Genomic DNA, 72,089 nt, shown 5'->3' on the forward strand with positions numbered 1-72,089 from the left:
GCAAAAGGTGGCGCTACAAAGTATTAACTTAAGGGGGCTGAATAATTTTGCACGCCCAATTTTTCAGTTTTTGATTTGTTAAAAAAGTTTGAAATATCCAATAAATGTCGTTCCACTTCATGATTGTGTCCCACTTGTTGTTGATTCTTCACAAAAAATACAGTTTTATATCTTTATGTTTGAAGCCTGAAATGTGGCAAAAGGTTGCAAAGTTCAAGTGGGCCGAATACTTTCGCAAGGCACTGTAGACCCGCCCTTGTTTTGTGCGGGATTGTCTTTATGTTACGTGTGTGCATTTTAGGTAGTGGTGGATTGTCTTTATGTTATGTGTGTGCATATTAGGTAGTGGTCGATTGTCTTTATGTTACGTGTGTGCATATTAGGTAGTGGTGGATTGTCTTTATGTTATGTGTGTGCATATTAGGTAGTGGTGGATTGTCTTTATGTTACGTGTGTGCATTTTAGGTAGTGGTGGATTGTCTTTATGTTATGTGTGTGCATATTAGGTAGTGGTGGATTGTCTTTATGTTACGTGTGTGCATGTTAGGTAGTGGTGGATTGTCTTTATGTTACGTGTGTGCATGTTAGGTAGTGGTGGATTGTCTTTATGTTACGTGTGTGCATATTAGGTAGTGGTGGATTGTCTTTTCTTTAACTTGGCACCCTGTGGTTTTTTGGTTGTCTCGTTGTGTGTCCTGCGCCCCGTATTTGTTGGGCTTATTATTTTGTTGTGCCTGAGTAAAGCACTTAACCTCAGTGGAACTCTCTCTGCATCTGATTCCTGCACCCACCTAGTCGCGCGTGACACATTTTTCAAGCAAAGGTCTTTGATTAAGGGAGTATGCAAGTACGCTTGTTTGGTTCGGCTAGCCGAGTTCACCTAGGCGCCAGCCGCACTGAAGCATGCCGACGCCTTTATTCAGCCCACTATCTGATGCTCTCCCCAGTCTGCAGACCTCCCAGCGGGCATTTGAACAGGTGTCACGGTGCGGTTGCTATCAAGTGTTTGTGTCTGTTCTTGGAGCCCAAACACTGCAGCCTGCGTGTAGTATCTGAGAATTGATGTTTGTTTGGTTTGGCAGCGGTGCTGAGGCAGAGCCAGTAATGAATGCTGTATATGGTCGATTGACAGTGAGAGCAGGTGGATCTATGGAACTTTTTATTTCTCTCACACTGATACACACAAATAAACAATATCTCTCTTGCCCCCTCTTCTCTTTTTCTCATGTATTGACTATCACCGTCTCTCTCTCTCTTTCTCTCTCTCTCTTTCTCTCTCTCTCTCTTTCTCTCTCTCTCTCTTTCTCTCTCTCTCTCTTTCTCTCTTTCTCTCTCTCTCTCTCTCTCTCTTTCTCTCTTTCTCTCTTTCTCTCTCTGTCTTTCAGTCTCTCACACACACACATACACACACAGTGCTGTAGAGCCCTGCTGTTGGCTCTTGTGCTTGGCCCAGTAAACAGATTCCTGCATCAGATTACTGAGGGGAAATTAGAGAGATGTGTTCCTCAGGATCATCATGCAACACAGAAACACTGTGACCCTTGAAAGTGCTGCTTCCTCCTTCCTCTCCTCTCCTCTCCTGTCCTCCCTACACTCATCTTCACAGAGGAAGGTGCAGGCAGTGTGTGTGTGTGTGTGTGTGTGTGTGTGTGTGTGTGTGTGTGTGTGTGTGTGTGTGTGTGTGTGTGTGTGTGTGTGTGTGTGTGTGTGTGCGTGCGTGCGTGCGTGCGTGCGTGCGTGCGTATAGGTGTGGTTATCTAAGTAGAACTAATTGTGTCAGTGCAGCAGTGAAAATACAGTAGGATGTCAATATTTTACTTTCAATCAAATTAATTCAATGGAATCTTGGGCAGAAACTTGAGAATATTGAATATTCTGTGCAATAATTACCATGAGCCTACTGTCAGTGGTGTAAAGTACTTAAGTAAAAATACTTGAAAGTACTACTTAAGTAGTTTTTTGGTGGTATCTGTATTTTACTTTACTATTTATATTTTTGCCAATTTTTACTTTTACTTCACTACATTCCTGAAGAAAAGAATGTACTTTTTACTCCATACATTTTACCTGACACCCAAAAGTATTAGCTACATTTTGACAGGAAAAGGGTCCAATGCACACACTTATCAAGAGAACATCCCTGGTCATCAAATCAAATCAAATGTATTTATATAGCCCTTCGTACATCAGCTGATATCTCAAAGTGCTGTACAGACACCCAGCCTGAAACCACAAACAGCAAGCAATGCAGGTGTAGAAGCACGGTGGCTAGGAAAAACTCCCTAGAAAAGCCAAAACCTAGGAAGAAACCTAGAGAGGAACCAGGCTATGTGGGGTGGCCAGTCCTCTTCTGGCTGTGCCGGGTGGAGATTATAACAGAACATGGCCAAGATGTTCAAATGTTCATAAATGACCAGCATGGTCCAATAATAATAAGGCAGAACAGTTGAAACTGGAGCAGCAGCACGGCCAGGTGGACTGGGGACAGCAAGGAGTCATCATGTCAGGTAGTCCTGTGGCATGGTCCTAGGGCTCAGGTCCTCCAAGAGAAAGAAAGAGAGAGAGAAAGAGAATTAGAGAGAGCACACTTAAATTCACACAGGACACCAAATAGGACAGGAGAAGTACTCCAGATATAACAAACTGACCCTAGCCCCCCGACACATGAACTACTGCAGCATAAATACTGGAGGCTGAGTCAGGAGGGGTCAGGAGACACTGTGGCCCCATCCGAGGACACCCCCAAACAGGGCCAAACAGGAAGGATATAACCCCACCCAATTGCCAAAGCATAGCCCCCATACCACTAGAGGTCATCCCTACTGCCTCTGATCTGGCGGACTCACTAAACACAAATGTTTCATTTGTAAAGTATGTCAGAGTGTTGGAGTGTGCCCCTGACTATCCGTCAATAAAAAATAGAAATAAAATTGTGCCGTCGGGTTTGCTTAATATAAGGAATTTTTAAATGGTTCATACATTTTAGCAATTCCATTTACTTTCACTTACTTAAGTCATATTCTATCTTTACTTTTACTCAAGAATGACAATAAAGTACTTTTTCCACCACTGCCTAAAAAAAGAAAACTTTAGGTTACATCAGAGAATGTAGGCCAGAGGAAGCTCTCTTCTGTAACCAACAAGTAAAGCTGTGTTGTATCTAATGATGGTGTGACACTTCCACCTAGCGGTGAATTCAAAATATATCTCAATGTTGACCACCTCAGTGACTGGACTATAGGACACACTCTAAAGACTAATTGATAGGCTAATGGTTTGACACACTATGGGACATTGGCACATACCCAAAATCTACTTACAGCCACAGACCTATAGCCTACAATAGCAACTGGAGACAGAATACACACATTTGTTGTATGAAGCATCTCCTCTACCCAAATTAAGCGATAATAGAATCACTAAGCTATTTATATTTCTGATTAAAAAAATGCCTCGTATAGCCTATTCTTGGTATAAATGAAAGTCCAAATCTGCGATGACAATACTGACCATGTAGAATATCCTACTAATGGGTGTAATCAAGGCCAAAAAAGCAAATGCATTTGCAGCAAATGCATTTGTCCAGGAGGTTCCACACACGGTGCAACAGCAGAGATGCGCCCTTATATCAAGCTGTCAATCCCAAACCACCCCATCGCCAAACCAACTCGCTTGGCGGACCCTTGTTGTCACGTGTTGTTGACGAAACACTGAGGGTGACTTCCAGAGAGTGGAGAGGGGATCAATAAACACATCAACTTCGGAACACACTCTTGACTTGAATGATGCAATTCATGTTCTACTTTTAAATCATACAACTTTGAATGAACAAATCCCCTCTGTCTGTTTACAAATATAGAAACCTCAGTAACTGTTAAACATTTAATTTGGGAGGTATTTCATCTGTTTCATCTATTGTCAAGTCTCGAAATCAGACATGAACAAATGCACATGTCATATAATTAGGCACGCCTCCATTATTTTCTTTGAAATTGTGCAAACTCCAAACTCCAAACATTTATTAAACTGCATTGTTGGTTGAGGGCTTGTAAGTAAGCATTTCACAGTAAGGTCTACTACACCTGTTGTATTCGACGCATGTGACAAATAACATTTGATATGATTTGATTTGAACGGATAGCTCTTTGCTCTGAAGCCTACAGCATTGCTGGCTTGGTGGAGGAGAGTCATCGGTAACTGCATACATGGAGTGTGTCTAAAAGTGGGCGTGTCAACAGAACTGGGAGGATCAACAGAAGTGGGTGTATAGTAAGGGAAATAAATAATTGGGCAGATTTGTTGCCAATTAAGACCATTTGTGTGGCAGATTGGGCTGCACAACAAGTTGATTGATGACAACTGGAGAATTCTAGCTAAGCCTAACCATTCTCCTAACCTGCCACATGAATTATCCTAACCTGCTATGTAAAGATTAAACTGACCCGCAGTGCACCTGGCTATGGCCGTTCTAACCAATAATGGAGTGCTGATGTTACACCCATTGCTGTTGATCCACCCACTGATGTTACACCCATCACTGTTGATGAACCCACTGATGTTACACCCATCACTGTTGATGAACCCACTGATGTTACACCCATCACTGTTGATCCACACACTGATGTTACACCCATTGCTGTTGATCCACCCACTGATGTTACACCCATTGCTGTTGATGAACCCACTGATGTTACACCCATCACTGTTGATGAACCCACTGATGTTACACCCATCACTGTTGATGAACCCACTGATGTTACACCCATCACTGTTGATCCACACACTGATATTACACCCATCACTGTTGATGAACCCACTGATGTTACACCCATCACTGTTGATGAACCCACTGATGTTACACCCATCACTGTTGATCCACACACTGATGTTACACCCATTGCTGTTGATCCACCCACTGATGTTACACCCATTGCTGTTGATGAACCCACTGATGTTACACCCATCACTGTTGATGAATCCACTGATGTTACACCCATCACTGTTGATCCACACACTGATGTTACACCCATTGCTGTTGATCCACCCACTGATGTTACACCCATTGCTGTTGATGAACCCACTGATGTTACACCCATCACTGTTGATGAACCCACTGATGTTACACCCATCACTGTTGATGAACCCACTGATGTTACACCCATCACTGTTGATCCACACACTGATGTTACACCCATCACTGTTGATGAACCCACTGATGTTACACCCATCACTGTTGATGAACCCACTGATGTTACACCCATCACTGTTGATCCACACACTGATGTTACACCCATTGCTGTTGATCCACCCACTGATGTTACACCCATTGCTGTTGATGAACCCACTGATGTTACACCCATCACTGTTGATGAATCCACTGATGTTACACCCATCACTGTTGATCCACACACTGATGTTACACCCATCACTGTTGATGAACCCACTGATGTTACACCCATCACTGTTGATGAACCCACTGATGTTACACCCATCACTGTTGATCCACACACTGATGTTACACCCATTGCTGTTGATCCACCCACTGATGTTACACCCATTGCTGTTAATGAACCCACTGATGTTACACCCATCACTGTTGATGAACCCACTGATGTTACACCCATCACTGTTGATCCACCCACTGATGTTACACCCATTGCTGTTGATCCACCCACTCCTTTTGCAACGCTGACTTTCTGACACTCCAAGTAGGCAATTACCCATACTTGGTTAAAGTGGCTATCTGAGAGTCTTATCATTTTCCCTCCTTCAGCTTTGGGAGACTTGTGCAAATGGCAGAGGCACGCGTGAATTTGCAAATGGAGGGCCAAGGGAAAGGGAGTGATTTGCGATTCAGCTAGAGAATGATAGAGAAAGCGTCCCATTAGTTTCCATTATGGCGTCTGAGCGCACGGGCGGCGCCATTAAGGCAATCTCCATTTTGAAGTAGTCAATTTTCTTCATCACAATTGTCTGATCCATCCTGATGACCCGGTTGGACATGACTCCAACAGGGTCATCAGGAGGAATCAGTCAATAAGGTTGGAAGTCCCACCCAGTTGACTATATTGAAATGGTGGAAGCCCTCAATGGCGCTGCACATGCTAAATGACCCTTTGGCCACTAGAAGCCTTTGTCATTCTATATGGATTCAGCCAAGTTTTTGCTAAGATTCATTTCTAGTGGCTTCCCCATTCTCCTATCACTTGAAGAGGCTGAATAAGGGGACAGGGTGGAAGTTGATTATCTCTATCAAGCAAAGGGGCCAACAGTCTTTCCAGTCAGTGGAGCGGTCCCTGGAGTGCAATACCCGCATGCGCAGTGCCATCAGTCTCGTCGTGTATCCTGAAGATCGAAAACAGAGAAGATGAGCCTGAGCACCCAACACGGAACTCATGCATGATTTCCGCTTGCCTTTTGTAGTTTTTGCCTAATTCGGGGTTGATGTCGAATTGTCCAGCAGTGTTGGAGATCAACAGCTATAACGGCAGAATACGTTAATTTAAAGGTGTTGGGCATCACATTGCACCGGATGTCAATACACGCACCTAAATCTCGAAAAGGTATGTAGATATGTATTTTTTCTCCATTATAATGAAGTGGTTAATACCGAAATAAAAACCGTGTGCTTAGGCTATCAGTCTTTATATAGGACATTTGGGGAACATATTAGTGCACAACCTTGGAAAGTGTAGGCTTAGTCTTGTTTAATTAGTCATGAGCTGCTTTGAGGAATTGAACCGTTACATTCTGTTTCGTTCGTTCATTACTTTTATTCCATTTGGCCTACTCCCTCCTCCTTAAAAAACGATGAACTTCTATGTGAGCGTGCATGACAGATGGCAATAATGTAGCCCGTAAATAGACTTGGCGGAAAGAAACTAGCACGTTGTTAGAATAAGATGGGTGGCACATAGGAACGAACGCACTGGATACAGCCTATAAGATGTGTCTATAAAGTGTTTAGAGACTATTTTCATTATATTTTCCTACGAATGTGTGTCGAATGGGTGTCCGAATGGGTGTCCTAAAGTTTTTGTATGAATTGTTAACCACATAATTTCCCCTGTTCAATCAACCACATTTTGACAATCCCCTGTCGCCCTGCGAATGTGGGTCGTCCGGCATTTGCACTTACATCTAAGCTCGTAGATCAATTGGATTTAAGCCTCTTGAGTGCTCCGCCCGAAACCTGCTGACACGCCCGGGGTCTTTGTGTGCGATCATGCCCGTTTCCATGGGCGACCGGGTCTATTCGCTGGGTGACGTTTTTTCTCCTTCCATCCCCTCCTTTCCTCTTCCGTTTTGAAAACAAAACTAAACCCCCATTGTCAGTGAATGTATATGTTTTTTCAGGGTCCACCCAAACTTCCCAATATATTTTCACAAATTCATTAGGCCTAACATGATCTATATGCACATGAGATGGTTCTAGTGTATGGTTCTTTAGTGCATGTTATTATAATAATATAACATTAACTTTATTTGTATATTGCTTTTCAATAAAAGTATCAAAGTGCTTCATGTCATAAAATATCAAATACAAGTACTAACAAAGTAATAAAAACAAGAGGAACATCTTTAGGCCTCTGCAATCTCATCTGTGGCGACTGTTATTGAACTGATCCACTGGATGAATAATAGATTAATAAATGGACACCTGTTGTAAGATGGATAGGGATAGGCCTATGCTGCAATTATTTAACGTTGTTCTCCATAGCTCATATGTTACGCATCAACTCAAATCATGCTAGAGTGGCACACTAACGTTTGTCGTCGGGAGAAAGAGAGGACCAAGGACCAGCGTGGTAAGTATTCATTGTAATTTAATAAAGAATGAATACTGAATCAAAAACAATACACGACAAACGAACAGTCCTGAACGGTGCAACAAAACACAGAATAGAAAATAAACACCCACAACTCAAAAGTGAAACCAGGCTACCTGTTACTGCTTCTAGGAATAGTGGATGGAGGAGTCAGGTGCAGAGAGCAGGTTAGTTCCAAACGTGGATCTTTATTCCAAAGACAGTGAAAACGGACATGCCAAACACAAGGGCGCATGAAATAACCCGTCCAAACAAACAGGACGAAAACTGTCCGGGAAAATAGAGACCACAAAATAATCCAACACCATGAACAGAGAACAAGCCCGCACAATAGCCAGCGGGCCTAGTCCCCTTAAATAGCCTACAAACAAAACTGAACTCAAAACAGGTGTAACCAATTAGACCAAACTAACAGAAAAAAAAGGGAATCAATAGCAGCTAGCAGGCCGGCGACGACGACCACCGAGCGCCGCCCGAACAGGAATAGGCACCATCTTCGGCGGAATTCGTGACAGTAACCCCCCCGACGCGCGGCTCCCGCAGCGCGCCAACCCCGGCTTCAAGGACGACCCGGGGGGCAAGGCGCAGGGCGATCCGGATGGAGGCGGTGGAAATCCCTCAAGAGGGTAGGATCCCTCCCCGGTACTCAGCACCTCTCCTCCGGACCGTACCCCTCCCTGTCCACGAGGTACTGCAGGCCCCTCACCCGGTGTCTCGAGTCCAGAATAGCTCGTACTGTGTACACCGGAGACCCCTCGATGTTCAGAGGGTGCGGAGGGACCTCCGGTACCTCACCTTCTTGTAGGGGACCAACTACCACCGGCCTGAGGAGAGACACATGAAACAAGGGGTTAATGCGATAGTAAGAGGGAAGTTGCAATCTATAACACACCTTGTTTATCCTCCTCAGGACTTTGAATGGCCCCACACACTGCGGCCCCAGCTTCCGGCAGGGCAGGCGGAGGGGCAGGTTTCGGGTCGAGTACCAGGCCCTGTCCCCTGGTGCAAACACAGGGGTCTCACTGCGGTGGCGGTCAGCGCTCTTTTTCTGCCGTTCCCTGGCCTGCCTGAGAGAATCCTGGACTGCCCACCAGGTCTCTCTAGAGTGCTGTACCCACTACTCCACCGCAGGAGCTTCGGTCTGACTCTGATGCCACGGAGCCAGGACCGGCTGGTAGCCCAGTACATATTCTAATGGCGATATGTTCGTGATGAGTGACGGAGTGAGTTCTGGGCCAACTCTGCCCACGGGACGTACCTCGCCCACTCTCCTGGCCGGTCCTGGCAATACGACCTCAGAAACCTACCCACTTCCTGGTTTACTCTCTCCACCTGCCCATTACTCTCGGGGTGATAACCAGAGGTAAGGCTGACCGAGACCCCCAGACGCTCCATAAACGCCCTCCAAACCCGGGACGTGAACTGGGTACCTCGATCAGATGCGATGTCCTCGGAACCCCGTAATGCTGGAAGACGTGGGTAAATAGAGCCTCCGCAGTCTGTAGGGCTGTAGGGAGACCAGGCAATGGGAGGAGACGGCAGGACTTAGAGAACCGTTCCACAACGACCAGATCGGTAGTGTTCCCCTGAGATGGGGGAAGATCAGTAAGAAAATCTACCGAGAGATGAGACCATGGCCGTTGTGGAACCGGGAGGGGTTGTAACTTCCCTCTAGGCAGATGCCTAGGAGCCTTACTCTGAGCGCATACCGAACAGGAGGAGACAGAGCTTCACGTCCTTAGCTAAGGTGGGCCACCAGTATTTCCCCCTAAGACCCCGCACTGTCCTCGCAATCCCCGGATGACCCGAAGAAGGCAGTGTGTGAGCCCACCAAATGAATTTATCACGGACACCAAGCGGCACATACCAACGACCGGTCGGACACTGTGAAGGCGCAGGTTCAACCCTCAATGCCCGCTCGATGTCCGCGTCCACCTCCCATACCACCGGGGCCACCAGCCAAGAGGCTGGAAGGATGGGAGTAGGATCGATTGGACCGGTCCTCGGTGTCATAGAGACGGGACAGCGCGTCAGCCCTAGTGTTAAGGAAACCTGGTCTATAAGAGATCGTAAATCTAAAGCGTGTAAAGAACATGGCCCACCTAGCCTGACGTGGATTCAGTCTCCTCGCCGCTCGAATATACTCCAGATTGCGGTGGTCAGTCCAGATGAGGAAAGGGTGTTTAGCCCCCTCAAGCCAGTGTCTCCACACCTTCAGGGCTTTTACCATACCTAGGAACTCCCGGTCCCCCACATCATAGTTCCGCTCCGCCGGACCCAGCTTCTTAGAAAAGAAAGCGCAGGGACGGAGCTTCGGTGGCATGCCCGAGCGCTGTGACAGCACGGCTCCAACCCCAGCCTTGGACGCATCCACCTCCACTATGAATGCTAACGAAGGGTCCGGATGCGCCAACACGGGAGCTTCAGTAAACAGCACCTTCAACCGGTTGAAGGCTCCATCTGCCTTGGCCGACCACCGTAGACACACCGCCCCCTCCATCAGCAATGAGGTAATGGGCGCCGCCACTTGGCCAAAACCCTGGATAAACCTCCGGTAGTAATTGGCAAACTCTAAAAACCGCAGCACCTCCTTTACCGTGGTTGGAGTTGGCCAATTACGCACGCCGTTAACGAGGTCACACTCCATCACCACCCCCGAGGTGGAAATGCAATAACCCAGGAAGGAAAAGGCTTGTTTGGAGAACACACATTTCTCAGCCTTGACGTGTAGGTCATGCTCCAGCAGTCGCCCAAGGACCTTGCACACCAGGGAGATTCAACCCATACGGCATGACGAGGTACTCATAGTGGCCTGATGTGGTACTAAACGCTGTTTTCCACTCGTCTCCTCCCTGAATACGCATCAGATTATACGCGCTCCTGAGGTCCAGTTTTATGAAGAAACGCGCTCCGTGGAATGATTCCACCGCCGTAGCGATGAGAGGTAGTGGATAACTAAATCCCACTGTGATCGAATTGAGACCTCGATAATCAATGCACGGACGCAGTCTTCCCTCCTTTTTCCTCACAAAAAAGAAACTAGAGGAGACGGGTGACATGGAGGGCCGAATGTACCCCTGTCTCAGAGCTTCCGTGACATATGTCTCCATAGCCAACGTCTCCTCCTGTGACAATGGGTACACGTGACTCCTTGGAAGTGCAGCGTTCTCCTGGAGGTTTATCACGCAATCCCACCGTCGATGGGGTGGTAATTTGGTCGCCTTTTTCTTACTAAAAGCGATAGCCAAATCGGCATATTCTGGGGCAATGCGCACGGTGGAAACCTGGTCTGGACTCTCCACCATCGTGGCACCGATGGAAACTCCTATACACCTACCTGAACACTCGTCTGACCACCCCTGAAGAGCCCCCTGTCTCCAGGAAATTAGGGGGTAGCCAGCGGGCCTAGTGCCCTTAAATAGCGGGCCTAGTGCCCTTAAATAGCCTACAAAACAAAACTTAACTCAAAACAGGTGTAACCAATTAGACCAAACTAACAGAAACAAAAGAAAGGGAATCAATGGCAGCTAGTAGGCCGGCGACGACGACCGCCGAGCGCCGCCCGATCAGGAAGAAACACCATCGTCGGCGGGATTCGTGACACTACCTAAGTATGATTCTCAATCAGGGACAACGATTGACAGCTGCCTCTGATTGAGAACCATAGCAGGCCGAACACAGAAAATCCCAAATTATAGAATAAAGAACATAGACAACCCACCCAACTCACACCCTGACCATACAAAAACAAAGACATAATAAAAGAACTAAGGTCAGAACGTGACACACTCATTTGTCAACTTTTTAATCAGTGTTTGTTTCCTAATCTTGTTGCAGAATGGGTAACCCTAGGGATGGAACAACCACACACATATAGACCTACAGGCATGTGTGTGGAGACAGAAAGAGAGAGAGAGACCCTCTTATGAACATTGATCCCTCATCTCTTATCCTCCGTAATGAACTTAAACTGCTTTTATGGCAGCGACCGGCCAGGTCTTTCACAGGTCTCTTATGCATGTTAGCATTACCAGCAGCTAGCTAGCGCCTCGTGTCACACAGTGACAGCTGTGTAGGGGGTTGGGGAGGCACCCCGCCTTATTAATGGTTGGACAAACACTGATCAGTTGTTCAGTCCTCTTTCAGATCTGTGCAATTAGTGTGAGGCTGGAAATAAACCCTGCACAAACAGTTTAGACCAGGGAATGTTCTTACCAATTGGATTTCATTTGCAGAGTTTGGCAAACTCAGGTTATTGAACTTGATGGGCAGCATGAAAACTTAGTGCTGCACATGGGGGATGTGTGAAACCTACTCCTTAGAGTGAAGTGTCCCCACTTGCACTAGTGGATAGCTAGTGTTTTGCATGGCGGCGACTGGTAAGACACTTCAGGAGGGCAGTCACGCGTGCTTGCAAGGCACAGGTCCTGGGTTCGAGCCTCGGTTTGAGCCATTTCAGGAGAAAGTGGTACTCACTAAACAAGCAGCGTGACATTCTTTACATTAGAACCAAATGTTATGTTAAGGTTTTCAACTATCTAAAGGGGCTAATTACATTTCTTGTCTAGCTTTCTTTACGCTAACACACCTGCTCCATTTCCCAGATGAACTCACTTAAAAGTGAGCTCAAGTAGTCTGTCATGAAGTTTCTCCTCTATCTCTCACTGCAGCATAAGCAGGAAATCCAGACGCAGTCATGGAAGCTCTCACCCACTTTATGAATGACACGGTAGAGTTCTACAGATGGAGCCTTACTATAGCAGGTGAGTTAGTGTTGATCTCTCTTCTCTCACATAGCAGGGTCAGTCTGCTAATGTAACCACACACATGCACATAAACACAGGTACACCACACACACATACAGTACCAGTCAAAAGTTTTGACACCCCAACTCATTCAAGGGTTTTTTACTATATTGTACATTGTAGAATAATGGTAAAGACATCAAAACTATGAAATAACATGTAAGGAATCATGTAGTAACCAAAAAAGTATTAAACCAATCAAAATATATTTTATATTTGGGATTCTTCAAAGTAGGCGCCCTTTGCCTTGATGACAGCTTTGCACCCTCTTGGCATTCTCTCAACCAGCTTCATGAGGTAGTCACCTGGAATGCATTTCAATTATCAGGTGTGCCTTGTTAAAAGTTCATTTGTGGAATTTCTTTCCTTCTTAATGCGTTTGACCCAATCAGTTGTGTTGTGACAAAGAAGGGATGGTATACAGAAGATAGCCCTGTTTGGTAAAATACCAAGTCCATATTATTGCCAGAACAGAGAGAAACGACAGTCCATCATTACTTTAAGACATGAAGGTCAGTCAATCTGTAAAACTTCTGGAATTTTGAAAGTTTCTTCAAGTGCAGTCGCAAAAACCATCAAGCGCTATGATGAAACTGGCTCTCATGAGGACTGCCACAGGAAAGGAAGACCCAGAGTTACCTCTGCTGCAGAGGATAAGTTCATTAGAGTTACCAGCCACAGAAATTGCAGCCCAAATAAATACTTCACGGAGTTCAACTAACAGATACATCTCAACATCAACTGTTCAGAGGAGACTGCATGAATCAGGGCTTCATGGTCGAATTGCTGCAATGAAACCACTACTAAAGGACACCAATAAGAAGAAGAGACTTGCTTGGGCCAAGAAACATGGGCAATGGACATTAGACCGGTGGAAATCTGTCCTTTGGTCTGATGAGTCCAAATTTGAGATATTTGGTTCCAACTGCCGTGTCTTAGTGAGATGCAGAGTAGGTGAACAGATGATCTCCATATGTGTAGTTCACACCGTGAAGCATGGAGGAGGAGGTGTAATGGTGTGGGGGTTCTTTGCTGGTGACACCGTCTGTGATTTATTTAGAATTCAAGGCACACTTAACCAGCATGGCTTCCACAGCATTCTGCGGAGATACACCATCCCATCTGGTTTGCACTTAGTGGGACTATCATTTGTTTTTCAACAGGACAATGACTCAACACACCTCCAGGCTGTGTAAGGGTTATTTGACCAAGAAGAAGAGTGATGGAGTGCTGCAGCATATGCTCAGCATATGTGACTGTTGGAAAATAATTCCAGGTGAGGCTGGCTGAGAGAATGTCAAGAGTGTGCAAAGCTGTCATCAAGGCAAAGGGTGGCTATTTTGAAGAATCTCAAATATAAAATATATTTTGATTTGGTTAACACTTTTTTGGGTACCACATGATTCCATGTGTTATTTAATCGTTTTGATGTCTTCACTATTATTCTACAGTGTATAAAATAGTCCAAATAAAGAAAAACCCTTGAATGAGTAGGTGTGTCCACACTTTTGACTGGTACTTTACATACTACTGTTGACTGTGTCATGTGACCGTTAGAATGTTCTTTTTCATGTTTGTTTGACTAACCTAGAAAAAGTCTCCTTCTTTTCATTTGACTAACCTACACAGCACCCTCCAACAACACATAAGCACTGTAACTCCTATGGTTGTCCATATGTCTGCCTATGCTGTGTGTGTGGGTCAATCACTGTCTCAGCATTCAAATTGAATAGATATTTAAATAACTTTTTCAAATAACTATTTTTACAATACTCCAGTCCCACCTGTCTACACTAAACTCTATCTCAGTCTGTCTTCAGTTCATTGTCAGTGTTACCTTACATTGAAAGCTACACCTGTAGGCTACGTGCACTAACAGTGAGTGTGTGTGTGTGTGTGTGTGTGTGTGTGTGTGTGTGTGTGTGTGTGTGTGTGTGTGTGTGTGTGTGTGTGTGTGTGTGTGTGTGTGTGTGTGTGTGTGTGTGTGTGTGTGTGTGTGCAATACGATACACTATTAGCGCAATATGGAACTAGAGTTGAGTATATCCTCAAGACACCATTGGTGCAACATTATGTAGTCTTACATTCATACATTATGTGGTCTTACATGTGAGTGTCTGTTATAATGACCGGCTCTGACATTACCCCTTTCCTCTCCTGTCCCTCTTCCAGACAAGCGGGTGGAGAAATGGCCAATGATGTCATCGCCCGCCCCCACCCTGGCCATCAGCTGCCTGTACCTGCTCTTCCTGTGGGCGGGGCCTAAGTACATGCAGAATCGCGAGCCTTTCCAGCTCAGGAAGACCCTTATAGTGTACAACTTCAGTATGGTGATACTCAACTTTTACATCGCCAAAGAGGTAACCAGCTCCTTTCCTTTTTCAACAAAAGTAATTCAGGAAATGTTCCATTTCGTTTCAGGCCATGGTCTTTATGATTCCCAGTCCCAGTGTCAGTGTCTACAGACTAGAAAGGGCTTTAAAGTTGATAGCAATATGACACCTGCTCCAGTTAATGTATTGGTGGGCAAGGTTGAGCCATCACCAAATGGATGATGTAGCATGCCATATACCAACCCTGCCTGAACTCAATACCATACTTCCATACCATACCCAGCACTGCACCTGTCAAACATCCTCTACAGTTACATCTATATAGTCTTTTTAGAACTGTAGGCACAGAGGATACAGGGTCTCGGGCACAACTCCAATTCTCAAAGGCTACAGTACTGGTGCTTTTCCTTTCTCCCTGGAAATGTCTTTCACACGTCCAGGGGTAAATTGGTCTCTGTGGCCCTTGAGGACTGGTGTTGTGTATCTGTGGTCTAGAGGAAAGGGACTACCCCAAACATTGTGTACTTAACGTTGTGTCCCTAACATTGTATCCCTGTGGTCCTCAGCTCCTCCTGGGTGCGAGAGCAGCGGGATACAGCTACCTATGTCAACCTGTCAGCTATTCCAACGACGTCAACGAAGTCAGGGTGAGCAAACTTGACACACTACAGACATTCTCTTAATTTGATCACTCTGTTGTTGCAGAGTGTCGTGTCTGTGACTATCATTAAATGTGAAGACTTATTTTATCAAATCAATTCTATGTGTAATTATTATTGCGTAATTAAACTAATCATGTCAACTTTAATTAACTAGGAAGTCGGGGCACCACCGGAAAATGTTTATAGCGTCTCTATTTCCCAAATCGACTCTTAAGATATTTTCATATCTTATCAATTAGTCTTCTTTTAATGTATCATTATTACCTCATCAGTTCTCATTACTGAATGTCTCAAACCCTTGGATATCTGCACGAACCCTAGTCTCGAAACTGAATCTGCGATGTACATATTGGCTTAATTATTTATTTACTAAACAAATCACAGAAATACATAAACAAACAATATAGTTATTGGTTACTAACACAATGCATTGATAAGTCCCTAGTGGGCTAAACCGGTATGACGGCTTGGTAGATAATGGAAAGAGATGGTGACAGATAAAAAGCGGGACAGACAAAATGGATTCACTACACACAGTTGATTATTGTATTCATTGAAATGCTAATCCTAAACACCTGAACGGCCGCTCATTCAAAAATAATTTCAATGTATATATTTAAGCCCGTATGTCGTTGTTGTTTTGTCTGTTGGAATCGCCGGTCCGTCTGCTGGAGAGTCAGTTCATCAGAGAGTCTCTGTTTAACCTCCCCAGGAGTCACAATGTCTTTCGTAGTTGTCGCTTTCTCAGCGGCTCTGGATAGTGTCTGTTGTAATGGATACGTCAGGCATACAGATGGTTGTTGCATTGAATAGATGCTTCCGCGGTTGTTGTTATTCTCGCACTAGACTTACGTAATTTCCAGCTGCAGACTAGTAATTCTATGTCTAGGATTTGCTCTTATTCTGTAGTGATCTCTGTGTTCACTTGGGGCGGGACCACCGATTGAGGATAAGCTACAATGGAAAATAATTCTCATTTAGAATGCTAACATCACATTGTTGTCTTCACAAGAGTACCATTATACTCAGTCATTCATTCTAACAACAGTTAGATGCAAACCTCATAACTGGGAAGTGTGGACAAGCAGAGATATCCTTATTGTCCTCCTTATCGTCCTCCTTGTCCTACTACCTTTCCGTGATGTCACAGAATAAAACAACTTAAAAAAAATAAAAACATTTAGCCCTTTTTCTCCCCAATTTCGTGGTATCCAATTGTTTAGTAGCTACTATCTTGTCTATCTTGTCTCATCGCTTCAACTCCCGTACGGGCTCGAGAGAGACGAAGGTTGAAAGTCATGCGTCCTCCGATACACAACCCAACCAAGCCGCACTGCTTCTTAACACAGCGCCATCCAACCCGCAAGCAGAGATATCCTTATCGTTATCCTTATCGTCCTCCTTGTCCTATTTCCGTGATGTCACAGAATAAAACAACTATTTTTATTTTATTAACATTTTACCCCTTTTTCTCCCCAATTTCGTGGTATCCAATTGTTTAGTAGCTACTATCTTGTCTAATCGCTACAACTCCCGTACGGGCTCGGGAGAGACGAAGGTTGAAAGTCATGCGTCCTCCGATACACAACCCAACCAAGCCGCACTGCTTCTTAACACAGCCATCCAACCCGGAAGCCAGCCGCACCAATGTGTCAGAGGAAACACCGTGCACTGCACCCGGCCCGCCACAGGAGTTAATTATTCAAACTTTTGATGTCCAAGCGTCTCTCTGTGTTCCACAGTTTACATTCCAACCTCGAACACTACAGAGCACAGAGGCAGCATATTTTATGACAACCATAAAACAGCCGACTTCCAGCTCTCCCCCTCTACGAGAGAGAGCACGCTGTAGAGCGGACCCACTGTTACCTGATCCTTCAGATCATCACAGGAGAGTCATGACATTCCCCTCTACGAGAGAGAGCACGCTGTAGAGCGGACCCACTGTTACCTGATCCTTCAGATCATCACAGGAGAGTCATGACATTCCCCTCTACGAGAGAGAGCACGCTGTAGAGCGGACCCACTGTTACCTGATCCTTCAGATCGCCACAGGAGAGTCATGACATTCCCCTCTACGAGAGAGAGCACGCTGTAGAGCGGACCCACTGTTACCTGATCCTTCAGATCATCACAGGAGAGTCATGACATTCCCCTCTACGAGAGAGAGCACGCTGTAGAGCGGACCCACTGTTACCTGATCCTTCAGATCTTCACAGGAGAGTCATGACATTCCCCTCTACGAGAGAGAGCACGCTGTAGAGCGGACCCACTGTTACCTGATCCTTCAGATCATCACAGGAGAGTCATGACATTCCCCTCTACGAGAGAGAGCATGCTGTAGAGCGGACCCACTGTTACCTGATCCTTCAGATCGCCACAGGAGAGTTATGACATTCCCCTCTACGAGAGAGAGCATGCTGTAGAGCGGACCCACTGTTACCTGATCCTTCAGATCGTCACAGGAGAGTCATGACATTCCCCTCTACGAGAGAGAGCACGCTGTAGAGCGGACCCACTGTTACCTGATCCTTCAGATCTTCACAGGAGAGTCATGACATTCCCCTCTACGAGAGAGAGCACGCTGTAGAGCGGACCCACTGTTACCTGATCCATCAGATCGTCACAGGAGAGTCATGACATTCCCCTCTACGAGAGAGAGCACGCTGTAGAGCGGACCCACTGTTACCTGATCCTTCAGATTGCCACAGGAGAGTCATGACAAGAGAGCTTTCAAAAAAAAACATTGTATTCATGATTTAAAAAGGCTTCTTAAGTTTGTAATTTCCACTTAAACATTTCAGACTTGATTTCCCAAACAAAAAATGGAACAACACCTACTAAAATGTCCATGAATTATCATCCACATAATAATTCACATTTCTTGCTGCAGCAGCATTATTTTCCTGCTGTAAGAAACTGGTCAAATTAAGATAGTACATCTGTACACTCTTGCAATCGATTTGGTGGAAAGACAAAGAGCGAGAGCTTGTCTGGTCATTCTGTTCATAAGCCAGAAAAGACCAGACATGTTAGCCTTCTATCCATTTCTTATTGATACAGGCTGGGTCTCTGTATTTGAGGTGTAGAATGAGGTCCAGCTTTAGCAGCATGTGGTTCTCTGTAAGTCTAAGCAGCCGTGCTGTAATCTTATTGTAGACTATTACTCTATGTGTGTGTGTGTGTGTGTGTGTGTGTGTGTGTGTGTGTGTGTGTGTGTGTGTGTGTGTGTGTGTGTTTGTGTGTGTGTGTGTGTGCAAGAGAAAGAGAGAGGAAGAGTAGGAGAATGTCAGAGATAGATCTACGGTGATTCCAGGACAGAGGGGGTGTGACCTTTAACATAAAGGGGAGGAGTTATTAGGTCTCACCACTTCTGTCCCCGCCCATGGCATGATGGCATTACTGAGGGATAAGAGTGACACTCAGAGCACTGTGTGTGTGTGTGTGTGTGTGTGTGTGTGTGTGTGTGTGTGTGTGTGTATGTGTGTGTGTGTGTGTGAATTACAAAGGGATACGACAGAGAGAGAGTATGTTGGCGGGAGGTTGGTAATGGATAATGACAGGCTACTTTGTCCCATAGATAGTCTGACATACAAGAGGTTGAGCTCTACTTTCCCTATAGGGAACAAGCCAGCAACAAGCCTGATACATCCCTCAGTTAATCTCAGTTATCAGATTTTACAGTATCAAGCCAACATGCCATGTCATTCATCATTGACCCCTTTCATTGTCATCACCAATCCCCTATGGACGGAGTTGACGCTAACATTGTTGACTCTGACTTTAAAATTAGGCAGATGATCCAATCACCATCTGAGCATTCAAATTGAATAGATATTGAAATAACGTGTGAAAATAACTTTTTTTACAATACTCCTGGTCCCACCTTACACTACACTCTATCTCAGTATAATCTCTTCAGTACAATGTCAGTGTTACCTTACACTGAAAACTACACCTGTAGGTTACATGCACATGTGTGTGTCCTTGATACATATGTGTGTAGAGGATGCATGATGATGAGAGTGTGTGTGAAAAGCAAGGTGGCTACCTTTTGATCTCCATAATCCCAACCCAGTGGAATCCATAGAAACCTACAGAATCCTATTTAAAGTGTTTCAGGAAATTGTCTTTGAGACTCGTGTCTCTGAAACCAGATGGTTTTGAGCACCAATGATGTAATCTTGTGTTAAAGCTCACTCCCTCCCTCTTCCCGTTGGCAGATAGCGTCGGCTCTGTGGTGGTACTACATCTCTAAGGGAGTGGAGTATCTGGACACAGTGTTCTTCATCCTGAGGAAGAAGATCAACCAGGTCAGCTTCCTCCATGTCTACCATCACTGCACCATGTTCATCCTCTGGTGGATCGGAATCAAGTGGGTCCCTGGAGGACAATGTGAGTACCTGGGAGGTACATTGGCGTATTGTGTGTGTGTGTGTTCATGCATTTGTGTAGGGTGGGTGATTAAATGTTCACACCTGGATACACCAGGTTCATCTCTACCCTTCACTATCATACTGTTCTGAAATAGCATGCTAGAGCCACTCATAAGCAGCCCGACTTGTATCCCCTTGGAAATACCTTTATCCTTTAACCACCTCACAGCGTTCTTCGGAGCAGGAATAAACTCATCCATCCATGTCCTGATGTATGGGTACTATGGCCTGGCCGCTTTCGGACCCAAGATCCAGAAATTCCTCTGGTGGAAGAAATACCTGACCATTATTCAGATGGTAAGTCTACCTCTTGCTGTGGCCATAGCACAGCTGTTCAGGTAGTGTGTGATTGATACCGAAACACATCTTTGCATGTCAAAATATATTCCATTGTTTGGAGTGTGTGGTCTGACTCATTCATCACGGATTATATTGGGATTATTACATTTGGATTGAGCATGTCGGGTCTGTTGTGTGTTTTGTGTACGTCACAGATCCAGTTCCACGTGACCATTGGCCATGCCGGCCACTCCCTCTACACTGGCTGCCCATTCCCTGCCTGGATGCAGTGGGCCCTGATTGGCTACGCCGTCACCTTCATCATCCTATTCGGCAACTTTTACTACCAGACCTACCGACGCACCCCACGTTCTGCCCACAAGGCGACCAAGCCCATCACTAACGGTGTCTCCATGGCAACCAATGGCTACATCAAGCTACAGGAGGTAGAGGAAAATGGGCAGAAGCAGCAGAAAAAGGGAAGAGCGAAAAGGGAGTAAGGAGAAGGTGGAGAGGATGGAGGAAGCCTCTGTCAGACCAACACGAGGACCGTGGGGTGAAAAGGCAGAGGAGATAGGGGTGAAAGTTCAAAAGTCAAATGGGATTCCACCACCCCACTGCACCTGCAGGATGTTTCAAGGATGTGATTTGTGACCAATTTGTGTGTGTGTGTATGTGTGTGCGTGTGTGTGTGTGTGTGTGGGGGGGGGGGGGGGTTGATTTGGTGAGGTTTGTATTCTGGGATTTGGTAAGGTTTGGGTATGGAGAGATGGGGGTAGGAGGAGGGTGTTGGTTGTCTTTTTACAACAAAAGAAGATCGCTGCTCTTCATGTAGAGTCTGTGCTCTGTCTCCTTACTTTGGGGTCCTGGTCGAAGACAAGACCTTAAAAAGACCACAACACAACCACAGGGACTCCCAAACTGCTCAGCAGCTGCAACGTTTCCAACCAAAACTCCACCACCATTTTGTACTTTTCTTTGTTTAACTCAATGCTGATGTAGTGATGCAAATGCTTATTTATTTTTGTAGCATTGTAAATGGTATTTTACGTATTCAATTATTTCAATTGAAGAATCTTCCAGAAACGTACACCAAAGAGGATTTATATTTCATTGCGTGATGAGTAAAGGAACTACTGGAGGAGCATTATTGAGGAATAAATAGTTGTTTTACAGAACAGGGGCTGTTCTCAATTCTATTTGTGGCAGTATTACTTGTCTACGTGGAACACACAGACTAGCTCCAAGCCCCCTCTGCCATACAGACCTGCCCTAAAGTACATAATAAACACATACACAAACACAAGAATTCAGACCCCTTGGCTTTTTCCACATTTATTTACGTTTACAGCCTAATACTAAAATTGATAAAATACATTTTCCCTCATCAATCTACACACAATACTCCATAATGACAAAGTACAAAAAAAATGTTTTTTTAAAACATTATTCAAATGTACTAAAAATAGAAAACAGAAATACCTTATTTACTAAGTATTCAGATCCTTTGCAATGAGACTCTAAATTGAGCTCAGTTGCATCCTGCTTTCATTGATCATCCTTGAGATGTTTCTACAACTTGATTGGAGTCCACCTGTGGTAAATTCAATTGATTGTACACAATTTGGAAAAGCACACACCTGTCTAGATAAGGTCTCACAGTTGACAGTGAATTGCAGAGCAAAAACCAAGCAATGAGGTCAAAGGAATTGTTCATAGAGCTCCGAGGCAGGATTGTTTCGAGGCACATATCTGGAGAAGGGTACCAGCAAATTTCTGCAGCATTGAAGGTCCCCAAGAACACAGTGGCCTCCATCATTCTTAAATGGAAGATGTTCGGAACCACTGAGACTCTTCCTAGAGCTGGACAAACTGAGCAATCGGGAGAGAAGGGCCTTGGTCAGAGAGGTGACCAAGAACCCGACGGTCACTGACAGAGCTCCAGAGGTTATCTGGAGATGGGAGAACCTTCCAGAATGACAACCATCTCTCAAGCACTCCACCTATCAGGCCTTTATGGTAGAGTGGCCAGACGGAAGCTTCTCCTCAGTAAAAGGCACATGACACCCCGCTTGGAGTTTTCCAAAAGGCACCTAAAGGAGAAACAAGATTCCCTGGTCTGAGGAAACTGAGATTGAACTCTTTGGCCTGAATGCCAAGCATCACGTCTGGAGAAAACCTGGCACCATCCCTACAGTGAAGCTTGGTGGTGGCAGCACCATGCTGTGGGGATATTTTTCAGCGGCAGGGACTTGGGAGACTAGTCAGGATCGAGGGAAAGATGAAAGTGAAAGAGGAAAGTACAGAGAGATCCTTGATGAAAACCTGCTCCAGAGTGCACAGGACCTCAGGCTGGGGCGAAGTTTCACCTTCCAACAGGACAACGACCCTAAGCACACAGCCAAGACAATACAGAAGTGGCTTCAGGACAAGCCTCTGAATGTCCTTGAGTGGCCCAGCCAGAGCCCGGACTTGAACCCGATCGAACATCTCTGTAGAGACCTGAAAATAGCTGTGCAGCGACGCTCCCCATCCAACCTGACAGAGATTGAGAGGATGGGTGAAGAATGGGAGAAACTCCCAAAATACAGATGTGCCAAGCTTGTAGCGTCATACCCAAGAAGACTCGAGGCTGTAATCACTGCCAAAGGTGCTTCAACAAAGTACTGAGTAAAGGGTCTGAATACTTATGTAATTGTGATATTTAAGTTTTTCATTTTTAATACATTTGCAAAAAATATATAAAAACCTGTATTTGCTTCTTCATTATGGGGTAGTGTGTGTAGATTGATGAGGTGGGGGAACAATTTATTTCCTTTTGGAATAAGGCTGTAAACATAACAAAATGTGGAAAAAGTCAAGGGGTCTGAATACTGTCTGAATGCATTGTACCTGGCATGTGTATGTATGTACAAGAGAGTGGAGGAAGTGCATGTTTAGTGCATGGTATAATAACTATAGGAGATTGGGTGGGTTGTTAGTGTATCATTATGAAGATTGGGTGGCTACCATACTGCACATGCAAGTTGGCTGACCAATACCTTTCCTCCTAGACTGTTTATCTATTGTCTGTTGTCAATTTATATGGTCTGTTTGTGCATTTATATGGTTTATCTTTTTTTGCTGTTGTGGATCTTATGGGTTTTCTGCATAATTTTCCTCTCTTTTTTTGCGGTGCAATGTAGCTATGGTGCAACTGGGAAAACATGCCTAACTCTAGATGGGGAAATTGATACCTCATCCCAAAGGGCTTTAAAAAAACGACAATAGTATATTCATTATTTTATTTAAATAAAACACATACAGCTACTGGCTACAATGGAAATAAAGAGGATGCCAACACCATCGTTGTTCTGTGTGTATGTTAGCGTATGTTAGTGTCTATGTTTCCCCATCAATGTGTATCTTCGTTTGCATGTTTTGTCTTTTATTTAGGATATTTAAATAATGAATACCTGAGCTAACCAATACCTCAAACCTTCAATATCATATTTCCTAACCCTAAGCCTGCTAAAAAACATTCTTTCTCTACCGCCATCTACAGAAGCATTTAGAATTCTCATTCTCAACGTTTACAAAGGTCTGAGCATATCTTGCTCTGATGGGTAGGATTCCTCCACCTCTCCTCTACCAGCCCACCCCACCCCCCTCTCCCTCTGTCCCCTGGGTCAAGCAGATTCCTGGGAGTAACGGAGAGGAAGAGAGGCCTGTGTCTCTGGGGCTTGGCCAGACAGCTCTATTGTAATCTGGGGGGGGGGGGGGGGTAAATTGGCTTTAGCTGTAAAAGAGCTTATGTCCACGTCACACAGCTAGTTAACCGAGGAATTCATGTCACTGTGGAAAAGAGGAGTCTTCTGTAATCTTCCATTGGGACATTGACACTCACATATACAGTATGTACATACATGCATACTGGTATGAATATAGTACACTGAGTTCACAAAACATTAGGAACACCTGCTCTTTCCATGACACAGACTGACCAGGTGAATCTGCTGAAAGCTGTGATCCCTTATTGATGTCACTTGTTAAATCCACTTCAATCAGTGTAGATTAAATAAGGATATTTAAGCCTTGAAACAATTGAGACATGGATTGCGTATGTGTGCCATTCAGAGGGGGAATGGGCAAGACACAATATTTACTGTAAGTGCCTTTGAACAGGGTATGGAAGTAGGTGCCAGGCGCACCAGTTAGTGTTAAGATCTGCACCGCTGCTGGGTTTTCCCGCTCAAGACTTTACCATATGTTTCAAGAGTGGTCCACCTCCCAAAGGACATCCAGCCAACTTGACACAACTGTGGGAAGCATTGGAGTCAACATCGGCCAGCATCCCTGTGGAACGCTTGCAACACCGTGTAGAGTCCATGCCCCAAAGAATTGAGGCTGTTCTGAGTGCAAAATGGGATGCAACTCAATATTAGGAAGGTGTTCCTAATGTTTTGTACACTCAGTGTATATGTATATATATATATATATATATATATATATATATATATATATATATATATATATATATATATATATATATATATATATATATATATATACAAACTCAGAGAGAACAGTATGCAACATTCACACATAGTAACACACACAACTCCACATACAGTATGCAACGCACACACACACCGGATGACCCTCTCCTGTGCCAGGCTAACACGCTGTTTCCATGTGTTGGATGTGTTTGGTATTATTCCATTGATTACATTCCAGCCATTACAATGAGCCCGTCCTCCTATAGCTCCTATCACCAGCCTCCTCCACTATCGCCATTGGTTTTCTCTAGCATGTCCTCAATACACTGCCCCATCCTCTTACCTTCTCCATTATCACTGCCACATTTGACTGTCTTTATAAACTTACAAACTACACTGACTCACACCACTGCAACTTCACGTGAACCCCTTCCCCCTCTAACTATATTTCCGGGATGGAGGAGAGGATGAAGTGATGAGTGTGTAGAGGCTAGAGGTGTTTGTCCTCCCAGGGGATACAGCGGGATCTATGCCGAGCTCTAAGAGGATTGCAGTAGGCCATGGCTTTCCATCAGGGTCACTTAACATAGGTCACCATAACCTGTACTGCACCAGCACCAGCACTGCTCTGAACTCACATTACCTCCTAACCACAGATCTAGGATCAGATTGCCTACTCAATTCTAGCCTTCATTATTAGGAGGATGAACAAAATAACTGACCCTGTATCAAATCAAATCAAAGTTTATTTGTCACGTGCTCCAAATACAACAGGTGTACTTCTTACAGTGAAATGCTTACTTACAGGCCCTAACCAACAGTGCAATTTAAGTAAAAAATAGGTATTAGGTTAACAATAGATAAGTAAAGAAATAAAAAACAATAGTAAAAAGACAGTGAATAATAACAGTAGCGAGGCTATATACAGTAGCGAGGCTATAACAGTAGCGAGGCTATAACAGTAGTGAGGCTATATACAGGCACCGGTTAGTCGGGCTAATTGAGGTAGTATGTACATGTAGGTATGGTTAAAGTTACTATGCATATATAATAAACAGAGTAGCAGTAGCGTAAAAGAGGGGTTGGCGGGTGGTGGGTGGCAGGTGGCGGGACACAATGCAAGGCAGTCGTAAAGAGGGCACGACAAAGCCTATTCCCCCTCAGGAATAGGCCCCACCCACAATGCAAATAGTCCAGGTAGCCAGGAGTCTTATGGCTTGGGGGTAAAAGCTGTTGAGAAGCCTTTTGGTCCTAGACTTGGCGCTCCAGGTAACTGCTTGCCATGCGGTAGTAGAGAGAACAGTTTATGACTGGGGTGGGTGGGTTCTTTGACAATTTTTAGGGCCTTCCTCTGACACCGCCTGGTGTAGAAGTCCTTGATGGCAGGCAGTTTATCCCCAGTGATGTACTGGGCCGTACACACTACCCTCTGTAGTGCCTTGCGGTCGGAGGCCAAGCATTTGCCGTACCAGGCAGTGATGCAACCAGTCAGGATGCTCTTGATGTTGCAGCTGTAGAACCTTTTGAGGATCTGAGGACCCATGACAAATCTTTTTACTTTTCTGAGGGGGAATAGGCTTTGTTGTGCCCTCTTTACGACTCTCTTGGTGTGTTTGGACCGTTCTATTTCTTGGTGATGTGGACACCAAGGAACTTGAAGCTCTCAACCTGCTCCACTACAGCCATGTCGATGAGAATGGGGGCATGCTCGGTCCTCCTTTTCCTGTAGTCCACAATCATCTCCTTAGTCTTGGTTACGTTAAGGGATAGGCTGTTATTCTGGTACCACCCGGCCAGGTCTCTGACCTCCTCCCTATAGGTTGTCTCATCATTGTCGGCGATCAGGCCTACCACTGTTGTGTCATCTGCAAACTTAATGATGTGTTGGAGTCGTACCTGGCCACGTAGTTGTGGGTGAACAGGGAGTACAGGAGGGGACTGAGCACGCACCCCTGAGGGGCTCCAGTGTTGAGGATCCGCATGGCAGATGTGTTGCTACCTACCCTCACCACCTGGGGGCGGCCCGTCAGGAAGTCCAGCATCCATTTGCAGAGGGAGGTGTTTAGTCCCAGGATCCTTAGATTAGTGATGAGCTTTGAGGGCACTATGGTGTTGATCGCTGAACTGTAGTCAATGAACAGCATTCTCACGTAGGTTTTCCTTTTGTCCAGGTGGGAAAGGGCAGTGTGGAGTGCAATAGAGATTGCATCATCTGTGGATCTGTTTGGGTGGTATGCAAATTGGAGTGGGTCTAGGGTTTCTGGGATAATGGTGTTGATGTGAGCCATTACCAGCCTTTCAAAGCAATTCATAGCTACGGACGTGAATGCTACGGGTCTGTAGTCATTTAGGCAGGTTGCCTTTGTGTTCTTGGGCACAGGGACTATGATGGTCTGCTTGAAACATGTTGTTATTACACACTCAATCAGGGACATGTTGAAAATGTCAGTGAAGACACCTGCCAGTATGCTGGTAATCCGTCTGGCCCTGCGGCCTCGTTGACCCTTTAAAGATCATGTCGGCTACGGAGAGCGTGATCACACAGTCGTCCGGAACAGCTGATGCATGCAAAGGTGTTGACATTTGACATACACATTTTTAACTAGGCAAGTCAGTTAAGAACAAATTCTTATTTTCAATGACAGCCTGAACAAGGTGGGTTAACTGCCTTGTTCAGGGGCAGAATGACAGATTTATACCTTGTCACCTCAGGGGTTTGAACTTGCAACCTTCCGGTTACTAGTCCAACACTCTAACCACTAGGCTACCCTGCCTACCCATACACCCATACTCACAAGCGATATACACTGAGTGTACAAAACATCAGGAACAACTGCTCTTTCCGTGACATAGACTGACCAGGTGAATCCAGGTGAAAGCTATGATTCCTTATTGAATTCACCTTAAATCCACTTCAATCAGTGGAGATGAAGGGGAGGAGACAGGTTAAATCATTATTTTTTAAACCTTTTTTAAACCTCAATTAAACCTCAATGTAAAACAAAGGCATATTTATGGTAGTGCTGGACCACAATCCTTTGTACAACAAACATTCACACACCAACTATAGAAATTGGTTTATAATAGAAGACATATTCATCACAATTAGAACAAAATGTTGGTATTTGTCCAACATTTACACCAAACAGCAATTCATAATAATATATATAGTTATATGCATCAATGTATGTACAGTAATCGTAAAGAATGGACTGTGAAATAAATAAAAATGAAACAAGTCCAAACCCCTTCCATCATTTGAAATAGATTTTCAGCTCCTATTTATTTATGTGTATGTGTTTGTAAAGTCTACACCATCCATATCTACTTTTCAGTCTCATGAAAGGGAGACTGTTGAAGCTCCTACTAATGCCCAGTGCCAGATACAGGGAAAATACTTTGGCTCGGCAGTAGATATTTTCTTCCAGTCCAGGAAAGCCGGCATGGGTGTGAGGGCTGTTGGGGCCTTGTTTCAGAGGCTCATGGAAGGGCCAGTGCAGACGGCATTTGGGGCCTTGTTTCAGCGGCCGGAGGCAGGGCCTGTGCAGACGGTTGGAGGGATGCTGCTCTGAGGATTTTCTCTTTCCTCTGTTTTCTCCTTCCTCACTGCCTCCATCTGTTTTAAGGCCTCCAGCTCCCATTTAAACAAGGCAGCAGCAGCAAAATCCTCAAATGGCATCCTTGAATTGTTGAGGCATTCTGCTGTGTAAGTGCAGGTGACAGGGGACGTGACTGGCACACTGACCATTTCACTCTCTGCAGTAACATAATGCCATAGCTGTGTGTCTCTAGGAGCTTCTCTGGGTTGGTGTTAAGAGCAGAGCAGATCCACATGCATCAGGATCTCTTCCGCCCGTGGTGCTTGGCCAGGAGCCCATCACTGGCAGCTGTAATGGGCTCTGTCCATCGGCCGTGGTGCAAGATGAAGAGGCAACCTCATCTCTTGATGGGGCCCAGTGGAAAAGTTGTCAAGGGCAGTGGTAGTGTGGCTAGCAAAGGTGTGCTTGGCAGATCTGAAACAGAGGGCCAATATAATTTGAATGACTAAGCCTTTCCTATACAGTAACCTATATTGTCACACCCTGATCTATTTCACCTGTCTTTGTGCTTGTCTCCCCCTTCAGGTGTCGCCCATCTTCCCCATTATCCCCAGTGTATTTATAACTGTGTTGTCTGTTTGTCTGTTGCCAGTTCGTTTTGTTCGTCAAGCCTACCAGCGGTTTTCCCCTTGCTCCTGTCGTTGTCTAGTTCCTGTTTTCGAGTTTTCCCACGTTTGAACCATTCTGCCTGTCATGACCCCAAGACTGCCTGCTGTTCTGTACCTTATGGACTATGATCTGGAACACTGACCTCTGCCTGCCCTTGACCTGTCCTTTTTGTGGGGGGGGGGGGGGGGGGGGGGGGCATTAGTGTTATGTGTGTGTGTGTGTGTGTGTGTGTTGTGGTGTGGTGTGGTGTGGTGTGGTGTGGTGTGTGTGTGAGTGTGTGTGTGAGACAGAATGAGTATGTGTGTGATATAATTTGAATTACCTGTATCCAGCAGAAACTCTACATTCCTCTTTAGTCATGGCAGGAGCTGGTGCCAAAGGGGAGCCTGCAGGGAAGACCACTGTTAGAGCTGGGCCTGCACTGCTGGGGCCGGATCGGTCTCAGCAGAGAGTAGAGCCGAAATGCCATTCATGTCGTTCCTCTCCTGAAATAGGGGCACAATTACCTTAATGCCGTTTGGAACAACTTCAACATTTGATGTGTAAGAAAATGAATGTCTAATTCTGAAGTGAGATGTCCAAGCACGGCTGCAGGTAGCGAAGAGGCGCTGCGTGACTTTGGGGTGGGAGCCGGGTATAAACTCAGCAACAATGAAACAAACATCCTCTCACTGTCAACTGTGTTTATTTTCAGCAAACTTAACATGTGTAAATATTTGTATGAATATAACAAGATTCAACAACTGAGATATAAACTGACACGTGACTAAGAGACACGTGACTAACAGAAATGGAATAATGTGTCCCTGAACAAAGGGGGGGGGGGTCAAAAATCAAAAGTGAGTATCTGGTGTGGCCACAGCTGCATTAAGTACTGCAGTGCATCTCCTCCTCATGGACTGCACCAGATTTGCCAGTTCTTGCTGTGAGCTGTTACCCCTCTCTTTCACCAAGGAACCTGCAAGTTCCTTGATATTTCTGTGGGGAATAGCCCAAGCCCTCCGATCCAACAGGTCCCAGACATGCTCAATGGGATTGAGATCCGGGCTCTTCGCTGGCCATGGCAGAACACTGACATTCCTGTCTTGTAGGAAATCACGCACAGAATGAGCAGTATGGCTGGTGGCATTGTCGGAGGGTCATGTCAGGATGAGCCTGCAGGAAGGGTACCAAATGAGGGAGGAGGATGTCTTCCCTGCAACACACAGCGTTGAGATTGCCTGCAATGACAACAAGCTCAGTCTGATGATGCTGTGACACATCGCCCCAGACCATGACGGACCCTCCACCTCCAAATCGATCCTGCTCCAGAATATAGACCTTGGTGTAACGCTCATTCCTTCAACGATAAACACGAATCCGACCATCACCCCTGGTGAAACAAAACCGCGACTTGTCAGAGAAGATCACTTTTTGCCAGTCCTGTCGGGTCCAGTGACAGTGGGTTTGTGCCCATAGGCGACATTGTTGCCGGTGATGTCTGGTGAGGACCTGCCTTACAACAGGCCTACAAGCCCTCAGTCCAGCCTGTCTCAGCCTATTGTGGACAGCCTGAGCACTGATGGAGGGATTGTGCGTTCCTGGTGTAACTCGGGCAGTTGTTGTTGCCACCCTGTACGTGTCCCGCAGGTGTGATGTTCGGATGTACCGATCCTGTGCAGTTGTCGTTATATGTGGTCTGCCACTGCGAGAACGATCAGCTGTCCGCCCTGTCTCCCTGTAGCACTGTCTTAGGCATCTCACAATACGGACATTGCAATTTATTGCCCTTGCCAAGTCTGCAGACCTCATGCCTCCTTGCAGCATGCCTAAGGCACGTTCACGCAGATGAGTAGGGACCCTGGGCATCTTTCTTATGGTGTTTTTTAGAGTTAGTAGAAAGGCCTCTTTAGAGTCCTATGTTTTCATAACTGTGACCTTAATTGCCTACCATCTGTAAGATGTTAGTGTCTTAACGACCGTTCCACAGGTCCATGTTCATAAATTGTTTATGGTTCATTGAACAAGCATGGGAAACAGTGTTTAAACCCTTTACAACAAAGATCTATGAAGTTATTTGTATTTTTACTAATTATTTTTGAAAGACAGGGTCATGAAACAGGGACGCTTCTTTTTTAGCTGAGTTTAATAAAGCTTAACTTGCCTTAACTTTTCCTATTCATTCTCAATGGTAAGTCTTATCACAACAGATGTAATATATTTCTGGCAACTGCTTGGTTTAGTGGCTCTGTTCCACTCCACATAAGGCCACTGTAGAAAGGGAAATTTAAGTCTGTCTATACTATAGCTATAAGCTACGTCACAGAGCAAGCAGCGAACAACCATCACTGTAGACACAAATCTCAGTTATTTAATGGTAGTTATTGCAGACCGATCTGGCATTTCTCCATCTGGAAATTACTAACAACACAACTGCAATAATTTTCAAACATTTTTGTCTAAGTTACAGTAGGTAGCTACGAAGCTAACTGGCTAGCATCTTTTCATTTTTTCTGCATCTCACGAATGTTCTTCTTTGTGATCCGAACACCTCAAACTGAGATTTGTTTGTCCATAAACATTTTTTTTCAACCTTCCTCTGTCCAGTGTCTGTGTTCTTTTTCCCATCTTAATCTTTTCTTTTTATTGGCCAGTCTGAGATATGGATTTGTTTTTGCAACTCTGCCTAGAAGGCCAGAGTCTCCTCTTCTCTGTTGACGTAGAGACTGGTGTTTTGTGGGTACTATTTAATAAAGCTGCCAGTTGAGCACTTGTGAGGCATCTGTTTCTCAAACTACACACTCTAATGTACTTGTCCTCTTGATCTGTTGTGCACCGGGGCCTCCCACTCCTATTTCTATTCTGGTTATTGCCAGTTTGCTCTGTTCTGTGAAGGGAGTATTACACAGCGTTGTCTGAGATCTTCAGTTTCTTGGCAATTTCTCGCACCCCAGACCGAGGGCGATTGACCGTCATCTTGAACTTCTTCCATGTTCTAATAATTGCAGCCAACAGTTGTTGCCTTCTCACCAAGCTGCTTGCCTATTGTCCTGTTGCCCATCCCAGCCTTGTGCAGGTCTACAATTTCATCCCTGATGTCCTTAGACAGCTCTCTGGTCTTGGCCATTTTGGAGAGGTTGGAGTCTGTTTGATTGAGTGTGTGGACAAGTGTCTGTTATACAGGTAACGAGTTCAAACAGGTGCAGTTAATACAGGTAATGAGTGGACAACAAGAGGGCTTCTTAAAGAAAAACAAACAGGTCTGTGAGAGCCGGAATTCTTACTGGTTGGTAGGTGATCAAATACTTATGTCATGCAATAAAATGCAAATTAATTACTTCAAAATCATACAATGTGATTTTCTGGATTTTTGTTTTAGATTCCGTCTCTCACCGTTGAAGTGTACCTATGATAAAAATTACAGACCTCTACATGCTTTCTAAGTAGGAAAACCTGCAAAATCGGCAGTGTATCAAATACTTGTTCTCTCCACTGTACTTAACTAATCACACAAAATTACACATACACAGAATGAATCATACATTGATGGACTTTATTATGTCACAAACAAAACGTCCCTGGTGGACGGAACAGATACGACGGCTGGTTACACAAAGATAGGGGGTTGGGTTTGAGTGAAAGAGCGGGAAGACTGAGTAACAAAGGGAGAAGCTATACTATCATAAATACAGAATCTTATGCTTTCTAAATAACCGCCCATTTGAAAAAGGAAAATGCAATAAATATTTACTCTGAGCTGCACTTCGATCGGTTGGTCTTAGATGGGAGGCCGGGTTGTCCTTTGAAGAATGTCTGATGGTAGAATGGATATTGGTAGTACCGTTGTCTTTCGGTAGAACACATACTCTGTCTGTCCTCTCCTAGCCCACGTCTACAGTTGCTGCGCTAACGCGACGGCTAGGAGGTATCACTTCTTTAGTGAATAAGGGTTCAAATTCATACCAAGTTGACATGCTATATGCTCATGCTATATTCTGGCTGGTATAGTCGAAATTCATCCTTCCGGCGTGTAGGTCATCACCTTCACATTGAAATTAGATGCTGATTTCGTTAGATTCTTGCTGAGGTTGGCTTAGTTCTGAAGGTGGTCTTTGTCCTTTCAACGTGGGGACCTCAAGTCCACACGTCCTTGGAACAGGTTATTATCTGAGCCCTTTTAACGTAGGATCGTCGCCCTAACGTCCTCGGAACAGAAAGTTATATTTTTATCAAGGGCTTTATGTATGTCTACTACAGAACCAATGTCTGTTCACTTGGGCGGGGCCTCTGAGTGAGCAGAGTGGTGTTCTTCTGACAAACCATTCTCTCATTAAGAAGCTAAAAATTAAATTTCATCTTTTCACAAATAGTTTCATATTTAAATATTTAAATTGCACAACAATTCCATGTGAATCTGATAACTAGAATGTGTAGATTTTCCAAGATACAGTTTATGTCGTCCTATCATCAGTAATCATGTCTCAGACGCCAACTGATCTGACATCATTTTCATTAAGTCCCAACACATATTTTTAACTGGTTGGATGACCGAAATATGGTTCCGTTTCCCATCTTTTGATGTCACCAGACTCTCTATGTTAACAAAGGGATTTTCAGTAGTCACATTGGTAGAGTAGAGAGAGGAACAAGTGAAAGGTATTTATGGGGGTCATAAACCTCCCCCACTCAGGCCAACGTCATGACAGTACGTACACACATGCAATGTAACCAAATTTGATTTGAATGATGTCTAAGCCCTAGAGGTTTTGTAACTTCAATACAGATCTTAATGTTTGATATCCATTTTACTATACACTGTTGACAGTAGCTGAAGCCAAAGCTCATCACTGAATGTCCTACTACAAGGACTCGATCAGGTTGACAAACGTCTGTGTCATATGAACACAAACACACCAGGGATTACGACATGACCACTCAGTTCACTCTCCGCTCACTTACAGTCAGTAATTGAGCAAAAAATGGTTTGGTTTGTCAGTCAGCTGTTCAGAGCGCTCATAGTTTATTTTTGGTTTAATTCAATCACTAAATGCATATTATGAGTTTTTCCCAACTGCTCAGTGTACTCACCCTAGTAATCCCTGGTGTGTGTACTCACATAGTTTACATTTATGATTATTTTCATTTAACTCGCAATTTTTAAGGTTAGGGTTAAGTTCAGGCTTTAACTCCAAATGATTAAGGTTGGGCATGACCTCTGACTGGTAAAGGTTTGGGATAGACTCAATACAAAAAGATCAAAACCAACTTTATATCATTGGATTCGAACATGGAACCATTAGGATCAGGCAGATGCTAAGTGTTTAACACTACAAGCTCTCACAGTCTAACTTTAGGCATTAACTCCGAATGGTTAAGGTTTCCACTTCATCTCCCAACATTCTCAGACATGAATGGACATTGAATACTGACTTGTATCACAGGGTGACCTGGCTGGTATAACATGATTTTTGAATGACGACTTCATCTCTGTACCCCACACACATATAATTATCTGTAAAGTTTCAAACACCGATTCAACCACAAAGACCAGGGAGGTTTTCCATTGCCTCGCAAAGAAGGGTACTTATTGGTAGATGGGTAAACATATTTCCAATTGGGTACCGCCCTAAGGGACTCCCGAACACGGCCGGTTGTGATACAGCCCGGGATCGAATCAGGGTCTGTAGTGACACCTCTAGCACTGAGATGCAGTGCCTTAGACCGCTGCGACACTTGGGAGCACCTATTAATTACACTTTGGATGGTGTATCAAAACACCCAGTCACTACAAAGATACTGGTGTCTTTCGTAAACAAAGTTGTGGAGAGGAAGGAAACCGCTCAGTGATTTAACCATGAGGCCAATGGTGACTTAAAACAGTTTCAGAGTTGAATGGCTGTGATAGGAGAAAACTGAGGATGGATCAACAACGTTGTAGTTACTCCACAATACTAACCTAAATGACAGAGTGAAAAAAAGAGCGAAGCCTGTACATAATACAAATATTCCAAAACATGCATCCTGTTTGCAATAACGCACTAATGTAAAACCACACACAAAAAATAACTTTATGTCCTGAATACAACACGTTATGTTTGGGGTACAACCCATCACTGAGTACTACTCTTCATATTTTCAAGCTGCATCACGTTATGGGTATGCTTGTCATCTGCAAGGACTAGGGAATTTTACAGGATAAAAATAAATGGCATAAAGCTAAGCACAGACAAAGTCCTAGCGAAAACCTTGATCTGTTTGCTTTCCAACAGACACTGGGAGACAAATTCACCTTTCAGCAGGACAATAACCTGAAACACAAATCCATATATACACTGAAATTGCTTACCAAGATGACGTTGAATATTCCTGAGTGACCTAGTTCCATTTTTGACTTAAATCGTCTTGAAAATCTATGGAAAGACTTGAAAGTGGCTGTCTAGCAATGATCAAAAACCAACTTGACAGAGTTTGAAGAATTTTTAAAACACGTCAATGGAAGCCCATATGGATTTGGCTTCCCACCAATCACATCAAAAGCAAAACGTTATTGACAGAAATGTTTTATTATTGCATCTTGTTGTCCTCTGGTGGCTAGCTAGCTAGCTAAAATTGTCCCTTTCCTAAATTAGCCATGGATGGATATAGAAATTTGGACTTGTGGTTTTACTTAATTCTCTGTACTGGCCAATGATTATAACGGTGATTCTAATCCAACCATAAATCCAAACATTGTGCCCCCGGCTTGAGAGGATGGAAGTTCAATATGTATCTAGATGTAGTAGGCTAATGTTAACTATACGGCTCATTTTTGCCCATGAAAGAAAGTTAGGATAGCGAGCAAGCATTTTTGACAGGTAGCCTAGGACAACAAAAACTAAAAGTGTGTACTGTATGACAGAGTCATAGACGTTTCATCAACATGAAAGAGAGGAGGATGGCATTGGCATTTCTCTACAAGTAGGGTGACTCAACATGTTTCTTTCTACTTGCACAATGCACGCATGCACACACACACAAACACATATGTAGGAAACATTCATTTGGTTGACCATGCTGTAGGTCATGTAACTGTTTATGACATTCAATTTGCTTTGTGGACTTCACCTGACAGAGGTTGCTCTCTGGTTTGTGATGAAACAAAGGTGTGGCTGAATTTATTCTGCCACTGTGCATTCGTATTGTCTGCTTTAAGCCCAGGGAATCGAATGATAGGGGAGCAGGTGGGGGACTCAGCTCCCCTGAATTAGAAATTAACTCCCCTAGATGCAATAAAGGTTCAACATAAATAATGCCAATTTAACCATTCTTCCATTTGTTTAAAATGCATGGGTAAAAATGTTTTACAGAGGTAAATATGAAAATAAAAAAGCTTTCAAAATAAACAAACACCCCCACCTCTCTGTCATGGTTTAAACCATTTATTTCTACTTTGCTGCACAAAACGTCTCCCTGTCAACGAATGGTAGACCTACTGTAGAATTCTATAGCTGGCTATACAGCTGCGCTGTCCACTCAGTAGTGCTGAATTTCGGCCTCAGCTGAGCTCCTTTAAAACGCATATATTTCTATTTGTACTTCCTAATTTTCACCATTTGTTTCCCATGAGTCCCTGATAAAAAAAAATGGCTGTGCCTTTATTCCAATGCATTAGATTTAGGCTATCTGTGATTTATCATTGTTTGCTTTTGTCAGTCAGCTGTTCAGAGCGCTCAAAGTTTTTTTCAGGTACGCTGGGTATTGGTGTTCTCCGTGCCGTCCGGAGTATTAGTTTTCTTTTCTGGATCAACTGATGATGGTCGACAATATCACTATACAACTAGCCTACAGCTAGACACCAATGTGCATCCAATCCATCCAACAAGTAGGCTATACGTTAATGACAGTAGGCCTATAGTTGACTCTTTCGGTTAGAAGCAATCGAATTTGCAATGGCATATGTTTACATTATTTTGGATTTGTGTGCCCATAAGCACTGTTTTCACGGCGAAACATTAGAAAATGTTACATAGGCCTACACTTACAGTGCATTTCCCGAGATTCCAGATTTTGGAGTGGAGAACATCCACAGGTAACCTACTTTTTAAAGTGATTTGTTTGACAATCAGTTGAAAACATCCTGACTGGTTGTGTTCATGCCACATTAAACGGTAGCCTAATTGATTTTTAATGCTAAATTACATCTTTATTATTAGACCCCCAAAAGAATTGTGTATGAGCATGCGCCCAAGAGACCCCACCCACCTCACTCTGCTTAGGCCAATATGTAGCGGTGGAAAGGCATATGAACTAAGAGGTTATAGAGCAAACAATGCAATTATCACAACACATAGGTTGTAATATGGAATGCCTGCCTGCCTGCCTGCCTGCCTGCCTGCCTGCCTGCCTGCCTGCCTGCCTGCCTGCCTGCCTGCCTGCCTGCCAGCCAGCCAGCCAGCCAGCCAGCCTGCCTGCCTGCCTGCCTGCCTGCCAGCCAGCCAGCCTGCCTGCCTGCCTGCCTGCCAGCCAGCCAGCCAGCCAGCCAGCCACTCACTATCGCTTATGACAACCCTCATTATATCTGAGTTAGTTGATACAGTCAGTTGGTGGTACCTTGTCTACACAGCACAGATGAGCCCTTTATGATGGTGCTGATAGATGGGTGGAGACCACCCTCCCATGGCCACCACAAATCATTGCATGCAAAATATGGGTTCCTGAGTTCTTGAACTTCTAGTAGTACTAGGCCTACTGGTTTCCTTTTCTCAATCTTTGTATTTGATTGGTCAAAGAGTATGCTGTTCCCAGGTCAGAAGATTGTAGCGATTTGGAAAAATAATTTATTTGAAAACAAAACAATAACTATAGCCTAATCATTGTGTGGATGTTTTTCAAGTTGTGTGGATGTAGTGTAGTGGTGCTCCGGAGTGGCGCAGTTGTCTAGAGACACTGCATCTCAAGAGGAGTCACTGCAATCCCTGGTTTGAATCCAGGCTGCATCACATCCGGTTGTGATTGGGAGTCCCATAGAGCAGCACACAATTGGCCCAGCTTCATCCGGGTTTGGCCAGTGTAGGCCATCATTTTATATAAGAAATTGTTCTTAACTGACTTGCCTAGTTAAATATGTATATTTTTAAGACAGTAACTAAAGGCTACAATGGGTCCTTTACAATGGGCCTGGAGAAAGATATTCAAATGTTTGTTTCCTGGTTTGACGTTAAAATCACACGTCATGAATACTGTGTGGCTAGTCGTGCCCCTGCAGTGCCTGGTGGTACCTTGTGTCAGCATCTCTCCAGCCCACTAGCGCTGGGCTGAAACTGCACTGTCTCTTGCGGTAAGAAGCCTAAATAAAATAACACGTTTTTGGTAGGACATTTTACAGAAAATGCATGGAAATATTTGTTTGTAGCCTAATTTATTAACGAATGTTTATTTTTTATTGAACAAAAGTTACAGCACTTTACAAAACTCACTATAGAAGTAGAAACCCATTTAATTGTATATCTTGTATCACTAGATACAGAATAATAGCCTCCTTATCCAGTCTATAAGTTAGATTCTATTGACCTTGTTTTTTTTAAAGTCAAAACTACTATTGCAATGTCACTCTGCAGACGTCATATCTCATTTGCAGCATAGGCTACGAGATTTAGTTCATTTCACCCAGACTTTCTATTTATAGTAGGCCTATAAATTGTGGAACCGGTTGACCATCATATTTCATTGTATCTTTTTCATTTTATCTAAAGGATAATAGGCCATATCAATACTTATATTAATATTAAGGTTTTATTATTTCCATAAATAATAGTAAAATCATACTTTGAGATGGGCGAGTGGAAACGTCAGGTGGACGTCTGATGGATGACACGACGAACTCTGCCGCAAGCGGCGCTGCGGATTTTCCAGTGGCAGCATCAGACAATAGCACAGCGAGGCTGCATCGGGCTCCCTCGCCGACCAAAAGCCGGGAATGCGCCCCAAAACCGGCCCAGAAATCCTCCAGTAGATCCAAAAATATAGTTTCCAAAGGAGGGTCGAGGAATAAGGTGGAAAACGAGGGGCTTAGGACCGCTGTCGTAAGGGAGAAGGAGATCGAGAAATGCGACGTGGAAGCTTTTCACTCGGATGGTGCTGAAACCGATGCTGTCAATTGCAATGCAAAGAAGGCGGATGCTAGCAGAGAGGAAGGTACGGAGGAGATATTTCACCAGCCGATAGATTCTCAAACCCGTCGTTCCTCGTTACGTTTATCCTGCCTCAAAGGCGAGTCTTCCCAACATATTGGGTCATACCGGTCAGACGGCTCCAGCACTGCGGGTTCGGTGAAAGGGAAAGCGAAGAAGCGGGGAGGGGAGGCAGTGGCAGCATCAGCAGGCTGCCGCAGGAATAGAAGCGGGGAATACGTGGGCTGTGTGCCGGGCCTTGGTCTGTGGAGCGGGGGTTGCTTGCAGACTGAACTCATCCACTTCCACCTACATAAGAAACTGAAGAGAAGCGGCAGTAAGATGCACACCAAGGCAGAAAGGGCTCCGGACGCGGAGGCCTCGGCCGAGACGGAACCGGCTACAGAGGCCATAGAGGCGGAACCCGTGACACAGCAAGACGAGGGCCCGGAGGACGAGCTGGAGAGACTGGTGGATGAGAATGAAGATCTCAAGGTTTGGCGTCACTGACGTACAATTCATTATGTTCAATGTATGCAAACACATTGTTGGTATGGACCACTTTTTGTTTGATAAGGTTCATTGTGAAATCAGGCATATTGCCCAAAGTTTGGCACTGACATAGCCCTATGCTCATATAATGCATTTAATGCATTCTTAATTAACTATTATACATAGTAGGCCTAAGTGAAAAGGTAGACTTATTTCGTGTTTGATGATAACACTGCAACTGAGTTAGTATTGCTGCCGTTATACAAGGCATATTCTCCAAGATTTATCATTAGGCCTATACTGGAAAACTGTATGTTGATACAATGAAGCAAGCATCTTTTTTTATCCCACAAGTAGTCTAACTGAACAATTATTATTCTTTCCATAGCATTACAAAGAACTGATGTAGAAATGTGTCTACTTCCCTTGGTTTGTTATTGATGCTTGCGAAAGCTATATGATTTAGGTAGGCCTATAGCTTACACAAGCCAAACCCTTCCTCCCTATTCAGAACAATAAAAAGCACCATCCTGTGTTTAGCCTACTTCTAATCATTGATTGACATACAGATGTAGGATCTTAATTTGAGCCGGTTTGCTACAGCAGGAAAATAATTCTGCAGCAACAGGAAATGTGAATTGTTATGTGGATTATAATTAATGGACCTTTTTGTATGGGTTGATACATTTTACATAAGGCATAATCAAGTCTGACATTTCAAAGTGGAAATTACAAACTTTAGAAGCCTTTTTAAACCTCAAATACAGGACATATTTTGCATTTCCTGCACAGCAGGACAGTTCTCCAGCAACAAGATGATCAAATTAAGATCCTACATCTGTAATGATGACCCTATTGATCAGTTCAGATTGGTTTGTCCTTATCCAATTACATCATGTTCTGAGGCCCGAAACACTCCACACCAATAACACTAAAGCATGAGCCCCACGTACCCTGTAGGCTACTACTACCCTGTAGTGCCTGACTGACTGATCACTCCTATTGATGTCCCAGACGGAGATCGAGGAGATGAGGACGGAGATGGACGAGATGCGTGACACTTTCTACGAGGAGGACACGTGCCAGCTGCAGGAAATGAGGCGTGAACTGGAGCGAGCCAATAAGAACTGCCGGATCCTCCAGTACCGACTGCGGAAGGCTGAGAGGAAGAAGCTGCGCTATGCCCAGACGGGAGAGATCGACGAGGAACTACTGAGGAGCCTGGAGCAGGACCTGAAGGTAGGGAGGGAGGGAGGGAGGGAGGGAGGGAGGGAGGGAGGCTTGATATTTAAACTCATTTATTTAGTTAGTTGATGCGCTGTCCACTCACCGAGATAATTGATTCAATCAACTTTTAATCAATGTCCCTGATTCTGTCTAATGCAGGTAGCGAAGGATGTGTCTGTGAGGCTCCACCATGAGTTGGAGAATGTGGAGGAGAAACGTACAAAGACAGAGGACGAGAATGAGAAACTGAGGCAGAAACTCATTGAGGTGGAGGTGACCAAACAGGCCCTTCAGAATGAGCTGGACAAAGTCAAGGAGGTAAGAGCACACACCCACAGTGCACTATATAATCTATATAGCACATATATTGCTATAATACATATTACATAGGTTTATTCTGTTATTCAATTCCTAACAGTCACAGAAGAGAAGAGGAAGCAAGGAGGTTCAACGGTCTGACAAGAAGTCTGCCCAGACCCCAACAGAGGTGTGGGCTCAACATGAAATGGTTTTATCCTAGAAATAAATAAAAAGTGATTTTGTTGCAAACACCAGCGAGAGTTGTGTCTATACATCTGAAATCTTCCTTCCACTTCCCCCTCTCAGGACCACAATGAGGACCTCAAGTGTCAGCTTGCTTTCATCAAGGAGGAGGCCGTGTTGATGAGGAAGAAGACAGCTAAGATCGACAAGGAAAAGGACCGTCTGGAGGCGGAGCTACAAAAGTACCGCTCCTTCTACGGGGATCTAGACAGCCCCCACCCCAAGGGTGAGGCCGGGGGACCCCCCAGCACCCGTGAGTCCGAGCTGAAGCTGCGTCTGCGTCTTGTGGAGGAGGAGGCTAACATCCTAGGGAGAAAGATTGTGGAGCTGGAGGTGAGAGAGACAGGAAGTGATGCAGAGGGTTTGATGTAGGTTGTATGATGTATGTCATCAAAGAGACCAGGAAATAAGTTTGCACTTGGGAACACAACGGTTCCAAGCATTTCTGTTAGTTCGGTTCAGAAGCTGCTTTCAGAGAGAGGATGCTAGTGATTCATAACATAACTGATCAAATGTTTTGCATGTCATGTGTTTCCAGGTGGAGAACCGGGGACTGAGGGCCGAGCTGGACGACCTCAGGGGAGAAGGAGAGGGAGAAGGGGGGTCCGGTGGCGGGGCTGTGGGCAGGGTAGGGGTGGGCCGGGGCCGAGGCCATGGGGAGGCCATGACAGAGCTGAGGCAGCAGCTGCAGCTGGTGGAGGACGAGGCAGAGTTACTGAGGAGGAACCTGGCAGACGCTGAGGATCACAACAAGAGGGTGATGGGAGAACTCAACAAGCTCAGGTTTAAGGCTGGGACCCACGAGGGAGGAGCGAGGCATGGAGGAGGGGTGGCAGGAGGAGGAGGACTAAGCACAGAGAAGGCAGATGCACTGCAGGAAGAACTGAAAACGGCCCGGCTACAGATTAACGATCTCAGCGGGAAGGTGGGATGCTTTTCCCTCTTTATTTCTGTGACATAACATACATTGAAAGTATGGTATATGTTAAGCAAAAAATATATGGTCATAAACAAAGCATGCCTCCTTCATCCTGTCCTCTTCTCTCTCCCCAGGTGATGCAGCTGCAGTATGAGAACCGTGTTCTGCTCTCCAACATGCAGCGCTACGACCTGGCCTCCCACCTGGCCCTGAGGGGGTGCACAAGCCCCCGGGACAGCGATGCAGACAGTGACGCGGGTGGGACCGGCCCAACCGTGCAGCGCGAGAGTGATGATGACTCCTCCTCCTCCCGCATCCTGCCCCCGCACCGCAAACGCGAGGGCCCAGTGGGCGGGGAAAGTGACTCAGATGAGGTGCGGAACCAAACCCGCTGCCTCACACCCACCCGAGGTCTCTACACACCGCCCCCAGAGGTCGCCGCCCGCTTCCTGCCCCGCAGCCCACGGGATCGCCAGCAGATGATCGACATCCGGGTGGAGGCGGAGCGTCTTGGCAGGACCATCGACCGGTTAATTGCCGACACAGCAACCATCATCGCAGAGGCGCGGGTGTACGTTTCCAATGGTGACCTGTACGGGCGAGGCAGCGGGGGTGAGGAGGAGGATGAGGGGGGTAGGATCAGGGAGCATGAGCTGCTGTACAGGATCAATGCCCAGATGAAGGCCTTCAGGAAGGAGCTACAGGGCTTCATAGACAGACTGGAGGTGCCCAAACCTGAGGACAGGGAGGAGGAACCACTGTCGGTAAGTGTGTGTGTGTGTGTGTGTGTGTGTGTGTGTGTGTGTGTGTTCATAAGCCAGAAAAGACCAGACACGTTAGCCTTCTATCCATTTCTTATTGATACAGGCTGGGTCTCTGTATTTGAGGTGTAGAATGAGGTCCAGCTTTAGCAGCATGTGGTTCTCTGTAAGTCTAAGCAGCCGTGCTGTAATCTTATTGTAGACTATTACTCTGTGTGTGTGTGTGTGTTTTAATTAAAGAGACATGCCGACCTGGCCATAAGCCACTTTCAGATATGGTTTGGCTGTATCACCATAGTCTTTTCACTTGTCCCTGACCATTGAATATTCTGCTGAATCTATTTTCCTTCTTTCTCTGACCCTATTTTCCCTCTCGTTTCTCCTCCGTTGACACTCACGTTCTGTTCTTCCTCTGCCCAGATGTTTCAGCCCATCATTTTACTCATCCTCATACTCGTCTTATTCTCCTCCCTCTCCTATGCCACCATCTTTAAACTTGTCTTTCTGTTTACCCTTTTCTTCGTCCTGTGATCCCGCCTCAATAGCATAGCCACATCCTTTGTTTGTTTGTTTCTGTTGATTTTTACATTGGTTGTCAAGGTCAATGCACAGGAGCCTCCCTATTCAAGCACAGGCCACAGTCACACAACTGGATTTACAGTATGTTTATTGTTCAACACTGGAGACTACATTACCCACTACCCACCACTTCCTTCATCACCCCCAAGTAAAGGTGAGTAAGCTAATGACACCTGTTTTGCCCAATTCCAAAATCAAACCCATTAGCCATGAAGGTAGGCCACCACATCAGGTAGCCTAGTAGATAGGAATTGTAAACAAACATAATAGTGACAATGCAGCTGAATGGTGTTTGCCCCTAACAACATCTTATTTTGTAACAGTGCTGTGTTGTAGTCTTTTTCAGATTTAGCCTATAGGTCTACATTAATCAACGATTATGCTGCTTTTACCTTAAAAAGGTAAGAACAAATGTGTTTTCTCTCCTTCCTGTCACCATACTAATTGTGGTAAATTAACGAGGAATGAGTAGACATTCAGTAGGCTAGCTCCTATACTGAGGAAAAACGTATGACTCCCGGACATCGTACCAAAAAACCGTATGTCTCCTGGACATCGTACCAATAGATTTAAGTCAAAAACACGGTCACACAAATGGTTCATATTACCTTAGTCTGAGGATTCCCACATTCATATCCACACCAAATATATTTTGGTTTTGAGCGATCAGATGCGTTTTGCAACGCTTCTTGTTTATGTCGACAAGTGTCAGTAATCTATTTGGGTCAGAACCTAGCAGGGATCGAATGACGCGAGCGGTGATATTGTGCAACCTTCACCAACAGCAATTGAGAATATGAAAACAAAGAAACTGTAAAATAGTGGTGAAATAGGATCAAAGTACATGCCAACGCGCCAGACATCCAGTTTTGCGGCGTAGCCTTTCAAATCCAAATATTAGCGCAGTTGTCACATATCGGTAGTCTACATTTTGACATTATAAATTGTAAACAATTACGAGTAGCTTGGAGTCACAAGACGAAATCTGCCAAGCACCCCAAAGCGGAGTAGCAACAGGGGTGCCAATTGGCTCAGAGAACGGCAGCTAAAATAGCTATGTAAACACTTTCCCTCTCTCCATTGCTTTGTAATTATAGACAGGATGGTGGTGAAGACAGTCGTGCTAGAATACATTTGACATTATCATACTTGATCCTGGCCCCAGTGACGCGGTGTAAATACCAGGCGCACTATAAAGGCAGGGTCCCCCTCTGGAACAGAAGTTGTTTACCCTGGGGGAAAAAGGCACCTGCTCCGGATTTAACCCCGCTGCCTAGGAGTGTCAATCCGCGCGTCTTTACGTAATAGAGTGGAGGCAACCGAAAGGGAGAGCTGTGGAAGAGGGGAGCAGAACCGCCACCGGGCAGACAGACACACAGTTTACGAGCTAAAGAGAGGGTCACTGTGAAGACCTTGACTAGACTAAAATCTGGATTAATTTTCTGCTATTATAAGTATATGCCACTGCAATATACCGCCAGCGATTGGCAATAAAATCTTCAAGGTAGATATTGCACAGCCAGGTAAGGCCACACTCAGAAGTTAATATTTTATTTTGTGGAAATATATAGAGCGTTCCATTAAGTTTTGTTGTACGCATTGTTTTACCCATAAGGCTAATTGATCATCTCTACAACTTTGGCTTCTATGAACATAATCATTGGACAGAGGTAAAATATAACCTTGCAGATCCACTGTGGGCTTGGTTTGGGTCACATTTAATCAACCTGTGCCTTTTTCTACACACCTCCAAATCGGTTGCATTTGGCCTTGTGTGGATTTCTTTATTAGACACCTATTAATATAAAAACATACGCCATGCACATTTATTCTCTCTCTCTTCCGCCCTCCCTCCCAAGTTTACAATGCATATTTACAGGTTTTATAAATATATCCGTACTCTTACGTTGGTGTTCGGTACTGTCGAGAGGGTAAACGCACTTAATCTATAACATTCGTTGGTAGCAAATCATCTCCCTTGTAAAAATGTACTGGATGCACTGTAATATATTACTGCAGCGATAGGCCTACGGAAACACGTGAAAGCCATGCCAATATTGTGTGGCATATGGTCAATTTTCTAGTGGTGAGTCGGCCATGCAGCCAAGCCGAGTCAGCCATGCAGGCAATGACCTTATCTTTTAGCGTTGACACTGAGGGCAGAAATGCCCATTGTGCATAATGTGTGAACATTTGAAAAATGAGGAATGCATGTACGTTAAAATGGGTAATGGCTGCCGGATATGTGCATGCCCCCGAAGTTGAGATGTATACCAAATTCCAGTATAGAAAATGTTGAAGGACATAGGGAAGGGTAGTCTGGTTGCCGTCTCTGATCAGCTATACCATTCCACTCCTTGCCAGTCATATCATTTGCCAAATGAATGTTAGCTGAAAAGACTGGTACCCAGACTAAGAGAAGGGTTGGAGCAGAGGGGATGGTAACCAAGAGCCAAACAGTGAAGTTGTCACGAGCAGAGTTGGGGTAGTAAACTACATGTAATAGTTTAACTACATTTTGCAATAGCTTGGTGGTAGTTGAACTAAATTAAAATCTTGGTAGTGTTTTCAGTAGTTAATTGCTTTTTTTGCCAGGTAGTTGTGTAGCTAACTACTGGAACTACACACTACTTTTTTTGATAAAATTGAAGAAAATATGGGTGAAGTAGGCAAGAATTTCCTTTATTTTTTGGCATCAGACTTGCCTAGTTTTCAATTGAAAAATAAATGACACATTTGGTTAACAACTGACTCGAGAGGGATCTAATCTTAAAATTTGTAGTCTATGACATTTCATATTTACATATGATAATTTATCACATGAATGGGAGGGCTTGCCCAAAATATCTGGCCTACAGGATGTGAAAGATTGGAATGTGCCAATTGCTTGAATCTTTCCATGAAATCTGCTAAATGCATATTGCGACCCTTTGTTTATTGGTTGATGTACACATGGCTAATGTCCTCTAGTTCTCCCATGTCTTATCGTCCACAATAATCATCTCTCTCGCTCTCTCTCCCCCTTTGCAGTTTTCTGCCAACATTTCCACACGTTGGTGACCCCATCAAGACAGAAAGACGCTAGGAAGTTGAAACAGAAAAAGAGAGGAAGTTTGTGACAGGAAGTAAGAAGCGGCTGCAGGAAGTGGCCCAAAATGGAGGCTATCGAACTACAGCAGAGTCTGAAGCGGTCTGGAAGGGGCTGGGGAACAGAGAGGGGGGAGCTTCTGGACAGCTTCGACTCAGAGATGCAGGAATGGGAGGACCAGCTGCAGGACATGCAGAGGAAGATAGAGGAGGTGAGGGGTCAACCACGGTCAGATACAGTCCAACGTGGTCCAAACTAAAGTAAAACATGATCCAAATACATGGGATAGTCTAAATGTTGTCCAACATGTTCAAGCCCAGTTCTGACATGGTCAAACAAGATCCTAGGTAGAGTAACATTACCTGACATGGGGTTCACTACATCAGTAGTGTGAACATACTTGTGAATATTTTCACTTTGAGATAATGTCTTTCTCGTCTCACACTCTTGGTCGTTCCTGAAGAGTGTTTAACTGGTTGTGTGTGTGTCCTATAATAAACTGTTGGCAGCACACCCCTTCCTGCGTCCCTATGCATTTCTGGACTAAGGACACAGACACGTGTTAACAAGCTAATTAAACTGTGATGTGCTGACAGACAGTCAGAACACACCCACACACACTGTGAAAGTTGATACTAATGAACACATTAAAGGTTGGAATGGCAAAGGAAGCACACACACACACACTCCAGCTGAAGTAGCAGAGGTGCAGATTATAGAAAATAGTTGGGTTGTGTAACTGTTTTGGCATGGTGCGAGGGATTGCGTAAACAAGGCCGGTTGACATTGTCATACGTACAGAAGGGTTTTGTGTACATATTGCTATACAGTGCTTTTGTATTGACATTTGTGTTTTGGAATACGTCTACGTTGTAAGTGTAAGGAATTGTTGTATGTATAAAACTTGTGTTCATGTTGTGAAAGTCTTGATAATCATCATGTCTATGTGCATATTTCAGCTTTACAACGAGGTGCAGGCTCGTCGAGGTGGAAATTATGTCACCATGGACAACGGCAAAAATGATAGGATGATTGATTGCGGCCGTGGGCATCATGACAATGGCTTCTGTGACCCGTATGGCAGCCACATCAACGCCACCAAGGACCACACCAGTGCTGTAGGTGCTTTTAATCACGGCCCCAACGGTTACGGCTACCCTGTCAACCATAAGAATGGCGGCTATGGTTATCCCCTTAGCAACAGTGCGGTGGAACTTGGAGACTTGTTGCAGGATTATCTTGGACATGGTCACGGAAAGACCCGGAAGACCAACTCGGCTATCAACAATGTGAGTAGCTACAGTAACTAAGGGTTACAGTCATTAGGCAGCCCCATCCGGGAACAACTTTTATCCTATGACTCACCTCTTTGGTGTTTGCAGATGGGAAGAAATCTGATATGTGGTAGAATCTCCCCTTAGCTCATTGGAAGACGAGATGGGGCCAACACCATAATGATTACACCGATTTGGTTCCTTCAAGTCTGCCAGCACTGGAGGGGCAGGGGATAGGCAGGGTTGTTTTCAGGAATATGAATATAAATAGATTACATAGAACTGGCATGGCTTCATACTCCACTGGAAATTGCATCAGCCATGCCAGTGTGACTGCACAGCTGAATTTGATATACTGTGTCTATGCTATTTGCACTATTCTGCTTCACTGATTATTTTCCCTCCCAGGTAACCCTTGTCCCACTTCTCTCTCAGCATCTGAAGGAGATCACCAAAGGGAGCCAGGATCAGTCTGTACACCAGGATGAGATGAAGAGGAGGCCTGTTGGGAATGAAAGGTAAGAGACCTTTCATACTGACATCATTTTGTCAAGTTCATTTTGAGAAAATTAATTTTGAGAGTTCAATCCGCCTATGCAATTCCTTATTTTAGTTATCTTACTGATGACATTTTTTGCTTGTTGATCTGTTTTAGGATTAGTAAGGTGCGGTTTGCGGACGAGGAGGCTGAGAACAGGAAGAACAGGGTGTCACACAGAAAGAGTTCCCCTTGCAGGGACCTTAACAAGGAGAACACAGGGGCCAATCCCCCCCTCAGACAGCGAGAAGGTCCTCCCATACCCCCCCGATCCACCTCCCAGATGGCCCCTCCCGACACCTTCTCCCCAGCCCTGGACAGGATGTCCAATGCCCCTGGGGTCCTTGTGGACAGGAAGTGTGGTAGCCCCTCGGTCCTCAGAAAGTTTGGAGCCATGCTCCATGAAAACGAGGGCAAAACCCTCACGGATACTGGTGTGGTGACCAACCAGGTGCCTACCGAGAACAAGTGCCCCACCACCATCTGTCAGCACAAAGGCCTGGGCGGCAGCAGGACGACTGGGCGCGTGCCTGTCCAGAAGTGCCAAGCAGATTCCGTCGTGCTAACAGCGAGGATGGATTGCAGCCAAGAACGAGGGGCAGTGAAAGACTTTAGGAGAGGGAGCCAGCTGGGAGAGGGCAGAGGCACCTCAATGGCTAGCTATGCTCACCCTAAAGGACTCCATGCAGGGGTTCAGAGGAGGACCCAGGTAGGAGGCAGCCCCAAGCCCAAAGCAAGGGCTCTCGGAAGGGCAGACAGAGACATGGGTCTGGTCCAGGGGGAGAGGGCCAGGAGGCCTGCACCCCAGCCTGGGGAACTCAGAGTGGACTACAGGAACCTGAGTGGATCCTATGTTGGGGCTCAGATGATCCAGAGGGGAGGGCCAGTTGCAGGTCAGAAGAAGGACAATGGACTCATTGAGCTACTGGATATGCTGGACATTGAGCACGAGTTCAGCTCCTGCCCACAAGCCGCACAGACTGCCTACAGACAGGACACACAGCAGGTGAAATAAGCATAGCAAATACAGACACACACACACACACATACACAAACAGTCTTGACCTGACCAACTTGTATTGTTTCTCTCCAGATGAGCCCAGCCGACTCATTCTCAGCAACCCCCACAAGAAACTTCTCTCGTCCTGCTCGTCCAGCTAATCAACGTCCTCCATCCAGGTGGGCTTGCTGTGCCCCCACCGCCTTGATCTCTTCCCCCTCCGGCCCAATTTCCCACCCCCCAAGCACATTGGCACGCACTCCTAGCCCAATAGCAAGAACCCCAAGCCCCGCCCTGAAGCAGCAATCTTTCTGCTCCTATTTGCTCCACACTGAGACTGCCATCATGTGAGACACCTGCCCCGCCCCCCTCTAAACCCTGCCTCTCTTCCCCAAGTTCAACCCACAGGACTCAGATGACATAGTCCTGCCCTCTCTGTAAATACTAAAGACTGTTCCTTCTATCTGGCTTTAAAAAAAGTGCTTTAAGAAATGTTCTATGCGATTACCCACATGACTGTGTATGTGTGGTCTATAAGAAACAGAATAGTTGACTCTTGTTCAGTCTCCAGTGTTACTGTGGCCTTCCCTTCTCTTGTGCCAAACCTCTTTGTCTTTATTTCTTTCACTCTCTTAACTTCTCTACCTTTCTTTTGTATTGGTGATTTTTGGATGGCTGTGTAAAATGTGATATAGCATGCCCCCTTTTTACTTGCGGGTGCATGTCCCTTTATGTATGTAACTCAACCCTAATAAGTGCCATGTTGGCTTGTTTTTATCAATGGCCAACAAGTCAATTCAGAGTTGATCCTGTCCTGTCAGCACAGAAGCAACATGCTAACTGTCTATAGTATGTTTTACTGTATCATATTATCAAAGTAACGCATTTGAAAATGTTCAAGTAACCATAGTGAGACATACAGTTATGACTGATGCTTTTCATGTCCTTTTTTTCTCTCTTGATAAGAAATAAACATGACAGTGCTTTGACGAACTGACTCAGCTATCTTTGGAATTGCATCCCCATGATTTGTATTGTTTGATTTGTGCCTGTTATTTCATTGGTTGGTGGTGACATGGTGTTGCTACTTCCATGTACCATACTGAAACAATCTTGAGTGCCACTAAACATTGAAAGCAACTAGCTCAGCTACTACTGTTCAGGTGAATCAGCTACTTTAGGTCTCAGGGAAGGTGACATCAATGCCTGCGGCCAAGCTAACTATGACTAGCTGATGTATTCTACATTAGCTGGAGCTGAATGAAGGCGAGGGGGGTGGAAGCTTCTCCGGTGCCAAATAAACTACTGTTCAAAAGTTTGGGGTCACTTAGAAATGTTCTTGTTTTTGCAAGAAAAGCCAATTTTATTTGTCCATTAAAATTGATCAGGAATACAGATCAGACATTGTTAATGTTGTAAATGACTATTGTAGCTGGAAACGTCAGATTTATTTATGGAATATCTACGTAGGCGTACAGAGGCCCATTATCAGCAACCATCACTCCTGTGTTCCAATGGCATGTTGTGTTAGTTAATCCAAGTTTATAATTTTTAAAGGCTAATTGATCATTTAGAAAACCCTTTTGCAATTATGTTAGCACAGCTGAAAGCTGTCGTGCTGATTAAAGAAGCAATACAACTGGCCTTCTTTAGACTAGTTGAGTATCTGGAGCATCAGCATTTGTGGATTTGATTACAGGCTCAAAATGGCCATAAACAAAGAACTTTCTTCTGAAACGCGTCAGTCTATTCTTGTTCTGAGAAATTAAGGCTATTCCATGCAAGATATTGCCAAGAAACTGAAGATGTCGTACAACGTTGTGTACTACTCCCTTCACAGAACAGCGCAAACTGGCTCTAACCAGAATAGAAATAGGAGTGGGAGGCCCCGGTGCACAACTGAGCAGTCAGCCTTTTAAAATCCTATACTTGGATTAGCTAACAGAACATGCCATTGGAACACAGGAGTGATGGTTGCTGATAATGGGTCTCTGTACGCCTATGTTGATATTCCATAAAAAATCTGACGTTTCCAGCTACAATAGTCATTTACAACATTAACAATGTCTACACAGTATTTCTGATCAATTTGATGTTATTTTAATGGACGAAAATGTGTTTTCTAAGTGACCCCAAACATTTGAACGGTAGTGTAGGTTCCGAGACAGCGGATGACAGGATGATTTTTGGTCAATCTGATCATGTATAAGCAATATCTTCTTGGGAAAGACCACCACCTATGAAATCCCTATTTATGACCTGATTACTACATGTGAACAACTCACTTTGACTAAACACTGAATCAGTGCACAGTTATTTTTTTATTATTTATTTAATTTAACCTTAGATTTACTAACCGTTTTCACCATAAATCATTGGTTTGCATCAGTGCAAAGTGTCTCTTTCAACACTTTACCATATGATATCTACATATGGTAGTGAATGCTCAGTAAATAAGTGCCCATGGCCATAATAATAGGGTTTATATTGTAGGATAGTGTCTCACTCTATCCAACCCTGTTACCAGGCAGACTAACACAGACTGGGGTTGCGTGAGAAGACTGTTGGGGGTCTATATTAGATGTGTTTTCATGCCCTGCATGAACAACCAAGAGGCGGTTTGCCAACTTGTCTGCTGCCACTTTGTCTGCCATTCAAGACACACAGCAGGTGGGTCCTCTCTGACACACAATTTCACATACACACACACTCTCTCTCTCTCTCTCTCTCTCTCTCTCTCTCTCTCTCTCTCTCTCTCTCTCTCTCTCTCTCTCTCTCTCTCTCTCTCTCTCCCTCCCTCTGGCAGAGCTGCCATATCTGTCGGTGCCACCTTACTACCTGTGTCTCTCTCTCTCTTTCTAACACACACACACACACACACACACACACACACACACACACACACACACACACACACACACACACACAGTCACACACAGACAGAGCAAGAGAGAGGTTCTCTCTCACACACACAAAGCAAGGGGAGGTAGCTACAGTGTGAAATGTCAGGGCTGTGAAATGTTAGGGCTGTAGGGGTACGGAAGTCCCTTGGCCCTACGACGCCTCAACCTCGTCACCCAACCCCACTCTGAAATGTTGCCCCTCTGACTGAAATAGCAATCTTGACGTTGTTTTGGTGCCAGAAATCTTAGCCTGCTGCTGATGGAGGTATAAATAAAGAAGAGGGGTGTGTGCTGCTGGTTCTCTCTCTCTCTTTTTGTCTCCCTTGTTCTTCCTTTCTCAGCACTTTCATCTCATCACTCTCTTTTCCCTCGCTCTCTATTGTACAGTCGTGCCCAAAAGTTTTGAGAATGACACAAATATACATTTTCACAAAGTCTGCTGCCTCAGTTTGTATGATGGCAATTTGCATATTCTCCAGAATGTTATGAAGAGTGATCAGATGAATTGCAATTAATTGCAAAGTCCCTCTTTGCCATGCAAATTAACTGAATCCCCAAAAGACATTTCCACTGCATTTCAGCCCTGCCACAAAAGGACCAGCTGACATCATGTCAGTGATTCTCTCATTAACACAGGTGTGAGTGTTGACGAGGACAAGGCTGGAGATCACTCTGTCATGCTGATTGAGTTCAAATAACAGACTGGAAGCTTCAAAAGGAGGGTGGTGCTTGGAATCGTTGTTCTTCCTCTGTCAGCCATGGTTACCTGCAAGGAAACACATGCCGTCATCATTGCTTTGCACGAAAGGGCTTCACAGGAAAGGATATTGCTGCCAGTATGATTGCACCTAAATCAACCATTTATCGAATCATCAAGAACTTCAAGGAGAGCGGTTCAATTGTTGTGAAGAATGCTTCAGGGCGCCCAAGAAAGTCCAGAAAGCGCCAGGACCGTCTCCTATAGTTGGATTCAGCTGCAGGATTGGGGCACCACCAGTACAGAGCTTGCTCAGGAATGGCAGCAGGCAGGTGTGAGTGCATCTGCACGCACAGTGAGGCAAAGACTTTTGGAGGATGGCCTGGTGTCAAGAAGGGCAGCAAAGAAGCCACTTCTCTCCAGGAAAAACATCAGGGACAAACTGATATTCTGCAAAAGGACTGCTGAGGACTGGGATAAAGTCATTTTCTCCGATGAATCCCCTTTCCGATTGTTTGGGGCATCCGGAAGAAAAAAGAAAAAGCTTGTACGGAGAAGACAAGGTGAGCGCTACCATCCGTCCTGTGTCATGCCAACAGTAAAGCATCCTGAGACCATTCATGACTGGGGTTGCTTCTCAGCCAAGGGAGTAAGCTCACTCACAATTTTGCCTAAGAACGCAGCCATGAATAAAGAATGGTACCAACACATACTCCGAAAACAACTTCTCCCAACCATCCAGGAACAGTTTGGTGACGAACAATGCCTTTTCCAGCATGATGGAGCACCTTTCCATAAGGCAAAAGTGATAACTAAGTGGCTCGTGAAACAAAACATTGATGTTTTGGGTCCATGGCCAGGAAACTCCCCAGACCTTAATCGCAATGAGGCGGGTGGACAAACAAAAAAACACAAATTCTGACAAACTCCAAGCATTGATTATGCAAGAATGGGCTGCCATCAGTCAGGATGTGGCCCAGAAGTTAATTGACAGGGGCGGCAGGGTAGCCTAGTGGTTAGAGCGTTGGACTAATAACCGGAAGGTTGCAAGTTTAAATCCCCAAGCTGACAAGGTTGTTCTGCCCCTGAACAGGCAGTTTAACCCACTGTTCCTAGGCCATCATTGAAAATAAGAATTTGTTCTTAACTGACTTGTATAGTTAAATAGAAAACATCATGCCAGGGAGGATTACAGAGATCTTGAAAAAGAAGGGTCAACACTGCAAATAGTAACTCTTTGCATCAACTTCATTTAATTGTCAATAAAAGCCTTTGACACTTATGAAATGTTTGTTATTATACTTCAGTATTCCATAGTAACATCTGACAAAAAATATCTAAAGACACTGAAGCAGTAAACTTTGTGAAAATTAATATTTGTGTCATTCTCAAAACTTTTGGCCTCGACTGTATATGTACACTCCCTTTTTAACCCCTCTCTCACATCTCTGTACCAATTCTCCCAGCTTGTTTCTTTTTCTTCGTGTTCACCGTATACCTTTTTTCTCTCTCATCTCTCCATTTTCATTTTCTTTATCTGTATTCACATGCTAACTCTCTCTCTTATCCCAGCTAGGTATTTATTTCTCTCTCTCTCTCTCTCTCTGCCCCACATTGCCTGTGTGTCTGACTGTGTGCAAATGAGAGGGAAGCTCACAGGTTGGCACCTCCCTGGGTCCATACTGGGATATCTTAACAAGGCATCCCGCCAGCCATCAATCCTGGGTCCTGTTTAGGCCCCCCACTGGATCAGAGCTCCTTTATTTCTTATCTCTACACCTTTCTCTTTCCCTCACTACCTTTCCCTCACAATTCCTCCCTTTTGTCTCCCCCTCACTTCCTAATTCTCTCTATTTCATCTCCCTCTTCCTCTCTGTCTGTCTTTCTCTTCCTTCCTTCATTTCTTCCTGCCTCTCTCTCTCCCTTTCTGACTACCTCTCTCGCCCTCTTTCCTGGCCCATGGCCTAAAGAAAGACAGAAACAGACAGGCTGAGGGCACACTGTGTTCCCTGCTGGGTATTTGTGTGGACGAGCGGGATGAGTAGCGGTGGGCACATGACTAACCCAGAGGGGAAAAGCACAGTAAAGGCCTATGGTAGCCATGGTCACATTGACCTCCCTACGGGCCTTTTGGCCACACCAAGTTATCACACTGTAACCCCTGGGTACGTATACCCCATCATAAAAGCCTTTTACATAACCCTGCAAAAGAGCAAGGGTATGCAGATATGCAGGCACACACACACACACGCACGCACGCACGCACGCACACACACACACACACACACACACACACACACACACACACACACACACACACACACACACACACACACACACACACACACACACACACACACACACACACACAAACACGCACACACACGCACACACACACACACACAGAGACACACACACACACAGACACACACACACACACACACTTACACACACATATTACAGTGAGCTCTAAAAGTATTGGGACAGTGAGTTTTTGTTTTGGCTCTGTACTCCAGCACTTTGGATTTGAAATGATACAATTTCTATAAGATTTAACTGCAGACAGTGAGCTTTAGTTGGAGGGTATTTCTATCCATATCGGGTGAACCATTTATAAATTACAGCACTTTTGGTAAATAGTCCCCCCATTTTAGGGAACCAAATGTACTGTGTCGTGTATTATAGGAGTATGAAGTTTAGTATTTGGTCCCATATTTATAGCACGCAATGACGACAACAAACTTGTGATTCTACACATTTGGTGGATGCATTTGCTGTTTGATTTCGTTGTTTCAGATTATTTTGTGCCCAATAGAAATTAAATGTAAATAATGTAGTGTGTCATTTTGGAGTCACTTTTATTATAAATAAGAATATAATATGTTTCTAAACACTTCTACATTAATGTGGATGTTAGCATTATTAAGGATATAAAGTTACAGATGGTCAAATATCATACCCCCAAGACATGCTAACCTCTCACCATTACAATAACAGGGGAGTTTAGCATTTTGGGGGGGGGGTATGACAACCTCTCACCATTACAATAACAGGGGAGTTTAGCATTTGGGGGGGGGGTATGACATTTGTGCGTCTGTAAATACCCTCAAATTAAAACTGACAGTCTGCAGTTTAACCGCATAGTCATTGTAAAGTGCTGGAATACAGAGCCAAAACAACAAAAAATGGGGTAGAGGGAAGGGGCAGCTGAACACTGATCCATCTATACTCCTCACGTAGGCCGTAGCCAAACACTTGATTTGTCTTAGTACACCAGGGGTTAAGGTTAAAGTTCATAATGATTTGTCTTTGTACACAAGGGGTTAAGGTTAAAGTTCATAATGATTTGTATTAGTACACCAGGGGTTAGTGTTAAAGTTCATAATGATTTGTCTTTGTACACAAGAGGTTAAGGTTAAAGTTCATAATGATTTGTATTAGTACACCAGGGGTTAGTGTTAAAGTTCATAATGATTTGTCTTTGTACACAAGAGGTTAAGGTTAAAGTTCATAATGATTTGTATTAGTACACCAGGGGTTAGTGTTAAAGTTCATAATGATTTGTCTTTGTACACCAGGGGTTAAGGTTCAAGTTCATAATGATTTGTCTTAGTACACCAGGGGTTAGTGTTAAAGTTCATAATGATTTGTCTTTGTACATCAGGGGTTAAGGTTCAAGTTCATAATGATTCATTATACAGTATATATACCTTCTGTCCTTTCCTTCCTGAGTTATAGTTAAAGTTGGAAAGTGCGTGTGTGTCTGTTGCTGTTTTGGGAACAGTAATGATATATGAGCACACACAGATTTACTGTGCTTGGTAACTGTTCTACTCTTCAAAGTCATAAGAGAAGCTAAACAACGGGAGTGTCTTTATCAAGCTCTTCGGGCGATTTCAAACCAAAACCCATACAGCACATTTGCCAATGCTGGGGTGCGGTCAAGTGGGGAGAAATAAGGTGGGCGGGAGAAATATTATACTTTGTTTTCAATTGGTTGACCTTTCCGTGTTAAACCAGCATGCATTGCATCACAAATTGAAACATCCCCAATTTTCTAACAGACAGTACAACACAAACCTAGGCCATCCCAAGAGGAATTGCTAAACCATTGAGTTGGCTATGGGTACGTTCTTGTAGGAACGAGTGTGGACTCCCACTAGCACTCCCCCTACTGTATTATTACCTCATGCTTCACCGCCCCAGACAGGACAATGGCAACAATAGACAAAACAAGATATACACAAAGCAAACTTTTTACTTCATAACTATCAGCTAGATACAGTGGGGAGAACAAGTACTTGACACACTGCCGATTTTGCAGGTTTTCCTACTTATAAAGCATGTAGAGATCTGTCATTTTAATCATAGGTACACTTCAACTGTGAGAGACGGAATCTAAAACAAAAATCCAGAAAATCACATTGTATGATTTTTAAGAAATTAATTTGCATTTTATTGCATGACATAAGTATTTGATCACCTACCAACCAGTTAGAATTCCGGCTCTCACAGACCTGTTAGTTTTTCTTTAAGAAGCCCTCCTGTTGTCCACTCATTACCTGTATTAACTGCACCTGTTTGAACTCGTTAACTGTATAAAAGACACCTGTCCACACACTCAATCAAACAGACTCCAACCTCTCCACAATGGCCAAGACCAGAGAGCTGTCTAAGGACATCAGGGATAAAATTGTAGACCTGCACAAGGCTGGGATGGGCTACAGGACAATAGGCAAGCAGCTTGGTGAGAAGGCAACAACTATTGGCGCAATTATTAAAAAATGGAAGAAGTTCAAGATGACGGTCAATCACCCTCGGTCTGGGGCTCCATGTAAGATCTCACCTCGTGGGGCATCAATGATCATGAGGAAGGTGAGGGATCAGCCCAGAACTACGCGGCAGGACCTGGTCAATGACCTGAAGGGAGCTGGGACGACAGTCTCAAAGAAAACCATTAGTAACACACTACGCCGTCATGGATTAAAATCCTGCAGCACACGCAAGGTCCCCCTGCTCAAGCCATCTGGATGATCCAGAGGAGGAATGGGATAAGGTCATGTGGTCTGATGAGACAAAAATAGAGCTTTTTGGTCTAAACTCCACTCGCCGTGTTTGGAGGAAAAAGAAGGATGAGTACCACCCCAAAAACACCATCCCAATCGTGAAGCATGGAGGTGGAAACATCATTCTTTGGGGATGCTTTTCTGCAAAGGGGACAGGACAACTGCACCGTATTGAGGATGGATGGATGGGGCCATGTATCGTGAGATCTTGGCCAACAACCTCCTTCCCTCAGTAAGAGCATTGAAGATGGGTCCTGGCTGGGTCTTCCAGCATGACAACGACCCGAAACACACATCCAGGGCAACTAAGGATTGGCTCTGTAAGAAGCATCTCAAGGTCCTGGAGTGGCCCAGTCTCCAGACCTGAACCCAATAGAAAATTGAATTGAAAGTCTGTATTGCCCAGCGACAGCCCCGAAACCTGAAGGATCTGGAGATGGTCTGTATGGAGGAGTGGGCCAAAATCCCTGCTGCAGTGTGTGCAAACCTGGTCAAGAACTACAGGAAACGTATGATCTCTGTAATTGCAAACAAACGTTTCTGTATCAAATATTAAGTTCTGCTTTTGTGATGTATCAAATACTTATGTCATGCAATAAAATGCTAATTAATTACTTTAAAATCATACAAAGTGATTTTCTGGATTTTTGTTTTAGATTCCGTCTCTCACAGTTGAAGTGTACCTATGATAAAAATGACAGATCTCTACATGCTTTATAAGTAGGAAAACCTGCAAAATCGGCAGCGTATCAAATATTTGTTCTCCCCACTGTATGTGAATTGTAATGATGTAGCTAACCAGATAATATAACAGTCAAAAATGACCTAAAACAAATTCTATGCAAGATAGATGTCAATTCTTCGAGGATAGCTAGCTCACAATTCTTTGTGGCTATCTGGCTAGCTTACAGTACTAGTAGCTAGCCAGTTAGCCCTATTGACTTATTACGGGCTTGCTGTCTACAGTACGTAGGCAGATAAACATGCCAAAATTAACACAGCATGTATTTATTAACGTATGAAGATTAAATATTGTAGTCAGGCAACATATAAGATGTGAATAGGCAACATTTCATTCCAAAGTTGGAGTGTATTTTCTCTGGCTTCAGCTGAAATAATGGCTACCATTGATTTCAAGACATTTTGCGTAGTTTTTTACGTGGTTGCATCATATTTTTTTACATACTTTCTGTCGAAGTTTGCATTGATCCATGCTTCAAAATATACACAAATGGATTATGCATTTGAGAAGTGCCCTCCATCCTCCATTTAACATACTCCTACACTCCCATGCTCCAATGTGCGGTTGAATGCATTTTGACACCCTGTGTTTTTGGCACATCAGAGATAAGCCCTGGGGGAACAGAGGTGACAATGAAGGTACTGGTGGTGTCTGAGGGGCATGTGTGTAACGCTCCAGCCCTGTCCTCTCTCTCCCTCCCTCCCTCCTTCCCTAGCTCTCTCTGTAACTCTCCCCCACTCTCTCCCTCCCTCCCTCCCTAGCTCTCTCTGTAACTCTCCCCCACTCTCTCCCTCCCTCCCTCCCTCCCTAGCTCTCTCTGTAACTCTCCCCCACTCTCTCCCTCCTTCGCTCCTTAGCTCTCTCTCACTCCCTAGCTCTATGTCCCCTCTCCCACTCTCTCTCCCTTCCTCCCTCGCTCCCTAGCTCTCTCTGTCCCCTCTCCTACTCTCTCTCCTTCCCTCCCCACCTCTCTCTCCTCACTCATAGGACCTCTGCAGAAGCCTGTGGTGACAGCCACAGCATGTCAGTCCGCTACTGTGAAAGTCTTGAAATAGACATTTAACTGCCACTTAAACATTTGTGTGTATGTATGCGTGTGTGTGCCCATGCGTGTGTGTGTTCACATGTGAATAGGAGAGTGATAGGACCACCCTGGTAATAGGTTAACAGTAAAGACTGAACTTGAGAACTCATACCGGTTCGCACTATTCACAGGTGCAGTCTTTACTGGGAATGTTTTCATTTGTAAAAGTTTAACAGTCTGCGGGTGTTTGCATGTTGAAGACATCAGGCATGTCAGGGACACTTTCAGTTATACAGTGTTTGCAATTCTCGGTAAGATGTCCCTTGTTGGCATCCATACCTATGCAGGACACGTACTGTCATTGAATTACATTATGCTTGAAGTTGATCAACATGTCATAAGGGTTGAAGGCAGACCACATTAGGTTATTACTGCAACTGTGATACCACGACTGTGATGTGGTTGTCTCACCTTGTGATCTTAAGATGAACACACTAATTGTAAGTCGCCCTGGATAAGAGCATCTGCTAAATGGATAAAATGTCAATGTAAAGGGGTCATTCCATGAAAAGAGTCCTTTTTTTGTGCACCAATATTGACTTTTAAAAACCTATTATATAAAATATTATATCCTTGCACCCTTTGTGACTTCTAGGAAGATTTTAGCACAAAAACCTCAAAGTCTTCATCATCATTGTAAAGCCCTCGTTATTTTGTTGCTTTGACAAAGTAATTTCTGAAGATTATTATGTATTTTATGTGATTAGTGATTCATTTACATCTGTCCTTCATTTTAAGGTCAACCCTGTTACGTGAACTCTCATTTTAATATGGTGAAACTATTCCTTTTAAAATATTATCTTCAAAAGAAAATTGAACATCTGATAGCTAATCATAGTGTCACAAACAGGCTCGTAGCCTGTAACAAAAAGGGAGACAACATGGAGATCAAGGAATAACAAAAATATATTTATTAACTAAAGTAAACTATAAACACTGGTGTGTGTAGTCAGTAGTGTAAGTAAGTGGTTGCATGCATAGATGTGATAATGAGGGGTGTTGAAAGGTGCCAAAGCAAACAAACAAAACAGTCACAAAAATGCCACAACCAAAATCCAACAGTGTGTCTGTGTAACAGTATAGCTCACGTCCCTCTCCTCACCCCTACCTGGGCTCGAACCAGGGACCCTCTGCACACATAGACAACAGCCACACTCGAAGCATTGTTACCCATCGCTCCACAAAAGCCGCAGCCCTTGTAGAGCAAGGGGAACAACTAATTCAAGGTCTCAGAGCGAGTGAAGTCACCTTTTGAAACGCTATTAGCGTGCACCCCACTAACTAGCTAGCCATTTCACATCAGTTACATCTGCATGCAGTCTCCCCAATAAATGGGAGAAAGGCGTATTTATCCCCAGGACACACCCGGGCCCAGGTGTGTCCCATTTCGCTGACGACCCTCCTGGCTCCACCCACCGACATCCTAATAAGGAAAACAAGAGTGTAGTTGCAATTCGATGGCTCAAACACGAGACGTATGTGGCAGAGTCTACACACAATCACGGATTCCAAAAAGAAAACCATCGCGGACATCAACGTCTTGAACCCCGTTCCGCTAGCGGAACCCCTCGCCAACAGCCAATGAAATTGCAGGGCGCCAAATACAAATCAACAGAAATCTCATAAATCAAATTTCTCAAACATACAAGTATTAGGCACCATTTTACAAATGGTCACAAAAGGCACAAATAGAGATAAAATGAATCACTAACCTTTGATGATCTTCATCAGATGACACTCATAGGACTTCATGTTACAAAATACATGTATGTTTTGTTCGATAAATTGTGTATTTATATCAAAATAATCTTATTTTACATTGGCGTATTACGTTCAGTAGTTCTAAAACATGCAGTGATTGTGCCGAGAGCCACATGAATTCACAGAAATACTCATTCTAAATGTTGATGAAAATTCTAGTGTTATGCATGGAACTTCAGATACACTTCTCCTTAATGCAACCACTGTGTCAGATTTTTAAAAAACGTTACATAATCTGAGAACTGCGCTCAGAGCCCAAACCAGCCAGAGAAATATCCACCATGTTGGGTAGTCAACATTATTGATAAATAGCATTATAAATATTCACTTACCTTTGATGATCTCCATCAGAATGCTCTCTGAGAAATCGCAATTCCACAATAAATGCTTGTTTTGTTCGATAATGTCCATCATTTATGTTCATTTATGTCCAATAGCTTCTTTTGTTAGGGCGTTTGGAAAACAAATCCAAAAGCGCGATCTGGTCCAGTCGGACGAAAAGTTCAAAAGGTTATATTACAGGTCGAAGAAACTAAGTATAGAATCAATCTTTAAATGTTCAATAATGTTCCAACCGGAGGATTCCATTGTCTGTAGAAAAGCAATGGAACGAGAGATACCTCTCATGTGAAAGCGCGTGACTGAGAATGAGGCTGCAGGCAGACCCCTTAGTCAAACAGCTCTCATCCGGACCACTTCACATGAGAAGCCTGAAACAAAGTTCTGTAGAAGGTTGACATCCAGTGGAAGCCTTAGGAATTGCAAAATAACCCATATCCCACTGTGTATTCGATAGGGTGGAGTTCAAAAATGACAAACCTCAGATTTCCCACTTCCTGTTTGGATATTTTCTCAGGTTTTTGCCTGCCATATGAATTCTTTTATACTCACAGACATCATTCAAACAGTTTTAGAAACTTCAGAATGTTTTCTATCCAATACTTATAATGATATGCATATATTAGCATATATTAGCATGGGACTGAGTAGGAGGCAGTTCACCCTGGGCACGCTATTCATCCAAAAGTGAAAATGCTGCCCCCTATCCCAAATTAACCATCGCAAGGCTGCCGGCCCAGACGGCATACCTAGCCGCGTCCTGAGAGCATACGCAGACCAGCTGACTGTGTGTTTACGGACATATTCAATCAATCCCTATCCCAGTCTGCTGTCCCAACATGCTTCAAGTTGGCCACCACTGTTCCTGTAACCAAGAAAGTAAAGGTAAGTGAACTAAATGACTATCGCCCCGTTTCACTCACTTCTGTCATAATGAAGTGCTTTGAGAGACTAGTCAAGGATCATATCACCTCCACCCTACCTGTTACCCTAGACGCACTTCAATTTGCTTACCGCCCCAATAGGTCCACAGACGATGCAATCGCCATCACACTGCACCCTGCCCTATCTCACCTGGACTAAAAGGAACACCTATGTGAGAATGCTATTCATTGACGACAGCTCAGCGTTCAACACCATAGTGCCCTAAAATCTCATCAATGAGCTAAGGACTCTGGGACTATACACCTCCCACTGCAACTGGATCCTGGACTTCCTGACGGGCCACCCCCAGGTGATAAGGGTAGGTAATAACACATCCACCACGCTGATCCTCAACACAGGGGCCCCTCAGGGGTGCGTGCTCAGTCCCCTCCTGTACTCCCTTTTTACTCATGACTACACGGCCATGCACAACTCCAACACCATCATTAAGTTTGCAGATGACACAACAGTGGTAGGCCTGATCACCGACAGCGACGAAACAGCCTATAGGGAGGAGATCAGAGACTTGGCCTTGTGGTGTCAGGACAACAACCACTCCGCAACGTGATCAAGACAAAGGAGATGATTGTAGACTACAGGAAAAAGAGGACCGAGCACACCCTCATTCTCATCGACGGGGCTGTAGTGGAACAGGTTGATAGCTACTTGGTGTCCACATCACCAACAAACTAACATGGTCCAAGCACACCAAGGCAGTCGTGAAGAGGGCACGACAAAGCCTATTCCCCCTCAGGAGACTGAAAAGATTTGTCATGGGTCCTCAGATCCTCAAAAGGTTCTACAGCTGCAACATCGAGAGCATCCTGACGGGTTGCATCACTGCCTGGTATGGCAACTGCTCGGCCTCTGACCACAGGTCACTACAGAGGGTAGTGCATACGGCCCAGTACATCACTGGGGCCAAGCTTCCTGCCATCCAGGACCTCTATACCAGACAGTGTCAGAGGAAGGCCCTAAAAATTGTCAAAGACTCCAGGCACCCTAACCATAGGCTGTTTTCTCTGCAACCGCATGGCAAAAGGTACTGGAGCGCCATGTCTAGGTCCAAGAGGCTTCTAAACAGCTTCTACCCCCAAGCCATAAAACTCCTAAACATTTAATCAAACGGCCACCCAGACTATTTGCATTGCCCCCTCCCCCTTTATACCGCGGCTACTCTCTGTTGTTATCATCTATGCAAAGTCACTTTAAAAACTCTACCTACATGTACATATTACCTCAAATAACTGGTGACCCCGCACATTGACTGTGTACCGGTACTCCCCTGTATATAGTCTCGCTATTGTTATTTTACTGCTCCTCTTTAATTACTTGTTACTTTTATTTCTTATTCATTTTATTAAACTGCATTGTTGGTTAAGGGCTCGCAAGTAAGCATTTCACTGTAAGGTTGTATTCGACGCATGTGACTAATAAAATTAGATATCAAGGCACAAGGTGAGACCCAAATGCAGACACAGGAGGAAGATGGTTGGAGTCCTACAATGTTTATTAATCCAAAGGGGTAGGCAAGAGAATGGTCGTAGACAGGTAAAAGGTCAAAACCAGATCAGAGTCCAGGAGATAAAGAGTGGCAGACAGGCAGAATGGTCAGGCAGGCGGGTACAAAGTACAGAAACAGGCAAGGGTCAAAACCGGGAGGACGAGAAAAAGGAGAATGCAAAAAGCAGGAGAACGGGGAAACCGCTGGTTGACTTGGAAACATACAAGACGAACTGGCATAGAGAGACAGTAAACACAGGGATAAATACATTGGGGAAAATAAGAGACACCTGGAGGGGGTGGAGACAATCACAAGGACAGGTGAAACAGATCAGGGCATGACATTAGATTTGAATTGATCACATCGAGAGCAAAAAGCCATTGACATAAAAAACATGCATCTCGTTGTGTTGTTGTCCTCCGGTGGCTAGCTAGCTAGCTAGTTAGCAAAAATTGGCCCTTTTCTAAATTAGCCATGGATGGAGATAGGGATTTGGACTTGTGGTTTTACTTAATTCTCCGTACCGGTCAATGATTATAACGGCAATTCTATGTAGCTAGATGTAGTAGGCTAATGTTAACTAGCTGGCTCAGTGTTGCCCATGAAAGAAAGTTGGGTTAGAGTGCAAGCATTTTAGCCAGGTAGCTTAGAACGACAAAAACTAAAAGTGTGTACTGTATGACAGAGTTATAGACCGTTTAGGCAACATAAAACAGAGGAGGATGGCATTGTGTTTCTCTACAAGTACGGTGAGTCAACATGAAACAGAGGAGGATGGCATTGGCGTTTCTCTACAAGTACGGTGAGTCAACATGTTTTTTCTACTTGCACAAAACACACACACACACACACAGATATCGGAACCATGGACAGCCACATCATATTTAGCTTGTGTTGATTGGACTAAATTGTTGTCATTGTATTAGACTAAGCATTGGTGATTTGATGATGTTGAAATGTTGAAATTGAAGTGGTGTTGGAACAGTGGAGGCAGCCCATTTTTTTCTTTGTGACTTGCGGTAACTGTGATTCTATATCGATAGTTGTTTAGTAGTCCGAAAATGGCGGAAACGTTAACTTGCTTGACCATGTAACTGTTTGTTACATGCAATATTCCTTGTGGACTTCACTGGACAGAGGCAGCTTTCCAGTTTTGTGATGAAACAAAGGTGTGGTTTAATTTATTCTGCCACTGTGTCTTCTTTTTTGTCTCTGCCTTAGGCCTATATATCATGGTCGCAAGGCATATATATATATATATATATATATATATATATATATATATATATATATATATATATATATATATATATATATATATATATATATATATATATATATATATGTATAACAAGTTTATAGAGCAAACAATGTATAGGTATGCAATATGGCTTTGTTTGTGATTTTACCCATGCACCGCTACAGAATGTTCAAATTAAGTGAAATCAAAAGTTTTATTGAGCAAGTTACACTTCCCCAAAGGCACCAAAATGGTGGAACGACCCAAAATGTATTTTGTCCAATCCCTCAAACACTATTCCCTCCTGTAGGACATCTACAGTATCTTAGAAATAAAAAAAATTGACATTTTCAAATCTACTCTGACTTAGGCATAATAAACTACAGTGTACGAAGCCACCACTCTAAACCTCCTTGTTTAACCCACTTTCTGTCGTTGACACCTGGTCCCAGCCACCAAAGAAGACCAATATCACGGTCTAACTCTTTCTTATCACCGTTGGTCTGTCCACGTTGTCAGTGCCCACGTCGGCCCAATTGAGGTGTCCAGCTCAAATACCCGATCAAGGAAAACTGGGAGGACCACTAAGGGTCTTTCAGAATCTCAGCCACCCCATGAAAATAGAAAGGGGCCCAAAAACATCCCTTTGAAAGGAGATCCGGGCTAGGGGCTCGGCTTTCAAAACAAGCAATGGGAGCTCTCGTGGGATTAGTGAGTGTGTTGCCTGGCAGAGGGGACTATAATCGACCACTTTACGCGTGATGAATGATGATCCAATTTGGCTTCTGTGGAGGGGGTCTGGGTGTGTCATCGTGCCCAGTTGTCCAAAGTGGAGCGGGTACTCTGTCTGGACACACACGCACACAGGCAGCCGGTGGCAACTTAACTGGGGAGGACGGGCTCATAGTAATGGCTGAATCAAACACCAAATCTCCATGTGTGTGATAACATTCCATTCACTCCATTACAGACATTATTATGAGCCATTCTCCCTTCAGCAGCCTCCTGTAGCACACACACAAACACACACACACGAACTCACACGCACACGCACGAACACACCCATACACACACACAGACAGACACACACACACACACACACGCTTTTACTATGAGATAAACTTGCTCTAAATTCTAAATCGTAGAAACAAACTTCTCTAATCCTATCAGTATATCTATAGATTAAAACATTCTAACTTCATGGCACTTGATTCATAATAGACTACAGAGTACTGTATAAATGACAATTGGAGGTGTTTATCTGTCCAAGTCAAAGGCCTTTGATACACTAAATATTTTATTTATTTTGCAAATATGGAACAGTCTGAAATGACCCTTGAATACAAAACAAAGTGGATACAGAATGGAAGTACACTGAGTGTACTAAACATTAGGATCACTTTCCTAATATTGAGCTGCACCATCGAGAGCATCCTGACTGGTTGCATCACTGCCTGGTATGGCAACTGCTCGGCCTCCGACCGCAAGGCACTACAGAAGGTAGTGCGTATGGCCCAGTACATCACTCGGGCCATGCTTCCTGCCATCCAGGATCTCTATACCAGGTGGTGTCAGAGGAAGGCCATAAAAATTGTCAAAGACCCCAGCCACCCCAGTCATAGACTGTTCTCTCTACTACCGCATGGCAAGCGGTACCAGAGTGCCAAGTCTAGGACAAAAAGGCTTCTCAACAGTTTTTACCCGAAATCCATAAGACTCCTGAACAGGTAATTAAATGGCTACCCAGACTATTTGCATTGTGTGCACCCCCCAACCCCTCTTTTACGCTGCTGCTACTCTCTGTCTATCATATATGCACGGTCACTTTAACTACAGTGCCTTGCGAAAGTATTCGGCCCCCTTGAACTTTGCGACCTTTTGCCACATTTCAGGCTTCAAACATAAAGATATAAAACTGTATTTGTGTGAAGAATCAACAACAAGTGGGACACAATCATGAAGTGGAACGACAATTATTGGATATTTCAAACTTTTTTCACAAATCAAAAACTGAAAAATTGGGCGTGCAAAATTATTCAGCCCCCTTAAGTTAATACTTTGTAGCGCCACCTTTTGCTGCGATTACAGCTGTAAGTCGCTTGGGGCATGTCTCTATCAGTTTTGCACATCGAGAGACTGAAATTTTTTCCCATTCCTCCTTGCAAAACAGCTCGAGCTCAGTACGGTTGGATGGAGAGCATTTGAAGCCTGAAATGTGGCAAAAGGTCGCAAAGTTCAAGGGGGCCGAATACTTTCGCAAGGCACTGTATACATTCATGTACATACTACCTCAATTGGGCCGACCAACCAGTACTCCCGCACATTGACTAACGATCTGCATTGTTTCCCACCCACCACCGGCCAACCTCTCTTTTACGCTACTGCTACTCTCTGTTTATCATATATGCATAGTCACTTTAACCATATCTACATGTACAGTGGGGCAAAAAAGTATTTAGTCAGCCACCAATTGTGCAAGTTCTCCCACTTAAAAAGATGAGAGCGGCCTGTAATTTTCATCACAGGTACACTTCAACTATGACAGACAAAATGAGAAAAAAAATCCAGAAAATCACATTGTAGGATTTTTTTATGAATTTATTTGCAAATTATGGTGGAAAATAAGTATTTGGTCACCGACAAACAAGCAAGATTTCTGGCTCTCACAGACCTATAACTTCTTTCTTAAGAGGCTCCTCTGTCCTCCACTCGTTGCCTGTATTAATGGCACCTGTTTGAACTTGTTATCAGTATAAAAGACACCTGTCCACAACCTCAAACAGTCACACTCCAAACTCCACTATGGCAAAGACCAAAGAGCTGTCAAAGGACACCAGAAACAAAATTGTAGACCTGCACCAGGCTGGGAAGACTGTATTTGCAATAGGTTAGCAGCTTGGTTTGAAGAAATCAACTGTGGGAGCAATTATTAGGAAATGGAAGACATACAAGACCACTGACAATCTCCCTCGATCTGGGGCTCCACACAAGATCTCACCCTGTGGGGTCAAAATGATCACAAGAACGGTGAGCAAAAATCCCAGAACCACACGGGGGGGGGGGGACCTAGTGAATGACCTGCAGAGAGCTGGGACCAAAGCAACAAAGCCTACCATCAGCAACGGCATTGAAGATGAAACGTGGCTGGGTCTTTCAGCATGACAATGATCCCAAACACACCTCCCGGGCAACGAAGGAGTGGCTTCGTAAGAAGCATTTCAAGGTCCTGGAGTGGCCTAGCCAGTCTCCAGATCTCAACCCCATAGAAAATCTTTGGAGGGAGTTGAAAGTACGTGTTGCCCAGCAACAGCCCCAAAACATCACTGCTCTAGAGGAGATCTGCATGGAGGAATGGGCCAAAATACCAGCAACAGTGTGTGAAGACCTTGTGAAGACTTACAGAAAACGTTTGACCTCTGTCATTGCCAACAAAGGGTATATAACAAAGTATTGAGATAAACTTTTGTTATTGACCAAATACTTATTTTCCACCATAATTTGCAAATAAATTCATTAAAAATCCTACAATGTGATTTTCTGGATTTTTTTTCTCATTTTGTCTGTCATAGTTGAAGTGTACCTATGATGAAAATGACAGGCCTCTCATCTTTTTTAGTGGAAGAACTTGCACAATTGGTGGCTGACTAAATACTTTTTTGCCCCACTGTACATACTACTTCAATCAGCCTGTATGTAGCCTCGCTACTTTTAAAGCCTCACTACTTTATATAGCCTGTCTTTTTACTGATGTTTTCTTTCTTTACCTACCTATTGTTCACCTAATACCTTTTTTGCACTATCGGTTAGAGCCTGTAAGTAAGCATTTCACTGTAAGTTCTACTACACCTGTTGTATTCAGCGCATGTGACAAATAAACTTTTGTTTTGAGTTGCACCCCTTTCATCCTCAGAACAGACTCAATTCGTCGGGGCATTGACTCTTCAAGGATTTGAAAGCGTTCCACAGGGATATTGGCCCATGTTGATTCTAACAGTTGTGTCAACTTGGCTGGATGTCCTTTGGGTGGTGGACCATTCTTTATACACACAGGAAACTGTTGAGCAAGAAAATCCAACCACCATTGCAGTTCTTGACACCCTGCAAACGGTGCACCTGGCACCTACTACCAAACCCCGTTCAAAGGCACTTAAATCTTCTGTCTTGCCCATTCACCCTCTAAATGGCACAGATACACAATCCATGTCTCAATTGTCTCCAGGCTTAAAAATCCTTCTTTAACGTGTCTCCTTCCCTTCACCTACACTGATTGAAGTGGTTTTAACAGGTGACATCAATAAGGGATCAGCTGTCAGCTGGATTCACCTGGTCAGACGATGTCATGGAAAGAGCAGGTGTTCCTAATGTTTTCTACACTCAGTGTATATTATATCAGCATAGTTTTGTGACCACCACATGCTGTATAATATCCCAATTTGTAGTACAGGCTTACTATGGTAGAACTAGGGAGAACACCAGATATTATGCCATTGGCCCAGAGTCAGAGATCAATCGGAATGTTCCCCAGAGACAGGTCAACCTGAGAAGGTTTAGCTGAGGTTAGCTGAGGTGGCAAAATCATTCACTACTGTCTGACTATACACATCTAGCATATATCACACCTCTGAGATATATCATTTACACATCTAACATATACAGTTGAAGTCGGAAGTTTGCATACACCTTCGCCAAATACATTTAACTCAGTTTTTCACAATTCCAGACATTTAATCCTAGTAAAAATTCGCTGTCTTAGGTCAGTTAGGATCACCACTTTATTTTAAGAAGGTGAAATGTCAGAATAATAGTAGAGAGAATGATTTATTCAGCTTTTATTTCTTTCATCACATTCCCAGTGGGTCAGAAGTTTACATACACTCAATTAGTATTTGGTAGCATTGCCTTAAATTGTTTAACTTGGGTCAAATGTTTCGGGCAGCCTTTCACAAGCTTCCCACAATAAGTCGGGTGAATTTTGGCCCATTCCTCCTGACAGAGCTGGTGTAACTGAGTCAGGTTTGTAGGCCTCCTTGCTCGCACATGCTTTTTCAGTTCTGCCCACAAATTTTCTATGAGATTGAGGTCAGGGCTTTGTGATGGCTCTCAAATACCTTGACTTTGTTGTCCTTTGTTGCCATTTTGCCACAACTTTGGAAATATGCTTGGGGTCATTATCCCTTTGGAAGACCCAGTTGCGACCAAGCTTTAACTTCCTGACATATCTTGAGATGTTGCTTCAATATATCCACAGAATTTTCCACCCTCATGATGCCATCTATTTTGTGACGTGCACCAGTCCCTCCTGCAGCAAAGCGCCCCCACAACATGATGCTGCCACTCACTCAAGTCACGGTTAGGATGGTGTTCTTCGGCTTGCAAGCCTCCCCCTTTTTCCTCCAAACATAACAATGGTCATTATGGTCAAACAGTTCCATTTTTGTTTCATCAGACCAGAGGACATTTCTCCAAGAAGTACAATATTTGTCCCCATGTGCAGTTGCAAACCGTAGTCTGGCTTTTTTATGATGGTTTTGAAGCAGTGGCTTCTTCCTTGCTGAGCGGCCTTTCAGCTTATGTCGACATAGGACTCGTTTCACTGTGGATATAGATACTTTTGTACCTGTTTCCTCCAGCATCTTCACAAGGTTCTTTGCTGTTGTTCTGGGGTTGATATGCACTTTTCGCACCAAAATACGTTCATCTCTAGGAGACAGGATGCGTCTCCTTCCTGAGCGGTATGACGGCTTCGTGTTTCCATGGTGTTTATACTTGCATGCGTACTATTGTTTGTACAGATGAACGTGGTACCTTCAGGCGTTTGGAAATTGCTCCCAAGGAGGAACCAGACTTGTGGAGGTCTACACATTTTTTTCTGGGGTCTTGGCTGATTTCTTTTGATATTCCCATGATGTCAAGCAAAGAGGCACTGAGTTTGAAGGTAGGCCTTGAAATACATCCACAAGTACACCTCCAATTGACTCAAATGATGTCAATTAGCCTATCAGAAGCTTCTAAAGCCATGACATAATTTTCTGGAATTTTCCAAGCTGTTTAAAGGCACAGTCAACTGAGTGTATGTAAACTTCTGACCAACTGGAATTGTGATACAGGGAATTATAAGTGAAATAATCTGTCTGTAAACAATTGTTGGAAAAATGACTTGTGTCATGCACAAAGTAGATGTCCTAACCGACTTGCCAAAACTATAGTTTGTTAGTAAGAAATTTGTGGAGTGGTTGAAAAACTAGTTTTAA

The 72,089-nt window shown here is 44.3% G+C and overlaps 3 protein-coding genes and 1 long non-coding RNA gene across 6 annotated transcripts; 3 read left to right on the plus strand and 1 right to left on the minus strand.

Annotated features, from left to right (window-relative positions):
* The first annotated feature begins 6,345 nt into the window (after positions 1-6,345).
* LOC135557687 (very long chain fatty acid elongase 4-like) lies at positions 6,346-21,040 on the plus strand. Its single transcript, XM_064991203.1, has 7 exons — positions 6,346-6,563; positions 12,500-12,592; positions 14,807-14,994; positions 15,534-15,614; positions 19,853-20,024; positions 20,235-20,362; positions 20,560-21,040. Exons 2-7 carry the CDS (start codon positions 12,526-12,528, stop codon positions 20,842-20,844), a joined length of 921 nt encoding a protein of 306 aa, XP_064847275.1. The 5' UTR covers positions 6,346-6,563; positions 12,500-12,525; the 3' UTR covers positions 20,845-21,040.
* Positions 21,041-25,573: 4,533 nt separating this feature from the next.
* Positions 25,574-44,407, minus strand: LOC135557690 (uncharacterized). The gene is made up of 3 exons (XR_010458248.1): positions 44,287-44,407; positions 29,353-29,515; positions 25,574-28,835 (listed from the first exon to the last, which is right to left on the minus strand). It is a non-coding gene; the product is annotated as an uncharacterized LOC135557690 (long non-coding RNA).
* Positions 38,843-43,789, plus strand: LOC135557688 (microtubule cross-linking factor 3-like). The gene is made up of 8 exons (XM_064991205.1): positions 38,843-39,652; positions 40,664-40,888; positions 41,036-41,194; positions 41,295-41,363; positions 41,483-41,752; positions 41,958-42,344; positions 42,473-43,102; positions 43,520-43,789. Exons 1-8 carry the CDS (start codon positions 38,852-38,854, stop codon positions 43,628-43,630), a joined length of 2,652 nt encoding a protein of 883 aa, XP_064847277.1. The 5' UTR covers positions 38,843-38,851; the 3' UTR covers positions 43,631-43,789.
* Positions 43,853-50,567, plus strand: LOC135557689 (uncharacterized protein KIAA0408-like). Of its 3 annotated transcripts, none has more exons than XM_064991206.1 (6): positions 43,853-44,079; positions 46,709-46,977; positions 47,726-48,055; positions 48,449-48,558; positions 48,696-49,584; positions 49,672-50,567. In XM_064991206.1, exons 2-6 carry the CDS (start codon positions 46,834-46,836, stop codon positions 49,927-49,929), a joined length of 1,731 nt encoding a protein of 576 aa, XP_064847278.1. In that variant the 5' UTR covers positions 43,853-44,079; positions 46,709-46,833; the 3' UTR covers positions 49,930-50,567. The 3 variants fall into 3 exon arrangements, with proteins under 3 accessions (XP_064847278.1, XP_064847280.1, XP_064847279.1); XM_064991208.1 differs by having other exon boundaries at positions 48,476-48,558; XM_064991207.1 differs by lacking the exon at positions 43,853-44,079 and adding an exon at positions 44,813-45,201.
* Positions 50,568-72,089: the final 21,522 nt, after the last annotated feature.

This window comes from Oncorhynchus masou, chromosome 16, assembly GCF_036934945.1.
Source record: "Oncorhynchus masou masou isolate Uvic2021 chromosome 16, UVic_Omas_1.1, whole genome shotgun sequence".
Lineage (NCBI taxonomy): Eukaryota > Metazoa > Chordata > Actinopteri > Salmoniformes > Salmonidae > Oncorhynchus > Oncorhynchus masou.

What these genes read in the sequence shown, in the direction of transcription:
- LOC135557687 (XM_064991203.1), top strand. Translation starts at nt 12,526, where the DNA reads ATGGAAGCTCTCACCCACTTTATGAATGACACGGTAGAGTTCTACAGA. An exon ending in ACGACGTCAACGAAGTCAGG is followed by an intron (nt 15,615 to 19,852) that starts GTGAGCAAACTT and finishes TCCCGTTGGCAG; the next exon opens with ATAGCGTCGGCTCTGTGGTG. An exon ending in GTGGGTCCCTGGAGGACAAT is followed by an intron (nt 20,025 to 20,234) that starts GTGAGTACCTGG and finishes ACCACCTCACAG; the next exon opens with CGTTCTTCGGAGCAGGAATA.
- LOC135557688 (XM_064991205.1), top strand. Translation starts at nt 38,852, where the DNA reads ATGGATGACACGACGAACTCTGCCGCAAGCGGCGCTGCGGATTTTCCA. An exon ending in GCCTGGAGCAGGACCTGAAG is followed by an intron (nt 40,889 to 41,035) that starts GTAGGGAGGGAG and finishes TGTCTAATGCAG; the next exon opens with GTAGCGAAGGATGTGTCTGT. An exon ending in GGGAGGAGGAACCACTGTCG is followed by an intron (nt 43,103 to 43,519) that starts GTAAGTGTGTGT and finishes TCCTCTGCCCAG; the next exon opens with ATGTTTCAGCCCATCATTTT.
- LOC135557689 (XM_064991206.1), top strand. Translation starts at nt 46,834, where the DNA reads ATGGAGGCTATCGAACTACAGCAGAGTCTGAAGCGGTCTGGAAGGGGC. An exon ending in AGGCCTGTTGGGAATGAAAG is followed by an intron (nt 48,559 to 48,695) that starts GTAAGAGACCTT and finishes GATCTGTTTTAG; the next exon opens with GATTAGTAAGGTGCGGTTTG. An exon ending in ACAGACAGGACACACAGCAG is followed by an intron (nt 49,585 to 49,671) that starts GTGAAATAAGCA and finishes GTTTCTCTCCAG; the next exon opens with ATGAGCCCAGCCGACTCATT.